Genomic DNA, 54,835 nt, shown 5'->3' with positions numbered 1-54,835 from the left:
TCTTGGGGGAAGCTGCTCTGCTTCAGCAGCTCCCTGTACTGGATGAGGAACCAGCATCTGCCTCAACCTCTGCTGCTATATACATGCCACTGCTCTTGAGATCAGTCTAGAGTACTGAAATTAAGGATTTTTTTTTTCTCTTCACAATTTTCAGCTCCTTGTCATTGAAAGGACATTTTCTTGACAAGTAACTGCAGTTTTTCCATGATTTCCTTTTGTTGGCATGAGCTTCCAGCAGCCTGCCCCTGTCCTCGGCAGTGCCTGGTACACCCTCTACCAGAAGACATCCACCAACAGTGGAGAAATTTTCTCTTCAGAAATAATAATTTTGTTAATTTAACTCCAAAATAGCTACAGCAAAAGTTTATACTATCCTTAGTGGGATTTTTCTGGGTAATCTGAAGCAATTGGTGGAAAACCTAGTCATGTTTAGAAGCATAAAAATCACAACAAATATCTTTGAGAATCTTCAGGTCAGTCAAGTGAATAGTTTTGTAAGACTATTAAATCAATACACCCTGAGGAACAACTTTCCCTCTCACTGATGATGTTTAACAGAAGGAATAAGAATCAGCACAACAGCAATTGACTACTTCTATTTATTTCTTCATTAATATAGTATTTCCTTCCCCATAGATAAATAAAAAGAATCACTAATAAGACAAGTACTGAAGAGCTATCAAAATACAGTGCAATTGCATCCGTTGCTTCTTTCAGAAAACAATCTGCCTTAGTATTATTTAGAAATATCACTGCTACCTATAAGGTAATGAACCTTTTTTACCCCAACCTGAATATCCATAATGGATCCAAGGCCCATAACATTGTGTTTTAGCCCAGTACTCAGATATATACCACATCAAAAGGTATAAGAATCATATTACTGAAGAGAAAGTTTGTTAACGGTAAGGGCAGATTAAGCCACTGCCAGAAGGTGAATTATTTTACTGGTCAAGATTAGAGTTTTGCTTTCTTCTGAAAGAAGCTGACAATAGCATTTATACATTCATCGGATAACCATCTCTCCTTCAGGACTTCACACTCTTTACTGTTGACTGCATGGAGCTTCTCCTTTTCAATACTTCGTAACAGTTGCTTTGACACTGCCAAGGTCTAGAGGAGAAAAACAGGAACATTAGGAAGTTCTGCTTTCTATACTGTTTCATAAAACGGAACAATAAACACTTTGGAATTCAAACCAGATTGTATTAACACTGCTTTTTGTCACCTTTTTGTCAGAAGTAATTATTGCATTTGATCACCAAGACTGCTAATAAGGTAGAAGTGGTTCAGGGAAAGGAAACAGCAGTCCATAATCAGGAGATGGGCTTAAGGAGTGAAACTATTTGCAGTGCCAAATGCAACCTACTTTATCAGCAGCTGGCACCAGTGTCTCCTCTTGTACACAATGCAAAGTAATACATTGTGACTCATATAGTTTTGCAAAACCTAAACTAGTGAGCAGAATGACTGAATTCCACAAAAAGTAAAGGCACCCAGCATCATCTTGAGCACGCACAGAGCACAGAGTGCAATTAATACTGTAGACCCAGTGGTAAGGCTCAAAACTAAATCATTGCCAAAATAAACATCTCAGAGGAGGCATCCAAGGTGTGCACACAGAGACTGCAGGTGGATTAATTAATTAGTTTTTAAGGCTTTTCAGCCACTGTATACAGTGCACTTAGATTCAGCCAAGATAGAAGAGAGGTATCTGCTTCCCAGTAGCGGAGGGACAGATCTGTGCTTAAAGGAAGATACATTGAGCCCTGTTATTTCAATTAAGGACAAAGTGAAACCGAGCAAGAAACAAGATAAGTTTGGCAGGAGGATTGGGAATGCTAGAGGCTTACAAGTTAGAGGAAAATTTAAAATACTGACATTTTTGGGGAGGTTTGCATAAGCTTCTAATCTTGCCCAAACTTCCTTCTGAAAAGTGCTCTGGGGGAAGACTTCAGTCACAAGTCCCTGGGCACAGGCTTCTGCTGCAGTCAGCTTTTTATTGAAAAGCAAAAATTCATTCGCCTATATAAAGAAAAGTAGAAAGAGTGATTCAATGAGACACAGGACTTGAGCAACCTGACAGAAAAAAGTATAAGCTTCCAAGTCACATTGTTTTACTCCTGCTCATTAATATCTGCCCTCTGAAAACAGCACAGAATAGATGAGGCTAGAAGGGATATCCACATCCTGTTTAGTTCAAACCCCCTCTTCAAGGAGGGTCAGCTGGAGGAGGCTGCCCAGGGCTGTGTCCTGTCAGGTTCCAAGTGTCCTTGAGGACACCTCCCCTAGGATAAGTACACTTCCAAGGATGAAGACTTCACAGCATCCCTGCATAACTTGTTTCCATTTATCATTACCATCACTATAAAGGTATTTCTTAATGTTCAGATGGAATTTCCTGTGTTTCAGTTTGTACCCCTTTCCTCTTCTCTCAAGACAAGATTGGGCATTGGTCAGCAGATGGTGAGCAATTGTATTGTGGCATCACTTCTGTTTCCAGAGTTTTACTCCTTCTCTCTTTTTTATTCCCTATGACTATCATAGTGGTTATTTCTATTACTATTATATTTTACTTAAATTATTAAACTGCTCTTATCTCAATCCCCAGGTTTTATCTTCTTCCATTTCTCCTCCCCATCCCACCCAGAGTAGGAAGTGAGCAAGTGGCTGTGTGTTATTTAGTTGCTGGCTGGGGTTAAACTGCAACACACTTTTTGTAGTTACTATAATTTAGTTTCCTTGTTTCTGGAGTAGACAGAGCAAATGAAGAGTATGGACAGAAAACCAATCTATGTTAGAACATATTAGAAAACAGAAGAGGTCTGGAAGTAAATATACAAGTGGATTGCTTCACACTCACAGTTGAAGGAATGGTTGAATACAAGTTTCCCCACATGATTGGCAGAAGCCCTACAATACTTGCTCCCTTGCCTGAGAAAGGCAGTCTACCAAGACATTTTTTATGACATCACTTACTTTCTTTTTTACATCATTCCATCCCATTGTTAGACAAAAGATACAATCTTTCACCATACAGAAAGTGTTTCAAGAAGGTGGAGGAAGCCATGAGAAAAAAAACCAAAACCTTAACCAGTTTCACAATATGGCTTTCGAAGTGGTCACTGCTCTATTATAGTGCCTGTGCTGACACTGTCATCACATTTCTTGACCTTTGGTTCAAACGCTGCAAACAGGAGCTTTCTCTGAGGGCTCTTGCTGTGACTCTACTTGCTCTTACAGCTGGAGGATACCAACACACAAAGGTCAGACAGTCCCACATAGAGTGCAGACATTCTTACCTTAGCGAAGCCCATGATTTTTGGAAACAGGTAAGAGGAACATCCTTCTGGGCTCTGTCCAAGTTGACTAAATGGGCTGTGAAATGTAGCCTGGCAAAACAAAACAAAATGAAAGAACAAACCAAATCAAACCTCACAACAGAGCTGAAGACTAAAGTAGTAGGATTTAATTTTCATTGTAAAGCTTCTACTGTGATGGAGTTTACCAGAAATACATCTGAACTGTTACCACAACAGGCTTTAAACACCATCCACTAACACTGCTTCATCCTCTCAATGTACGCAAGATCTGACTTTGTATGTGTAATTCAGTTCCCTTCTCATAATAACTGATGAAGTTACCTTATTTGAATACAGTGCTCAGAGAAACTAATTTGCATGTGCAAAATCTGAAAGTTAAATACATAGCTCAAACAACTTAAAAAGCATTTTACTTTCTGAAGTAACACTACATTTATTCTACTCCTCAAAAATTCAAGTCAGCAAATCTTCTTTCCTCAAATGTTATGCAAATTTAAAAGAACTTGTGGCAGAAATGCAGCATGGGATCACACAAAACAGTCTCATAATTGCAAGTCAGCACCAAACTACAGAATGTTGTTCTGACAACTCATATCAACATTAAGAAAAGAAATGCTTGTCTTTATTTCTTTAATTTTCATTTAAAAATATGAACTGACACAGAGTGCAAAAGTTGCACTGTAATAGAAGGTAATAATCTCCTGCTGTACTGCAGAGGGCCATACAGTATGACAGACTAACAGACTTCCTAGCAAGAAAGCGGTATTTATATCTTTGTAAGAAAAGATTAGGCAACACCTGCCAGGATACAGGCTAGTATTGGTCATGCTTAAGTAAGGGGAGATTGACTATACTAAACTGGTGCCCCATGAACTGGAGCAAAACCCAGCACAGAAGGCAATGCTAACTTACCACCCAGAACACTGATCTGTTGTCAGACTGTGCTGTGCAGTGTGGCTGATAATGATTGCTCTAGGAATAGATGGCTGAGAATAAAACCAGATTCTGGATATAGCAAATCTGGCCACTTCAATCCCTAAGGCACTCCAATCTACGGGAGAATGTGAAATTGAGTATTAATTTGTACAAGAATGATCTTACTGCATGGAAGTTCACAATCCTGAAAATGGAAGAACAGAGAACAAACACTTTTGAGAAGTTGTCGTGGGTTCAGCAGTAGCAGTCATTTTTCTCCTTCTCAGTAGCTGGCGCAGTGCTGTGTTTTTCACTTTCAGCCTGCGAATAACGCTGATAACACCAATGGTTTTAGTTGTTGCTAAATAATGTTTACTCCAACCAAGGACTTTCTGAGTCTCATGCTCTGTCAGGGAGGACGGGAGGAAGAAGAGACAGGACACCTGATCCAAACTAGCCAAAGCAGCCAAACGAGCCACTCTATACCACAGCATGGCATGCCCAGTATAGAAACTGGAGGCAGTTACCCTGAAGGCCCAGATCACTGCTCAGTCAGGCTGGGTATTGGTCAGTGGGTGGTGAATGCTTGTATTCTCTTCCCTTGTTATTTCCCTTACCATTATTATTATTGGTGGTAGCAACATCGGTTTGTGTTTGTTATACCGTAGTTACTGGACTGTTCTTATCTCAACCCATGGGAGTTACATTCTTCCAGTTCTCCTCCCCATCCCTCTGGGATGGGAGGAAATGGCAGTGGAGTTAGCAAGCGGCTGCATGGTTCTGAGTTACCAGCTGGGCTTAAACCATGACAGAAGGCTTCAATAAACTTGAAGTTAACAGTAAAGTTCTCAAGAAGACTAACCTAAGCAAAAGGCTAAGTCAGACCCTGCTGAAGTCCCCACAGAGCTGTAACTAAGGGCGCAAGCAAAACCTGTCCTAGTGCAGGTAGGCAAAAGCAAAAACTATGTCAGACAACGAAGAATGAAACTAATAAGCATGCAAACAGTACAAACAAACAAAAAAAAACCGGAAAGCAAGGCAAAAATAAGATGCATTTTCCCGTGATAGCATATACCAAGTATGCGATATACGACATAACAAGTGTTTAACTGACAACTCTAAAGTTAGGGATCTGGCTAGTAGAGCTGATGACAAGTATATAAATCAAATAACATTGTGGGATGTCAAAACAGTAATACAGCTGGCAGAATGTGGAAGAGTTCTGCTCTACTTCGTATCAGTAGGATGCTGGAATGATGCATCCAGTTTGTACTACTATGCTTGAAGAACAACTTGAAGGAGCCTAGAGGAATGTGACTGCAGGCCACATGAAGAAAAAACAAATGAATTGCAGCTGTTTAGGTTAAAAAAAAAAAAAAGAGAGACTGAGAGTGGATGTAAACCTGAGACACATCTAACAGTCTAAGTACACTGATGGCTAAGCGCACTTACAGCTGTTGTAAAGGAGAATGAAAATTGTCTGTTCTTTAGATTCAGAAACAATAGGTTCACCCTGCAGCAAAGAAGAAGATTAGATGGGAAGGGAGGAAGAGGGAGAACTCGACAATCTTCCTAAAAGAACCGGAGCAGACTGAATAAATCACGCACATTATACGAGCGTATCTGAAGAGTGATATGGTCCCAGCTGATTCTGTAATGGTGCAAACAGGAGTTGGTCCCTTACAACTCAACTGCCTTTAGTCTCATAGTGACAAACCCAATCCAGCAGGGACTCCAAGGAAAAACCTGATACAGTGCTGAAGCAGGAGTCAAAATACCACCCATTACAGGCACTCCTGCAAGAGGCAGCTTGCCTAGAATTAAGACCTTGGGTTAGGTTTATCTGTTTAATAACTTTATATAAATGAACATCAGAGAACATAAAAAATAAGCCATATAATGGAATTTTGTGCCATGCCTTAATATATCTTTTGGTTATGCACAAAAAAAGAATCTTAAAAAGATTCTGAAAAAGAATCTTAAGTTGAATAAACCAAAGCTTTTCTAAACTTACTTTAGAATTAAGATTTGATAAAATGCCAGTTACTGCACTTCCACAGTAATCCCACACTTGAAAGGGGCCTTACAACCATCATTTCACATCAGCTATTCTTTACTGTACTCACTAACACAGTAAAGAGTTTCCAAGCTGGAGTCAGTAACATGATAACTATAACAGGGAAATTCCATGCTTGTTAACCACTGGCTGATGTACCCCAGTGCTAGTAATTAATACAGGTGTTCCTTGGCATAATTTAAACATCCTTTACATACCTGTGTGCCCTTTTCTGTGAGATTAACCCAAGTCAAATAATACTAGTTACAGAAAGAGGTGTAAATACTGCCTTGGGATCACCTGTGTAATATACTTACCCTGTCAGAAGCGTAGACAACATCACACAATCCAAGGACCGTTACAGTGATTCCAATAGCTGGGCCATTTACCACTGCAATCAGTGGTTTCGGAAAATCAATAAATTGACCCACGAACTCTCTAAAGCAAAGGAAAGAGACATCCTTGTCTTCCATCAAATATAAACAACTTTCAAAACATGTGATTAGATACTGCATAAAATCCCCCCATGAGCTAGATTCTATGTAGCGTGTTTCTGACCATTTTCCAGATTAATTCTGACAAGATCTGAAATAACCGCATTTCTTTACCAACTAAGAATCAAACACATACATGTCAGCACAACTCTCCTAGTGCCTGCCACCAAGTTATGAAAGTGCTGTCCTCTTCAGCTACAGTTACTGAATACAACTCACTAACAAGAACAGTCTTCTGACCTGGCTATCCATCTGATTATACATCCATCTTAACCCCACCCATGGGATATCCATTCCCATCACAGACTGTTTTACAGTGAAGCCCCAGGAGGCACCAAAATTATGATGCTACCACAACACAGAATTGCCTCATGCTGTTTTGCATGGGTTTGAGAAACTGTATTTTGTTTCACTTGTCAAGAAGTGAAAAACATTCTCAAAATACAGCATTTTTGAAAAGTTAACACTGTGGTAAAACTCCACTTCCCTGGCATCACTGTGCAGCAGTTATAATAAAGCACTCTGCTTGTGTAGTAGTAACAGTGTAGCAAATACAGTCTTCTCACAAGAGCAAGATAAAAGATCATAAAGTACACATGAGACTATGCATTGTGCCTAACACCCTACAAAACACTGCAGGCTGGAACACTTGCCAGATGCCACTGAATAACATCTTTGCAGCAGATTCAGGCTGCACTGTTATCACTTTGTAGGGGCAACTGTGATCCACAGACAGCTGGCCTAAGTGAAAACTGCAAAACTGAGTACTTTGCTTCCAGTTCATCCTTAAAAAATAAATCAAAACCATTGTTGCTTTTTGTGTATTTTAGATTTTCCATCAACTGCAAGTGCTTGAGGAAGCAATACAGCTTGCAAGCATCTCTCAGATGTAATCATCACATAAGGAAGTAAAAGACAAAATCTGGTTAAATAGGGAAGAAATGAACATGTTTGTCCCCAAAAAGCATTTCAATCTCTGTGTGAAGTGATGCCCCCGATTTCCTTGGCCACAGAAAATAAAGTACTTTAACAGGTAGATTCAGACTCTAAGATGGAACAAGCTCATTACACTCAGTCTCTATTCAAAGTAGTCTGACACTGAAGGTATTTTGGCATGACCTGCTAGTGTAGACATCATTGCATAGTACCAAGAAAGAAACCCCCCCAAATTTTTCATTGTAGCATACAAACTATACAGTCAAAATTGTGTTTTTGTCATTCTATCTGCATGTATATTGAGGACTAAAAAATAAAATTGAGTCTTTAGCATCACTGTACTTAAATTTTCCAATATTCATCTAATTTTCTCATTTATTTAATACAATTAATACTAATTTTCCCACATGCTCTTTTTGTTTATGCACATGGCAAGCCCTTAGAGTCATCTAAATGGATGTATTGTAGCATAACTGTGTCCCTGCTGCCATGTTTTCTAACAATGCCCGCAAATTATATTTTACCCATTATGGTAACTTTTATATATATATATGAAATCAAGATGTTCTACTTGAGTAATGCTGCTCCATCATCTGCCATCTTCTTCATCTCACCAGGTTGGACGTTAGCAAAATTATTCAGATCATTTCCACTACTATAGTAGTCTCCATTTCCTGCAGAGAACACATGAATAAATACACCAATGGTTTCTGAGTAGGTATGAGAAGCTTCCATTTATTACATTTACAAAAGCATTTTGTTCTAAGTATCTAACATTATTACGTAACTACAGGGATTGTCTCAAAGTATACACACTACCTTAAAAGACATCTACAGTTTAAAAACAAGTTTTGGCAGACAATTCACTGAAAAACGATGGGTAGAGAGCAAAAAAATATTAAATCTGAAAGATTTGAGAGGGGGGAGGGAATTTCTTTTTTTTCTGTAACAATGTCTGAGTGAAAATATCTTCTTTACCTGCATACTGGTTCAGAGATTTTTTTTTCTGTCAATTCACAATCATTCACACAGTAAGATGCCAGAACCTGGTGGGTTTATTTAAACAGGAAGATGGAAATGTAACTTTAAGCATCTCCTTTCATACCCCTTCAAACTAATGAAGGTACCAAAGTTACACAGAATGACCTATTTAATACATGGTAGAAAATTCATGGGGTTTATGACCACTTAAGGAGAAGGTATAGCATTTTAAGGATAAGACTGACAGCACAGAATTGATATTATTATACTGAAAGGTGGATTCTTCAGAAAGAAGCAGATAGCCTGTTAGTGAATGTATACGTCAGATTGAGGCACCATGAAAAAGCAAGGAGTATTTAAAAGCTAGACCGCATGATTTGTGTAAATCATCCTATGTTCCATGAGGACATTCACAGGACAGGACCTTACACAGGTTAGCACATCCACTACTTTATGCAGTGATCTTACTGTGTAAAACAGAACTGAAAGGCTTGTGCTATTTAGTCCTAGCTATGCATGTGTTAAACACTCCAGTTGTGTCAACCACCTTTCTCATTTTGTAAGGGTTGCTGTGCCTAGTTATTGCTACTGAAAGGAAATTCAGCAAACTGACACCTTGTATTCCAAGGAAAGACAACCATGGAGAAGACTATGTATGTGATTACCTCAGAAGTAATAAATAAACAGGCTTAAGCACAAATTCACCTTGCTTACTTACACTACTTAGCTGCCAGCCAAAGCTCAAGCTTTGGCTAATTTCTTAAACGCACACCTATCTGCAAAGAGGATGTGCCAGATAGGCAGCGCATGCCCTCAGCCTTTCTGTCCCTCCCACCTGCCCTTGCCATAGTCAGCATCAGAGATGGAACAAACTGTCCTGTACAGAATCCCAATGACATGTCCCTAGAGCAGCTAGATGTCACAGACAGCTGAGTTTGGGCTTCCATTTTACCCTGTTGTTGCAGTCATCTAGCTGCACACATCTGGTGACTGCAATGTATATGGCTGGGCCAGGTTGTAACTTGCCTGACCAACCCTTTTCAATGGCAGCCATAGAAGAAAAGTCAATATAAACCACCTTTTTTTTTTCAATGATCACAGGTAAACATGCAGTGTAAACTCTGCTTGCCATATCAGTGCAGGACTTGAGGGACTTGATTTTAGTATGTTCCAATGTATCACAGGATGAGATAAGAGTAGACTAAACCCATACCAATTAACTTCAAAAACAGTAATGAAGATGCTGTGGAGCAGATATTTCAGCTACACAAAGTAATAAAGCCCTTCAGGAGTATTCAATGTCTATCTTCTCATCTCAAAGGTTTTGATATAACATCAAGCTTGCTAAAGAATATGAAATACCACCTTGACAGAATATTGGCCAAGTACTTTGGAAAAATCTTCGGTCTATATTAGAGGAAAGAATTTCTTCAAATAATTCTATCTTAGTCTAAATACAGGTAGATGGTTCATGTTAGTACTGTGCTTTGGCACAATAAAAAACAAATCCAAGAGAGGAATGTGAAGTGTCCTACCAGTAATAACTGCTATGGTAGAATCATCTTTTCCAGCTTCTTGAAGCGCTTTGATAATTTCTCTGTACATCTGCATAAGAGAAAAAAAAATAAAAATCAAAGTACAGTCCAATCTTGTGTCCACAAAACAGGCTAATCTTCCTGCAGTTTGCCATTTTAATTTAGTGCAGACTGTAATCCTATATTAAGTTTGAAAGATACCAAAAGACACAGAAAATCCCAACCTGTAAAATTTTAGCTGAATGGTTTCATTATATACTGGATATTTATTCCTTAGGTTATCATCAGAGTCAAGATACTACGCCCTCAAAATTCAGACCACCATGCTTCAGTCAGCTCTGCTAAGCCTGTAGTACTGATTCTTTAAACACTTAAGTCATTTACCCAGTAAAGAAAAAAAATATTAGTCCTCCCAAGTTAATTTCTTTACCTTATGGTTGATGGCATTTTTCCTATCAGGACGGTTAAACATTATCTTTGTGATCTTATTTTTGGTGGTAACTATTATTGTTTCATAGCCATCATGCCTGCCCTCTTCTAGGGAAACTTCTTCCTTCTGCACAGCAGGTTCTGCAGAGACCAGACTTGCGACAAGTTCGGCATACTTCTGTCTGGCATCATCCTGTAATGCAAGAAAAGGAGAGGGGGAGAGGGATGACAAAAAACCCCACACTAGATCATCAAAAGCTGAAATGGAGACATGTTTGTTATGCTATTCATAAAATGGGTACCTGGGGAGTCAGGGGCGGGGGTGGGTGGGAAGTGACACTGTGCTTCAGGACAAAAAACCAAGCAAAACTCAGTTAGAAAGCATTCTAATTAGGGAGAGAAGGGGAACATGCTGTGTTTAAACACTGCAGATCATGCTTAAAGTCATCTGGAAAGCAGCAGTCATGGATCTGCAAAATAAAAGTACACATGCTGGGAGGATGACATTTATTTTATTGGAAAAGTGCCCCCATCCACAGCTAAGATTATCAGAGAGACCTTTGTCATACTCCCAACATTTACACATTTCCATGGGTCCTTTGTTTCTACTTTGCAGTTGGTCATCTCTCCAACAAAATGAAAGCTTTTAGTTTAGAACACGTGCCACTGAAAACAGGACTGCAGAAATGGGTCTACTGCATTTAAAGACACTAGTTTTCATTTAACCCAAGCACGACATGCAAAAGCCTGAAGAATCCTGTCTCTGTACTTCTACAGTAAGAAGTAATTTAAAAGAATTCTAAGTTCTTGGTTGTTACAACCTATTTTCTTGAAAGAATAATATACTTCAATCAACCCTATAATTCATGATCTGTAGCAACTGAAATTGTCTATTCCTTCTCCACTATAATTTCCAAGAGGAGATTCTTTTCTGTAACTGTTTCTTGGCTACTCCTAAAAACTGCAAAGCCATCTCAAGAAAAACCCCAACCAAATAACATAAAACATACCCTAGAAACCATAAAGCAGCACAAGAGTATGTTACTGAAATAAAGGAAGCATGTTTTCTTTTAAAAGAAAAGAAAGCAAAACGCCCTTGTGATTAAGTAATATCTTTTACTGACCTCAGAAACTACTCCTGAACAGCAGGCCTAATGCAGCAGTGACACAGCTGGTTTGTAAAGCTTATGCTTCCTTCACTTAATAGTAGCTGAAGAAACTGTGGTAGCTATATACAATGTCAGATTCTACTACAGTCTGCATGAAGAAAAGAACACTTATGCAACTTTGTATCTTTATTCTTCCTGCTTGCTTTATTTAAAGTAGACTTCTCTAAAAGTTATGAAGATACACTTCAAGATACAGTCAAGATACTGTATGAAGATACACTTATGAAGATACAGTCAAGACACACTGAGAAAGAATTAAGAGAGGCTCTCAATACTCCATTTTTCCCTAGTCTTTTAGTGGCATAGGAGACTGGCATTTTAAAACGGCAAAGTTATCAATATGCTGTATTCACAGATTTGACCTTTGTTGTAAGAACTGAGAAGCTCAATCCATCTTTTTTAAGGAGAACAGCAGAGCAGAACACAATGTGAAAAACAACCTTTTTATTGGAAGTCACCACACACATAAGATCTCTTACACTGGCGGAAGGCTGACAGTAGTAATATAGAACTAGGCTTACACAGTAGAAAAATCTCCTACAAATTAAAGCAGTGAAATGACTGTAGAATACAGTGCAAAATATTTTGGCATCTGAAGCAGAGCTACTGAAATAGCATGCAGTATGTTTAGACACCAGGCATTCACTTATAGACAGGGCACTTAAAGGTAATCTACAAAGCATCTAAGTGAAATAATAGGTAGTATCACCTGAGACAAATTGCCAAGAGAATTCCATGCATCCCACTTGGCTTTCTTGACAAAGTCCAGCATACCTGGTTTTGGAGCGTTGCAGGGACCTTCAGTAGCCTGAAAAGAGAGTGAAACAACTTTAAACCTTTGATTAAAGTTCAGATGCCTTGGTAGAAAAGCTGATGACTGTTAGAAATATTTATCTGGTCAGGATACATAATTTAACTCTGAGACAGAAGGCATACCTCAGGGTTGGACAATATTCAGACAGTTCACATAGCATGAAGTTTTCAGTCTCTGCTATTCCCTGACACTCTCGTGCTGGGCTTTCAGAAGAACCTAACCAATACGAGATGCCAGTTATCAAAACACCCATGCATGTTAAGCTCTCCTATCTCCAAAACAGTGGAATTTTCATATTTAAAAAGAAAGTTAAAGACTTGTAAGCTGTGTGAACAAAGAAAACATTGCAGAGGATCTATTAAGTTGGATCTTACTTCAAAGTTGGTCCTATTATGAGCAAGGATAGTAGACTAGTTAGACTGCAAGAGGCCTGAGCTATCCTCAAGTATTCTATGACCAGTTTTCCTGGAAAGCATACCATTGGAGAGAAATATTTCAAGTAGGAGGCAGAAAAGAAAGCATACATTTATGAGCTCATTATTACTAACTAATAAAACTACCTGGAACAGTCTGCTGGTTTTTATTTGAAGGAGCAATTGATTGCCGTCTTCAGTGTAACAAGCAACAGCCTGTACTGACCCCACAGCCAATCCTAACCTACAATTACTTCCCCAAATACCAGTACAAACCCCACTAAGGACTTGTGGCTCTTTCTACAGAGGTCTTCCTTTCTGCAGAAAACAATAACCTTCACTCAAAGTGTGGAAGTACAGCTCCTGGAGGTTTAAAACCAACCAAAGGAAACCAAAAAAATCCCATCCCCTACAATGACCACACAAAAAGAAGCAACAACCAAACCACCCAGAAATCAACCTTCAGGTGACAACACCCTTATATTACAGGCCCAGCTGACTGACCGTAGACACAACGGATTTAAGAGGAAGCACAAGCTGTTTTTCCAGAGGTGTGTCAATATATGCTATTTGGAAGACATCACACAATGGATGCAATTTGGCTCTATTTCTTTTAATAAAGGTTTATATTCAAAGCATGATTTATAGAACAGGTTTGGTTTCCCTCAGAACTTAGGCAGAATTTGAGGGGCTGGCATTTCAACAACAGAATTTGAGCACCTGAAATGAAGAACTTGCTGAGGCACAATACATTTGAACAACCCTTATTTTAAGCAAATATTTCACAGGTCCATCTTTTCATATTACAAATGCTCCTTACAAAACAAAATAAAACAAGCCTACCTGTTTAAACAAAGCATAGAGCTTCAACTTAGTTTCATTCCCAGGATCCTTTTTCAAAAGCTTCAGTTGTTCTTGAGCCCTTTCAAAGTCTTTCTGGCTGACTTGCATGGTGGCTGCAGTCATGTGCAGATGAACTGTTGGAATGCAAACAGCTTGTGTTCGCCTGTTAGTAAGTGGCATGAAAAAACCCATTGCTTAGTTTTTGTGTAAGACTAGAGGAGAAATGAACATGCTGCTTTTTAACATGTTTAAAGTAAATGTAAAACAAAGTATATGCACCCACACTGATCAAAACACCAACAAGCAGCAAGATACTAAATTCATACAAAAGTTGCTTTAGAAGTTTGCTTTAGCTGCCACATAATTGACTTTGGAGAACATGATGCTATTTCTGCCTAGTACGTAAAGTGCTAGATTTAACATTGCTAGATGACAAAGAAACTATGCAGTAATATATCAAATGATCATATTTAGACCACTAAATGGTACTAGTGGTAAACTAACCTTTTACTGTTTCTGGAATAAACCAGAGCACTACAGGGTATGTCTATGACAACCAAATAACAAACAATATTTTTATTGATGGTTTAAATTTTATCCCCCTGTACTTGGCACTGGTGAGGCCACACCTCCAATACTGTGTTCAGAAGGAGAGGTGCTGGAGTGGATCCAGAAAAGAGCATGAAGCTGGTGAAGGGTCTGGAGCACAAGTCTGAGAAGGAGCAGTTGAAGGAAGTGGGGTTGTCTGGTCTGGAGAAACGGAGGCTTAGGGGGAACCTTATCACTCTCTACAACTACCTGAAAGGAGGTTGTAAGGAGGTGGGTATTGGTCTCCCAGGTAACAACTGACAGGACAGGAGGAAAGGGCCTCATGTTGCACTAGGGGAGGTTTAGATTGGATATTAGGAATAATTTCTTCTTGCCAAGCACTGGAACAGGCTGCCCAGGGAAATGGTGGAGTCACCATCCCTAAAGACCTGTAGATGTGCTTAGGGACATGGTTTAGAGGTAAGACTTGGTAACGTTAGGTTAATGGTTGGACCTTAAGATCTTAAAGGTCTTTTCCAATCCAAAAGATAAACAACTTTATATGTCTACGAATTAAACTGAGTATATACAGCCTGCTTTTTGTGATCTTTCCAAGTCATGATCTTCTATCTCAAACCACTTCAATCTGAAAGCCCCATTCTCCAATCACGGCAACAAAAGTGGACACTAATTTCAAAATGTACTTTGGTAAAAGACTGGCTGTGAAACAGCCTGCAAACACTTTGGCTGGGGGGGAGGGGGAGTGGGAAAAGTGGTAAAATATTCTGGGAGAACAGCTTTCCACCAGAAAAAAAAAAAAAAAAAAGGTAATTCCAGAAAACCCTAAATATTCTAGGATTCTACGAAAAAAAAAAAAAACCCACAACTAAAACCCCCCAACTTATAAAAGCAAGTTCACTTCAACAGTTTGGAATCAAAAGCCAAAAAGTCTGATAACTTTGGCTTGTTTCAATAGGAAAAAAGCACATTGTCTCAACTTTTTTACCTAAATTGCAACACAGGTTAAGCATTTTTACTATTTTTAAAATGTTAGCAGTTTACATAAAAAAATTTCCATAAAAAAAAAACCAAACCCACCCTCCTCCAGCTTTCCCCATTCTAAATAATAGGCACAGCTGTCATGTTAGAACATCATATATGATAGATTTCATAATCAGTCAGATTTGAAAAATTAATGATTATCTCAAATGCAGACTGATAGAATCCTTAATCATTAATCTGTTAACAACTCAGTTACAGAACCATCATTTAAATGTCATACTTAGCATTAAAATTCTACCTTTTTTTACACACGTAATACAAATTTTAGAGAAATTCTACTGCTTGTTTTCAAAAATAACTTCATTGCTCTTCCTAAATAAAACTTATTTTCTGTTGCAAGCCTAAAAGTTGCAGGCAGGCAGTGTGAAGAATGCCAACTGTGCCCAATTAATTTGATTACTCTTACATTTCATACAGATAGAAAGTTTTAGTTGTCTTGTAAAAAAAAATATTTGTAACATCTATTGGTTTTAAGTGCTATTACAGATCTTCTGTGTTAATAAAACCTAAGTTCCTGGTACCACGGGGCTACTGTGTTTGAATGACAGACATGGAAAGAATATTTTGTTATACACAAAAATTCTTTCAAATAGAAGCAATTCCAGATTCTCCTTCAAAAACTTATGCTAGTAAAAACTATCTGAACAATGCAAAATGGAATAGGCTATCAAAAAGGGCTACAGGAACAGAAAGTCTTTTTACTTAAATTGAGCAGCTGTAGGCCTTTATTAACAAGAAATGCATTCAGACAAACACCATTAACCAGCTGCCAGTTTCACTAACATTCAAACTGATGTGTTCAGAAAACTGTGTCAGAGTTTAACAAGTTTATCCCTTAACCATCTGGGAGGCCAACCTTGTGGACTTCATCTGCAGCAGCAAAAAAAATACCTTGGAGAGGAAAAAATGTACTTAAATGGATATAGACTCAAGTTTTTTTTAACACAGAGTTTCTTTGATTTGTCTACCCTGGAGTCACAGAACATAGTAGTTACTTTCAGATCCTGTCTTCAAACATGTTGTTAAAGTCTCATTTACAGGAAGAAGAAAGCGAGAGTGCAAGAATCACAGAATAGTTTGGGTTGGAAGGGCCCTTCAATGGTCATCCAGTCCATCCCCCTGAAAATAAGCAGGGACATCTTCAACCAGAGCAGGTTGCTCAGTCCCATCCAGCCTGGCCTTGAACATCTCCAGGTATGGTGCATTCACCACCTCTCCAGGCAATCTGTGCCTGTGTTTTACAATGCTCATTGTAAAGAATTTTTTTCTTCATGTCCAGCCTGAATCTCCCCTCTTTTAATTTAAAACCATTACCTCTCATCCAACAGGCCCTGCTAAAAAGTCTCTCCTCAACTTCCTTATAGGCCCCTTTTAAGAACTGAAACACAGCAATAAGGTCTTCGTGGAGAGTTCTTTTGGGTTTGGTTGGGTTTCTTTCTCCAATTTTGCTAGCCATCTTTGGGATTATTTGAATGCTGCTGTTCCCAAGATTATCTGTGTATCAGGTAGTTTTATTTGTCAGTCTAGGCAGTGACTATACTGAAGTGGATTCAATGCTTAAAAGTGAGATTTGGGGTTACACCATGTTTGACAATCAAGAATTCACTCCAGCTTGCCTATGGGCAATATTATAAATAGGCTTTAAGAATCTTTTTTTCTACAAGATTTCATAGTGACCATAAATTAACAAGAGTTGAGGATGGAAGCTGGGGAGAGGGGAATAGCATATCAGGCAGTCTGAAGGTATGTACAGGCATATTTTCACAGTTAAGGGGTTTTAGCATTTAGCAAGTCACAGGTACTCTTCCTTATTAACACAAAGTGAACAACTAAGAAGAGGAATAGAAAAAAATTAGGTGAATAAAAAAAGTCTGGTTGGGGCAAGTGGAATGGTCTTTCAGTAAGTCCAGTCTCAGAGCAACTTTGCTTTGCTGTTTGCTCATATCCAGTTTTAATTCTTAGCTACAAAATATTTGGGTAAAGTAAGTTATCTATCTGCTTCTAAGATTCCATCTTTCATTCTTCTTTTCCTCCTTACCTACTGATTTGTGATAGGAGATTGTTCAACTTAGCTGCTTACTGAAGCCTGGTTATAAGAAAACACCTCTTTGGCTTTCACTTGCTGCTTGTAGCTTAATTCCCTATAGGATATCAATGATTCCCTCCTTTCTATCTGCTTCTGTAGCTTGCATAAGGACTTTTATGGACTTAAAAATACCAAATTTTCGTAAAAAGATGGCTGCTCGCTTTCCAACTTTTAAAGCAACTTAACAGTTTCCTCATTAAGAATACACAGAAGCCAAAAGATCTCTGCACAGAAAATATCAGACATGCTCAGCAAAAGAAAGGGATGGATATACCTGAAATCCATCTTCCATTTACTTAATAAATTGTTTTCTTTAAAACATTAGCAGATCCTGGGGAAATAAAGCACAGACAGAAGCAGTTAAAAAATGCATTAGGATTAAAAGCAGCGGGTGGTGCTAGAAACATGTGGGTTTAAAACTCCAGACAGAGCTGGAAAATGCTCATTTCACATTACTGTAACTAGCTTTAGAAGACAAGGAAGAAAAAGAACAGGAAGTGTTGTCAGACAGAAGCCAGCAGTACATTAAACTGCCACTCAATGGATCCTGGAACACATGCTTAATAGATGATGTATCTTTTGTACATTCAGAGTAATACTTCAGATAATGCATATGACATCTCTTCTTTGCCATGATAACTATCACTAGGTGCTGTGATCTTTTATGCTGCTCTTTCCACACATTCCTTATGCGGAACAGTGAGCAGCACAGTAACTGCCTCTTTCCATTTCACACACACCTGGTATGAGATAATTATAAAGTGGCAATTTTTCTGCTCATGTTCCTTCTGTCTTAAGAGAAAATTAAACAAAATCCTGGTTTGCTGCTGCTGAAGTGTTTTGGGTTGGTTTGGTTTCTTTTTTTTTTTTTTTTTTTATTTTATTTTAAGATAGGATATAAAGCAATCAATGCCCACAAACCTCAAGGTGCCAAATGTTTGGTTATAACCTAAAACAAGCTTCTGATTATGTGCCTCTCAAGAGTCTCTGCTAAGGGAGAACAGCATACTTCGCCCAGCCCATCACTATTTCCAAGGCACCAGCCAGAGCTTCAGCTGTTCTACAGGGTTCAGGAGCCTGAAACTTACTCAGAGCACTTCATCTGGTCTGCTCTGGCACCAGCAACTGCTGCTCTGAAAGGCTGCTGCCAAGTAAAGCCGGGGGAAACCAAATGAGACCTCCTTGCTCACTGTCCTCCTTATGCTGGGCCACATTCATCCATAGTGGAGGAACCATGAGCCTTCTCTAACAAGGTGACAGGATAGTCCATGCCTACTGGCACCCAGCCATGGAGTATTCTCACTCCAAGCAGTCTCAGGCTTCAGACCACCCCAGCTTTCAGTAGCACTTCTCATATCTTGATCCTCCCTCAAAATTACACTGATTTTTCTCCCCAGAGAAGAAAGAAAGGGACCTGGAGAAGGAATAGCAATCAGCTACCAAGGGATGTAGGAACAGAGCTGGTGGAAAAGGTTGTCACTGTTGCAATTGCAGTAGCTGTTAGGAAATGAAGCACAGGAGGGGAACTGAAACCAATATTTAAACAGTAACCATGAGAAAGTAAGTGGACCATCTGGAAAAAGAAATTCAAGCTGACACTCTGACTGCACTTATTTCCTTCCCCCTCCCTCAAGACCTGATATCAGAATCTTTAAAAATAACATTAAAAGAAAAGGAAAAAGAAAGATTGATAACCAAATAACAACGACCAAAGCATTAGCAGTACCACTACATCATAGCTTTCTCTGTAACTTAGAAATAACATTACAGTTGTTCATATTCACTTGCAGTATTTTCTGCATGCAATAAATCTGTACTTCACTTTATTTTGATGAGCAAGAAGAAGCTACTGTCTGTGCTGTTAACACAGAAACCATTAGAAGTTTTAATCTGCAGGTTGCCCAAGTCATCATTCTTCATGCCACTGGCGATATGCTACTGAAACCAAACAGCTATTTACCTACACAATAATGTAACATTAAGGATAGATATATGTTCACATAGCCCAAGCACTTACACAGCAATAAGAGCTTCCCCCACTCAGCTGAAGGTGGAAAGGCCTAATGTCAAACTTCTGTCATACCTCTGTCTTCCTATCTGCACAAGCTACCTAGAGCTGAATTCAGAAATAAAAGGAGACACCTGGCAGTGCTAAAGCAAACGGAGCAACTGTGGCATTTTTGGAGCAATCACTCCTCTCTTGGTGTTAGAGAAAAAAAAAAGAGTGGTATGTGAAGGGTGGGTGGATAATTAATACAGAGATTCTGTGAGGGAGACCTTCTAATTGTAAAAGCAAAGTAACCCTCTCTCTCTATGCCATTCTGTTACAGGCTTCTTCCAAAGAACATTCGACTAAACACACTATTTCTTATCATATACTCTTCTCAGGTTGTTCCATTTTTGTTTGGTTTTAGTGTTTTGTTGTGGTCATCTTTTTCTCTCCCTGCAGAACTATGTTGGTTTTCATGGATGTCTATCAAATGACTATGAAGTGTGTTACAGTATCTTGTCAGACTTCTAGGTGGAAAGGAGTATCCTTGTAAGTTGTACTGACTTTGTTACAAACAGGAGTTGGGTAGTATGTAGTGATAATGACTTACTAGAGAAACCTCAGCTTGACAATTTTTACACTAATGAAGTCAGATTACTTCAGCTATTAATTTCTAGTCCTGTCCTTTCAAGTTTCTTCTCTTACACTGGGAAATGTGGAGTAACAGTATCTGACACATGAACATCTTCCTTTGTAACCTCTGTCATACTGAAAAAGCCTGCACCTGCTTTCACTACTCTCTCATGTGAAAACTTCTACTTTCACCTCATTTGTATGCACGTCATTCAAGATCCTCTGCTATTTATTGAAGCTAAACTAATTCAGAACACAGGCAGATGAAATTAATCTTCATTCAGAAGATGGATAAGCAGAGACTACCCCTAACAATTTTTGTCTGTTCAAATTTCTGTAACTGATATGTTTTCTAATATCTAACACTGACAAAAGATGAAAACACAGTTAAAATAATTGAGTTGCTCCTTTGAGTTAAAACCCAAACCCCAAAGTTTTCATGACAGCAACTTTTATAGCTTCCAACCAACAAGCCAACTAACTTGAATGCAAAGCAGTCTGTACTTCACAAGTTCACAGGCTTACTCTGTTAAGACCTGCTTTGCTATCACTTACTATCATTCTCTGTGGCATCAGGTGAATAGCAATCCAAGTCAATAGGTTGAATCAGGCTAGCATTAGATTAAGACCAACTTAGCAGCCAAAGTAATTTTATTTCTTCATGCAGCAAGAATCAGTGCACACCTCTGCTTGGTAAAGTGAGGCTACTCTTCACTTGGCTACTGCAGAGACCTATTCAAACAAGTGCCTCACCTGTTCGATCAAAAAACAGTACAATCATAGAATAGCTAGGGTTGGAAAGGACCTTAAGCTCATCTAGTTCCAACCCCCCTGCCATGGGCAGGGACATCTCACACTAAACCATCTCACCCAAGGCTCTGTCCAACCTGGCCTTGAACACTGCCAGGGACAGAGCATTCACAGCTTCCTTGGGCAACCCATTCCAGTGCCTCACCACCCTAACATAAAAGAATTTCTTCCTTATATCTTGTCTAAACTTCCCGTGTTTAAGTCTTAATCCATTACCCCTTGTCTTATCACTACAGTCCCTAATGAAGAGTCCCTCCCCAGCATCGCTATAGCCCCCTTCAGATACTGGAAGGCTGCTATGAGGTCTCCATGCAGCCTTCTCTTCTCCAGGCTGAACAGCCCCAATGTTCTCAGCCTGTCTTCATACCTAAGAAAGTCTCATCAGCACCAAAGTTATTCTCCAAAAATCAATGCATTTGTTTCACTTGAGGAAATAAAAAGTTTCATTAATCATGGTGATAACATGGAGGTGTTGATGACTCAGTAGACAATCTTCCTAAACACCAAGAAAACAAACAAAAAACCCCAAACAAGAATACCCATAAGGAAACAACTACTCCTCGTTCTACCAGCACAGCCCCTGGTGATACTCCATTATAATGTAGTTAGTGTGGAGTAACTAAAACATAGTGCTGTCAGGTATTAGCAATGCTTCTAGTGTTCTGGTATTTCCAGTATGTCTAGCTAGCGGAAGAGTGCAAATATTTCACAACCAATTTACTTACTGCTGCTTTCATAAACAGAAACAAAATGAATGTTAAATTACTTTCTCCTTTACATTAGAACATTTCAATAGTTCTTCTAAATGCAAGTTTGGGATACAAATCCTTATCAGCTTTTACTATTTTACACTCCTACGCTGTTTTGACATATAAGAACTACAGGGTAATGATGTGTCTGTTGGCAAACTGAAGTGCTGAATCACTGTTGTTTAGTGTAAGTGGCTCAGCTGTGCTTAAGACTTTTCCCAATATTAAAGAATAGCTAAGAATCAAAGATCCAGATTATAATTCAGAGCAGCTAAATCAGTCTGCTCTTTATGCTCTATACAGTCACAGTTAATATGCTCTCATCACAGCTGCTAGGAGGGAAAACGGCATTGTTTCCCAAAAACTCCACAAGTGCTCTCTTTCAAGCAGACTTATTTGGACATGGTGAATAACTATAGTGTGACAACTTCCTGTACATCCTCAGTCCATGTAAAACATCTCTGCAAGCAGGAAGATTCACAGACATCCTCTCAAACGCATTTGATGTTATAACCATGAATGTTAGCAGAAAAATGTAAAGCTGTGATACTCATACATGACACTTGCCAAGAATCACTAAAAATTTACTGTAGTATTTGGAGGCCAGCAAACTCAAATAGGTTCTTTATGCATACTTATCCAAGGTGACTTTAACAAAACAGTCATGAACAAACACCCAAAATAACTTTGATGATAATGGAGAAAGGTAAAGGCTACTTTTATTTTGCTTCTGAGGACAAATCTTGTTGACTGCATGGAGAGCAAAGTAGTCTACACTTCGATGTTAATGGCTTTTGGCCAAATAGGTAGGTTTACGACAAGGACACAACCAGCTGCTGGAGCTTCCATCCACACTAGTGTCCTGGGTTCAGCTGTAGCAGTTAATTTTCTCCTTCTTAGTAGCTGGTACAGTGCTGTGGTTTTGACTTTAGTCTGAGAACACCACCGGTAACACCAATGTTTTTAGTTGTCACTAAGTAATATTTACTCTGATCAAGGACTTCTCAGTCCCTCATGCTCTACCAGTGAGGACGTGAGGAAGAAGCAGAGAGAGGACACCTGACCCAAACTAGACAAAGGGGTGTTCCATACCACAGCACATCATGTCCAGTGCATAAACCGGGGGCAGTTACCCTATTCAGAAGACCCAGATCGCTGCTCTGGTCAGACTGGGTATCGGTCAGCAGGTGGTGAGCAATTGTATTGTGCATCACTCATGTTTACTGTTTTCCTTTTCCACTTTTAGTTCTATATTCTCTCCTTTTATTATTTCTCCTACCACTCTTATTATCGATGGTAGCAGTGGTGGTTTGTGTTATATCATAGTTACTGGACTGTTCTTATCTCAACCCATGGGAGTTATATTATTTTGATTCTCCTCCCCATCCCTCGGGGGGTGTGAAGGAGGGGAGTGAGAGAGCAGCTGCACGGTTCCAAGTTACCAGCTGGGCTTAAACCATGACAACTAGAAAACCATTGATACCCCTGCCAGTTCAGCTGAACCAGTGAAAGGAGACAATTTGTGTGAAGTATACTTTCACTCCAGAATCCATGACACATGGATACAAAGGGTATGGACACAAAGAACACCAAACAAGCTACATGACAATAACAAAGCAATATTTGTCAATGGCTTACCCTGCCCCAATCCAGAATTCAGATAATTTAGAATTCAACAAATGAGGTCTAAACACAAAGTAACACACTTGTTCATTTTGGCACTATTTCTAGCACCCACGACCAGACAAACCTACAGATGTCCTGTAAAAACCTAAGCAAGTTTACTCGACACAAACCTGATGGTAATTTGGGTTTAGAGCTAAAGTACTTGCACACATGCAAGACTGGCAACAGTAGCCACTTACTTGTACAGCTAGAGTCAGCTAAGAATCCATAAAATACAATTAATCTAATATTAAAGAAATATTTTTTATTCCAAGTTAAGAATGGAATCCCCTCTACTCAGCACTGGTGACGCCACACCTGGGTTACTCCATTCAGTCCTGAGCTCCCCAGTACAAGAGAGACATGGACACTCTGGGAAGATTTCAGTGAGGGCCACGAAGATGATTAAAGGACTTGTGCATGAAGAAAGGCTGAGCTGGGACAGTTCAGCCTACAGAAGACAGGCTCAGGGGAATCTCAGTAACATACATAATAGCCAAAGGGAGCTTGTCCCTGTGAACACCAGAAAACACTTTCTTACTGCAAGGGTGTCAGAGCACTGCCACAAGTTGCCCAAAGAGGTTGCGGATACCATCTTTGGGGATATTAAAAAGCCTTATGGACATGCTCCTGGGCAATTGGCTGTGGGTAGCTCTGCTTCTGGGCCAGGTTTGGAACAGATGACTTCCTGAGGTCCCTTCCAACCTCAACCACTCTGTGATCCTGTGAAAACCAAACACAGTTAACCTGCTAGTTATACTAAATCAGTACACAAACATCCCACTAACTTTAACAGTTCATCTCTAGACTAGACTTTGAAGCTATAGATCTTCTAGCCTTCATGTGAAAGCCTTTAGAGTTTGTTTCAGGGGAGGAAGTGAAATGATATGTTCTAGTACACTCACAAAATAGGAAGACTACATTTGCAATTGAACTATGGCTGTTTCAATTCTCAGCTGGCAGGCTCACTGCACATCAATCTACATTCAAGGACAAAAACAATACTGAGATGAATGTTATAGACAGGAAATCCAATGATAAAGATCAATATGCAGGATCATGACAGGAAAAATAAATATGCCCCAAATCCTAAATTAGTAAAGAACTTCCGGAGAGCAAAGCACAGGATTAACAAAGGGAGAGAGAATAGAAAAACCTTTCTTTCTGGGGAGTCAGATACCAATAGATGACATTTTTGTAAGCAGGTTAAAAGGACTCTATCTTATTCAGAGAGTAGAAAGGTTTTGAGTTTGCAGGTGAGTTTTTTAATTTGTTTGGTTTTAAACGTGGCTTTGCACTACCACAGTTAAAAAGCTACCAAGAACTATGTGCTTAGATAGCACTCAGGGCAAAGTTGGGCTTACCTCTGCCTGAAACAACACAGTGATAATTTCCATTTAATCTTCAATTAAAACAGCCTTCATTCACTGATTGGATCACAGAAGTTTCCACTTGGAGTACTCCACATTATCAGAAAAAAGGTGGCTGTCACACACACAGCAAAACAACTGAAAACATTACACAAGCTATTTATTGCTATCTAGTGCTGTTATCCTTTCTGTAGGTATTTAGTTTGACAGGAAAAGTCAATAGCTTATGAAGAAAATAATGAAGTTACTAGTTTATAGTCTCCTTTCCATGGCTGGATAGCCTATATTACTTAACACTGCTTATATTAAAAGGACTAGTTGATAAAATACAATTGTGACAATTTTTCTTTAATATCATTGCTTTCAGTGATAAAGGACTACCACTGGATAATTTAAAAAACAGGATGCTGGCAAACAATCATGTTGCTACATGCTAATCACTGCCAGACCTCTCCAAAGCCTAACAAACTGCACCACTTATTCAGTGACTTAAAGTTCAAGTTTTGATGGAAGAAAGCCTTAGCTAGAACCCGTTCCATGAAAGCTTTTGCTTCCTCTTTTCTCAGGGAACATCTAGTACTGAATTAGTTGGCAATGATTTCTGTTTCTCTGTGAAATAAAGGATGTGTTTAGGAGACCTTTAAAATCTTAGCTCACAGTTACTGAGTACAGTCTGAATTTTATTATAATGAACTTCAAGGGAACTCATAATGTTCCCTTCTAATGCTTGGGCTCATCACAAGAGAAAGGCTCAATCATTTACTACATCAGAATAATGATGAAATATCCAATCTAAACTCAATATCAAGATAAAGTAGCTTTAGGTAGATTATTTCACATTGACCAACATTTAAATTACTTTTAATACTTTATTCTTAAGATACTTTCATAATAAAACAGTCAGGTTATAGGAAAACATCACAAATATGCTGAATACAATGAAGTAGAAAAAAGAAAAGACTGACATAACTGGTTCTATCTTCTGTACATATTCACTCTAGCAAGAATAACTACCAGTGAAACCTCTGGGGCCTATTTAAGCACAACTATAAATGGAGGTTACTTGTAAACGTGGTTCATTACAGTGAATCAAGTCTGCATATCAAACCCAGGTAAAATGGCATGTTTTGCACTATGAATTCTGATTTCCTGTCATTCAAGTATTTTTAATTTCTTTATACATGCAATGTTCCAAAAATTTTGCTAGAAATAAGCCAGCTTCTTGCAGACCGCTATGCAGGAATGAGGTATATCGGTTTTGCTCTCTTCACCAGATCACAGTTGCAGACAGAACATAATTCGCACAAGGACAGAAGTACAAGGGAAGAGAGAAGTAAGTAGCTTCATAGAATGGTACTATTCAAAGACAGTATCTTCTACCCCAGCAAGAGCTCAAAATTCCTAGCACCATATTAAGTTAAAAAACAGCCAGACATTTGAAAATGTATTTTTTCTCCTCAAGAAACTCATAACTATATTTAAAAATAAGGGTAGAAAGAAACTGTAGTTGCTCATGTCAAGTGGGAGTGACATGAGAGCCCACTTTGCTAGACTTGAACAGCCATTCTCTCCAAAATTCAGTAACAAAAAGAATAGTTGACTGTCATCTTACTTGAATTCATATTACCAGATTCTTTTGAACTCTGCAGCAAAGCTGCTGCAGAAGCACCTAGTGATCACTGACTTCAGCAGCAACACTGAGAAGGTCACACCAACTTCAATGATGAGCTGCTTCAAAGCAAATTAACAACAGAAAGCAGTGTTCCAAGCCAATCCATCTTCAAGACTTCCAGACACTTTGGCTTGATATTAGCTGTGAACTCTCAAATCTAGCTCAATTTCACACAGTTAGTGAGCTTGCTGCTCTGGATTTTGTTTTGTTGATTTTAACTGCTGCATGTACATCTGCTGCAAACAGTTTAAGATTGTGTTTACATAAGGACACAAGCCTATTATGACACTTCTCTGGATGACTGTTCAATCATTTCACCACTACCTTTTCTCTTTTAAGCCATATTGGTAAACCAGCATGTGTAAACAAGATGTAGTAACTCAGTATTTGCAGAAAAAACCTCCCATTAAGAGATTTAATTGTTCATTTTCCATTAACTAGTTAGGTTCAGTATTCAAAAGACAGTGGATGAATTTACTCTAACAGCCATGTTTCAGAATACCAACCCTTAAAGAAAAAAAAAACAGAAATTTGAAATTCATGGGTGGTATGAAGATCCCTTCAGAAAGACTCTGAAAGTTACCTTTCCGTTACAATGTTATGGGAAACTCATTTTACCAGTATTCTGCAAAACATTACTGCAAAAGTCAAACTGAGCAAGGTTTCAAGACAGAAGGTGATTTATTTTTTTTAATGAAAATTATTGCTCCCTAAAAAGTAAAGAAAACACGATGAGATCTCTGAATTGTGTATTGATCTGCACCAAGAAATAAAGACCAAGCTTGGGGGCAAAACCAAACAAAACCAGGTTTAAAATGAAAGCAGTTATGTATTGTGCCTGATTTTTCTGGTGATCTAGCAAGGATCTGTGGTCCACAGATGGTCAAAGGTTGTGCAAGGCAACTTGGCTCACAAGCATCAGCTAGAGCTAGAAGCCTGGTTTGAAAAGATAAGCCCAGTTATCTCAAGCAGGAGGAGGAGAGCAGAGTACTTAAGACCTACAGGATCCAGCATAAGGAAAGGAGATCTGATAAAGAAATCTATTACAAAAAAAAATGTCTGGCTGATAGAGAATAGCACAGAGTTGAGCAAGCAAGCTAGTACAGCCTCAGACACAGCACCAAAAGGCATGACTTAAGAGGCTCTGAAACCAAAACACATGTAAAAGAGCAACAGGGAGTAAAAAGCATATTCCACAGGGCCCCACAGTGTAGGATCAGGGTATGGTTTTGCACTGTGGATAAAACACAACCCTGTACATGGACACATTTCCTACATCAACATGCCAGGAGGTATTCCTTCCCAACTGCTAGCAGGTGGGGAAGTTTATGGGCAGATAATTCAGGAGGTTGCAGGACAGCTGCTGCCTATGCCACACTAACACTAGCATAGAAATCATACTCAACTCAGGCAAGACCTAACAGCTGGGCAAAAGTTTCAAGCATAAAGCAACTTCCACTGCCAGCACCAGAACTTTTGGTACAGACCCACAGAAGAATAATTACTGTTAGTAAATAGATTTTTAAGAATATGTTCTGATAGGTTGCTTGAGAGCAACAGTATAAAAATCCAATCCTCCTTGTAAAAGGGAATTGGATTGGGGCTGACAGCAGTCAGTAGAAAAGAGAAGGAAAGCAGCTGCTGCAATACAGAAATAGCACCTGGCAGCAGGAAAGTGGGTGAGAAGTGAAGAGGCAATAGTGTCTTGTGCCTTCCAGCCTAAGAACATCACAACAAAGCCACTAATATTTGCATGTCTGTACCAAACTACAGCCATCTGAACAGGATTGACAGAAAGGAATAAACATTTTCCACTAGAGGGTTACAAGGCAGACTCCCTCTAAGGCCAATTAGCTCCTCATGGCCAAACCTGGAAAAAAGAAACAGGACAGAAGAAGGGATACCACCCAACTTGCTGCTCATCTCCAGGATAATAGTAGCCTTAAAGATGCTTTCCACAAGGCTTACATGCGCTCTGGTTGTGCTGACATCTGCCATTATTCCCAAATGCAGGAAACTTTATTGCATATCTGCCGCAGGGGAAGACTCTGTTTACATCCTCCTCACATATTAAAAATGAACAAACAAAACCCCATGATGCAGTCAATAGACCTTTATCAGCAACAAAGTATTTTACGGAATTACCTGGAATACTGAGCCTCTTCTCACTGACAAAGGCCCCAGAACACAGCCATTCAGTGAAGACAGAAATAATCTCTCAGTTGCAAGAGATCAGCTCTTCCTCCACCTTCAACAGAGGCATTTGTCCATAATAAGCATAGTTTCACAGCAAGACAGCTCTGCCACCCCCCCCCCCACACACACACACAGGCTTTTTCCCGAGGACCTACACCTGACTGGCTTAGTGGGAGAGAAGGCAAAAAGAGAGCTGTAAGGTCTTCAGTGACAGACAGGAGGCAGAGGAGGAGACGGAAGGGTTATAATGTCCTGCTTTAGCCATCAATGTACCAAAGGGCCCTTGATAAAATGGCCAACAAATGCAACTGCACTACCAAGCAAAGGATAAGCAATTCAGGGAGCAGATTCAATTAATTCCCAGACACAAGCAGAAAAGGGTTGTAGAAATTGTGCAAGGACTGTTGCATACTGTCCTGGGACTTAATAATACTTGAGTTCCTGCCATGCAGGTAGTCGGTAAACATGAAGATTTATCATGAGACAATGAGGAGAAGCCAAGAAAAGATTTGGGATACTATTCAAGAGCCAGGATGGAAGCAAACTCAAACCCTTAAGACTGCTGCCTCCCAAGCTGAAGAGTAGACACTGGAGTAAAAATAGATTTACTGCAAGCAGGAAGTATTCCAGGTACAGGCAAAGACCAACAAGGCCACATAAGCAAGGACAAACCAACAGCTTAACAGAAAATTAACTAGTTTTCAATCCACTTCAAAGACCAGCATTTAATAGTGCTCCTCTGAAAAAGGCTCTTTAGAGCTGCTGAGAAATAAAAGAACAGCTCATGGACAAATTGTTCTTGTTAAGATCTGACCTCCTTTGCAGTTGCTGAGATAACTACATCAAGGAACACACTAGGAAGTTAGGGTGTGACTATGCTACTGTCTTTGTTTTGATCAGGAGGGCTCTTGGAACAAGTCTAAGCTGTTGCCAATTCCATTCCCCTGGATTGTGCTGTAGAGCTGTCTTGGCACATGCAAATTAGATTCCTTTCTAGATTAGATGAAATCACAAGATGCCTTCCAACTACTGATCATCATTCAGTGCAACGATCATACTACAACTAGCCCAAAGGAATCCCTGAAAACGATACCAGCAGCAAACATTCCATGCAAGTGGTCTGACTTGCCATATACACAGATATGGCCTCACAGCAGTAGAGTTGTGGGTCTCCAACTTCAAGCAGCTGAATGCAAAGACTATCAAATGGCTACAGCCCTGATAAAACTCTTTGAACGTCCATTTGTTGTCAGCATTCCACCTCCTCAGACAAATTCAAAGTTGGAAAAATTACATATTGCAACAAGGCAGGACGAGATGTTGATATGTGTGAGAAGAGTCTGTGGAACTCACAACTCAGCATCTGAAAGGACTAGGAATGTCCTGCTGAGGAGGAAAAAAAAGCAAAACAAAACCCAACAAACAAAAGCAGCTGAGAAGGCAAGAAGTATTTTTTCATTTTGCACCTATATTTGTATAAGTTTTCCTCCCCATTACCCATTAGTAATATTGATTTATGACCTTACTTCACATATAGAATCTTGCTGTTTCAAATACATCTGACTCCACTAGCCTAATGATGTCCAGCAGGACAGTCTTTTACACGTTCTCCAGTTTAGAATTGCTTCCCCTTCCTCTCATTGTAACAACTTAGCTGTATGAAATTAGTATTATTTATCTGTAGAAAACTTGCCTAAAGCATTCTCTTTTTGAAATGAGGGCAGAAGTCACACTGATCATACAATTCATATTCTCTTTGTTTCTCCCTGTATCTTAAGATGTTCAAGTACATATTTCAAATAATTTCTCACACAGCTTTGGGAGAAAAATATTACTATTTAATGCATAAATTACCACAGTTTTCTGGTCAAGATGCACTCATGCTTAATGGAAATACTTGAGTAAAAGCATTTCTCTTGTGAAAACATACATTAAAACAATCAAATTTGCATGTTGTTAACAAGCAGGGTATCCCAGGTAGTATCTATTGGTATGATGATGCCTGCTTCACTATTTTGCTCAGGAACTTGCTTACCAAGTACACTTAACATACCAAATGCTTACTTCTCTTTTAATATTAAGCTGGTTTTGATAGAAAGAAGAAATTCCACAAATCAACATACTTTGCAATTCTTATTCATACATAAACAACTTTAGAGTGGAATTTCCAGTTTAACCATTTGCATTAAAAATGTCAATCCTGCCATTCTAAACCCACTTGCAAGTCAAGCCATCCTTTTGGCTTTCCACAGCCTACCTAACACTGAAGGCATGCAGCTGCTGCAGCATACACTAGTGCCCATAGCACTTTATTTGGAAACAACTTAAGAGCAATATGTGATAAAGACACCACAGGAGAAATTATGTGATTATCTGGAAAGCTGTAATAGTCTTAATAAGAAACCTTAATTATCCAGATACAAAATTAAACTCGTTTTTTTGGGACTGATGCAGGGGCAAAAAGAGGCAAACAAGAAAACACAGGATCACAGAATGGTTTGGGTCAGAAGAGACCTTAAAGATAATCTAGTTCCAAGCCCCCTGCCATGGGCAGGAACACCTCCTACTAGACCAGGCTGCTCAAAGCCCCATCCAGCCTGGCCTTGAACACTGCCAGTGATGATGCAGTCACTTCCCTGGGCAACCTGTTCAGCACACGTTTGACTCCGTATTTCAGTATGGTTTCAGACACTTTATCCCCAAGCCTAACCAACAGTTTCTTTGGTGGTTAAACATCTGCCTCAGGAAGGCATTAATTCCAGATTTCCCACATTGTATTCACACACTGAAAAGGTGTTTGGTATGGCTGGAAACGCCCCCAGCTTAACAAGAAACTTGCCTCTCTCGGCTCAGGGTAAGAGCAACGTCTCACTCTGCACATTAACCAGGTCCCTATGGGCTGTATGAAGGCTAACCCAGTCCATCAATGCTGCACAAGCAGGAGCCCCAAGTTTCCACGCCAGGCTCCCGCGTGAGAGAGATGGGACTGTCCAGGCCTGAGGCAGCGGCCGGCCCTCCTGCAGGAGCAAGGCACTCGCACCTCAGCCCAGCGCTGGCAGCTCTCCCGACCCTGTGAGGTACCCCACCGAGCAGCCCCAGAAGAGCAGGTGAGGGCTGCGGGGAAGCCACCGAGGGCTTGCTGCCAGCCACTCACCCCGGAAGCACAGCGGCGAGACAGCAGCTCACAGAGCGATCCCTCTCTGGTGCAGGACAGCGGAGAGTCTTGCTGCTGAGACGGTGACGATCGGAGCTCACCTTATTTCGCACAGCGGCCGCCAACTCAGCCTCCGGACGAAGGTCAGGGCCGCAGACGCCATGGTGGGGCGGGAGGCTGGAAGTAAGGGCGGGATGAAGAGGGGACGGCAAACCCCGCCCCGCCGGAGCAGCCACGCCCTCGGCTTGAGGGGATAACAGCCCTTCGCTCCCGTCATGGGGAGGCTTGGCTGCTGGTAGTGGCTTCGCCGAGGGGCAGGGCCGGCCTTGGTGGGAGGCAGGAGGTGACGGTGCGGGTGTCAGATCTGCTCTGTCGTCGCTCAAAGCAAGCCCGTGTGGCAGTGCTCTGTAGCCGAATCCAGGAAATTGCACTTTGGGATCAGAAATGGGACAGGCTGTCGTTGGATAGCCGAAGTCGCTAGAGTGGTCTAAGGAAAATGAACGGGTGTGAAACCAGAGCCTTCATGGGCCAAAGTCACAGGCTCAGCTTAGCTCTACAAATGTGCTTTGTAAGGGTCATCATGTTATTAATCAGGACCACTAATTGCATTATCTATTTTTGCGTGTTAGGGGGCTCTTAAAAAAGTTTGTATTGTTTTCTCACACGAACCACCTGGTAGGCTGTTGAACAGCTTTGTGCCTGTACATCAGTACAGTTGGTGCTATGTGAGGGTGGAGTAAGCGTTAGAGTCTGCCTCCTCTAACCTAAAAGATAACCACTGCATATTGCTAAGCGTTTGCTCTTTCAGCTTCAGCTCCTAAGGGTGTACTTAAATTTTTCCTTGCTGATGTTACTTGGTATGTGAAAGACGGTTCTGTGCTGGGAGGATCTTAATGATTCAGATACTTAGCTCTGTTGGTCTCCTTTTAAAACACATCCACTAAAACGAGCTTTTAGTCCTGGGGGGGGGAGGGGGGGAAGGGAGGTTTCTTGATTTGGTTTTGGGTTTTGTTTTGGGTTTTTTTTCCTCTCCCCAGAAGTAAATGTATGTAGAACTCTGAGTTCTCCCTCAAGAATAATGGTTTCGAAGCTGTTAGTGAGCTGTGGGGTTCTCCTTTCTTAAATATTTGATTACGGTTTTCCAGAACTGTATGTAACCATTAGAGGCTAACAATTAGGACAGCACTTTTCTGCCTTCATACTGCAAAGGTCATGATGTGTTACTCTGGTCAAATTGCACATAGCTGACTTTTTCTAGCATAGCCTTGGATTTCAAGTAGAGGTGCTCTTATTTGAACTTGGTATGCCTTGTGTTTTACTTATGTTTACAGATCCAAAAGCCTAGCATTTCTTCAATTCAATTTTCTTTCCTACATCTTTAGCTGAACTACTTAAAAGAGATATTTATATTTTAGCCCCTCAGTGGCAATTTCCTCCTCTGCTACACAGGGCTGCGAGGTGAAATTAATTCACTTTTGTAGAAAACTTTGAAAGCACCCTACAAAAGGTGTTGTAGTGGATGCTGTTGTTGATCTATGTCCTTACTTAGCCCTAGTCATGCAAAAAATCACAGCTTTTAAGTATGTACCTTGTTAGTCAGCAACAGTATTTTGAACAAATAAAACCCAACTACGGTCTAAATTTTGCTCTGAGATACAGGAATGAGGCTTTCTCTGAATTAGAAAGAGAAGAATTTGGCTTTAAAATTCTGGCATTTGTTTTGTCAGTTAATAACACTTCTCTTACTGAAACCTTATGCACACAACAGTTTTAGTCTTTGAGTTTGAAAAGGCCAGAAGAAATCATTACAGAAATATAATATAATGAATGCCAGTTGAAAATTTAGTAGTATTGTCCTTACTAATGTAATGAATCTAGAGAGGACTCTCTAGGGATCTCATTTAGTAAGTTGCTTCAGATTTGTTTGCCAAACAAGTCCCTAATGAGAATGCCTTCTCTAGCATTTTATTGTTAATGGGAAGATGAAGGTTTTTCCTGGCTGCATTTTAATCCTTATGTAAAAATCTCATATTCTTTCCTTTAATTCAAAGTAACACAGCTTCACATTTTGTGTCACTGTCCAGAAAATGCAAGAGAAAGGAAAAAAAGGTGCACTTCTGAATTTCTTTGCTTTCATTACCCTCTTTAAAAACAAAAGAGCTTTTTATAATTTGCTTAGTTGAAGATAGCTAGCTAATGAAAGAGTCTCATTAGACTCAGATCACCCATTTCAGTTCCAAAGCAAAAGTCTCTTTCAGTATGTTTTCTATTGCCTCTATGCAGGTGAATACAAAACATAGCAGCTGTGCATTATTTGGGGACTTCCTTGTCACTCAATATCATTTGCAGAAAATTTTTGCTGTTACCTATAGAATCATAGAATAGTTAGGGTTGGAAAGGACCTTAAGATCATCTAGTTCCAACCCCTTTGCCATGGGCAGGGAGACCTCACACTAAACCATGTCACCCAAGGCCAGGGATAGAGCATTCACACTTTTCCTGGGCAACCCATTCCAGTGCCCCCCCACCCTCACAGTAAAACATTTCTTCCTTATATCCAATCTAAATTGCCCCTGTTTAAGTTTTAACCCATTGCCCCTTATCCTATCACTAGAGTCCCTAATGAAGAGTCCATCCCCAGCATCCCTATAGCCCCCCTTCAGATACTGGAAGGCTGCTATGAGGTCTCCACGCAGCCTTCCTTTCTCCAGGCTGAACAGCCCCAACTTTCTCAGCTTATCTTCATATGGGAGGTGCTCCAGTCCCCTGACCGTCCTCGTGGCCCTCCTCTGGACTTGTTCCAACAGTTCCATGTCCTTTTTATGTTGAGGACACCTCACTTGGAGTGAGGTCTCATGAGAGCAGAGTAGAGGGGCAGGATCACCTCCTTCGACCTGCTGGTCGCAGTCCTTTTGATGCAGCCCAGGATACAGTTGGCTTTCTGGGTTGCGAGCGCACACTGAAGCCGGCTCATGTTCATTTTCTCATTGACCAGCACCCCCAAGTCCTTCTCCACAGGGCTGCTCTGAATCTCTTCTCTGCCCAACCTGTAGCTGTGCCTGGGACTGCTCCGACCCAGGTGTAGGACCTTGCACTTGGCATGGTTAGACTTCATGAGATTGGCATCAGCCCACCTCACAAGCGTGTCAAGGTCCCTCTGGATGGCATTCCTTCCCTCCAGCGTATCAACCAAACCACACAGCTTGGTGTCATCAGCTAACTTGCTGAGGGCGCACTCAATCCCACTGTCCATGTCACCGACAAAGATGTTGAACAAGACCGGTCCCAACACCGATCCCTGAGGGACACCACTCGTTACTGGTTTCCAGCTGGGCATTGAGCCATTGACCACAACTCTTTGTGTGCGGCCATCCAGACAGTTCTTCATCCACCAAGTGGTCCATCCATCAAATTGATGTCTCTCCAATTTAGAGACAAGGATGTTGTGTGGGACAGTGTTGAACGCTTTACACAAATCCAGGTAGATGACATCAACTGTTCTGCCCCTCTCCATCAGTTCTGTAGCCCCATCATAGAAGGCCACCAAATTGGTCAGGCAGGATTTCCCCTTAGTGAAGCCATGCTGGCTGTCACCAAGCACCTTGTTGTTTTTCATGTGCCTTAGCATGCTTTCCAGGAGAATCTGCTCCAAGGTTTTGCCAGGCACAGAGGTGAGACTGACTGCTCTGTAATTCCATGGGTCATCCATTTTCCCCTGAGGAAATTTTTATTTCCTCTGATCCATTTTGATCTGAGGTTAAATATCTTTCTTAATTTTTCTTTTGGATTTATGTCAGTTTAAATACACCTGCCTTTTTCATAGAGGCGCACTGAAACTTCTGAGGGTGTATGAGCACTTTTACCGGTTTTACCTAAAGATAGCAAACAGTCATCTCTGTGGTTTTCAGTCAAACATGGATTGTGTGCTATAGGAATTGAATACAGACATCAACAGTATTCCGTGCTTACCAGAGAGGGGCATAGAGAAATAGTAACCACAGTGACTTCTTTTTCTCATCTCCTCACTAAGATACATATCACAATCCATGTACTGTGCCTGTAAGAGTGCAGTTTGCTGTATGTGTCTGTCTCTAGACACCTATGCTGCTTTCCTTTTGTCTTCTCTTGTCTTCCTTTCATCTACTTAGCTTCATCTGACTGCTCTGGTGAGCTGAAATTTAATATTTAAAGCATTTTGTGAGTAGCATGTCATATAAATATCTTTCTAGTTTATTGGTTGTGTTACCTTTTCTTTACATATGTAATATTACTTATTTTCTTAGCACGTTTTTAATTATTTCTTCTTGTGCAAAGCATTTGACACTGCCCTGCATGGCATCCTTATCTCTAAACTGGGGAGACCTGGATTTGACAGATGGAACACTTGGTGAATAAAGGGTTGGCTGGATGCTTGCACTCAGAGTTGTGGTTAATGGTTCAATGTCCAAGTGGAGACCAGTGATGAGAGTTGTTTTTCAGGGGTCAGTATTGGGGCCAGTGTCATTTAAAACCTTTGTCAGCGACATGGACAATGGGATTGGTTGTGCCCTCAGCAAGTGTGCCAGTGACACCGAGCTGTGTGGTGAGGTCCACATGTTGGAGGGAAGGGATGTCATCCAGAGAGACCTTGGCAGGATCAAAAGGTGGGCCCATGCAAACCTCATGAAGTTCAACAAGGCTAAGTGCAAGGTACTGCACATGGGGGTCAGAGCAATCCTACGCACAAATACAGACTGAGTGGAGAAGGGATTGAGAGCAGGCCTGAGGAGAAGGACTTGGGGATGTTGGTTGATTAAAAGTTCAACATAACCTGGATGTATGTGATTGCAGCCCAGAAAGCCAACTGTATGCATGGTTGCATCAAAAGGAGTGTAGCCAGCAGGTTGAGGGAAGTGACTCTGCCCCTCTATTCTGCTCTTGTGAGACCTCACCTGTGCTGCATTCAGCTCTGGGTTCCCAAATATAAGAAGGATGTGGACCTGCTTAAGCAAGTCCGGAGGAGGGCCATGAAGACGATGTGAGGGCTGGAGCACCTTCCCTTTGAATATGGGCTGAGAGAGCAGGGGTGGTTCAAAGTGGAAAAGAGAAGGCTCCAGGAATACATTATAGCGGCCTTCCAGTATCTAAAGGGGCCTACAGTAAATCTTAAGAGGGATTTTTTACAAGGCCATGAAGTGACAGTACAAGGGGGAATGGCTTTAAACTGAAAGAGTGTAGATTTAGATTAGTTATTAAGAAGTTCTTTACTATGGGGGTGGTGAAGCACTGGAACAGGTTGCCCAGAGAAGCTGTGGCCGCCCCATCCCTGTCAGTGTTCAAGGCCAGGTTGGATGGGGCTTTGAGCAATCTCGTCTAGTGGGATGTTGGTGTTGGAACGTGGCAGGGGTGCTGGAGCTAGATTATCTTTAAGGTCCCTTCCAACCCAAACCATTCTATGATTATGATTCTTTGAGTTCTTACGTCTGGACAAGGGATTATGGGGAAGCAAAGTCACATACCTCACAGGATTGGATTTACATGTGGCTTAATGTTACACACTTTTTCTACCTCTGCAAATGTGCATAAAGTCTTTTCACCATGTATGTCCTGTCAAAATAACTATAAGCTATGTGTATGCTAGAGAAACAATTGTGCCCTTATGAAAGACAAAATTATGTGGCAAGCTTCCAAACCACTGGATCCTGATGTTTTGCTTGGAAAATAAATGGTTTGGCTGTTGTAATGTATACCTGTGTGCTCTGTGTTTCTGCATAATTGCAGGTTCTTTGACATGCTGATGCAAGCCTGAACAAAAAGTGTTTTGCGTAACTTCACGGTAGAAGGGAGAGATAGTGCTGACATGATTCTGATACATCAAAGTTATCACTATCACCTTCATCTCCAGTTTCTTCAGGGTTGCAAAATATTCTACAGTCTGACCAGCACACTAATTTTTTCTTTTTTTTCTTTAATAATAATTCCTGCATCTTTGCAATGATTTCTGCAGTCTTTATGTAGAGTGTTCAATGGGTTTCCCCCCAGATTTTCTGAAATATGCTTTCTGTATTGCCACTGAACTGAACTCATTATTAAGGAGTTGAAAATTTGTCCTCCTTTACCATGACAAGGCAGCTGTTCTCTCTTTGATAGAAATTGTTTATCCAGGGAGCAGATGTGTTGGGTACTTTATTATTCAGAATTTGATTTCCATGGCAAATGGCTTTGCATTATTACTACAAGGAACTTCAATACATATTTAACAAAGTTTTCTTGATGCTTTTTTCACCTTCCCCCGAAAGTCAATCCCATAAATCCTGCAGGACGTACTTGTGTGATGAAATTATCATGCATTTTGCATTGATGATGACAAGCCGTTTCAGATGTGGGAGAGGGGTTTTCATAGTTCTACTGCTACAGTGTAGGAAACTACGATGTTAGCAAAGGGCATTTGTCACTGACATCTTTGTAAGCCTGGTTTTGGAAATCCCTGTATATGTGGACCATGTTCTTACCTCAGCATGAAAGATATGCTCAGTTCCCAATACCCAAGATGAAATTAGACTTGGACCTGTTTACTTAAGCAGAAATTTTTGCCAACAGAGAAATATAAAGAGAGAAATCTAATCAAGAGCTAACTAATTATACAGTGTTCTGCTCTATTTTTATTGACTGGCTTGCTGGTTCATTCTCAGGTAATCAGTAATTCTGAAGGAATAGCCTTTTTTGCAGTGTTGTCCTTAGTCTGGATCTAAAATACCAACTTCTTTGTCCGCAATACTCATTAATCTCCTCCACGCCTAATGCATGTCTTAATCTGTCTCTCTCTTCTCACACTCTGCAGTAATGTTCCATCCAAAAACAATCTTGCTACTTGAAATCATTGCGATTCTTTTACAATAAATGCAAATTAGTCTACCTCATCCAGCTGCAGATTATCTTCATCTAATAAAAATATATTATCTTCTATCTTGAATTTTTAAGCTTTCCAAAACTCTCAGCATTCAGTAAAGTTGGACAATGCATCATTTTTACTGAAATCATATGTGCTGGACTACAAGTTTAGCCCTACCTCACTTGAAATATTTTCACAAATGAGGGTATGAGGGGCTAAACTTTGTGTCTGGAAAGTACTGTAATTATTTAGGCACTTTGCTGCTATTAATGGACTTGCCTCAAATGTGCCAGTGTTAGCTGTCACATTGTATTTTTATTTCGTAGTTCTCCTTTCTGTGTGCTATAGTGTCTCTCAATCTTTTCTCTCAGTTTTTCCCTGTACAGTTTTTCTGATCCCTTTACAAAACAGCTACAAGTAGGTGTCTTGTGCAAGATCTAGTACAGTTTTCCTTAGGTAGAACATGGGCATATTTTTATTTACTTTGGTCATTCACCATTTGCTTCCAGTATTCAGAAACAGAAGAAGGCTATTTACTCTGTAGTCAGAACACTTTTGGTCTCATCACCAGCACCTAGCTGCTCTTACAAGTCACTGTTGCATGTGTATTAAAGAAGCTATTTGGTAACTTTGTTTTGAGGCTTTTCGCTGCAACTAGTGTGTTGGTGTTCAGAAATTGCTGTACTTTCCTCATCAGGTTGCTTGGTGTATTGACTGAACATTTAAACTGCACAGGAATACTATTCTTAAGATTTTTAACCAGAATAGAAACAGAAATGCAATTTTTTTTTTTCCTTTTTTTTTGAGGAAATAACGTAACAAACCTCAGAGGTTTTGTAGAGCTTTACCTGGTAACAAACAAATCTATATATTTAGCTTTTGAAAGATATAGATGTTATTAAATATGTTGTAGATTTGCAACATTTATTAACAATCTATGGAACATGTACATTCTTATCCTGCTTTTCTGAAGTGCTACAATTATATGTGAAAGGTTGCACATAATATGCTATGTGCCAGGGCTGATAAGATATCCACTTAAAAATAATGTACAAAATCCAGGAAATGAGAAAGTACTTTTGAATGCATCTGAAGTGGTATGTTGGGTTGCATTGGTTTTTCATACTAAGAGCACCTGGGAAAGAAACATTATTGGCAGGAGTTCAATCAGGAGATGTGGTTACAGGAGTTTTATTTTACATATAAATCAACTAACAACAGAATTGTTGTTAATTAAAGGAATTGAAATCTTCCTAAACTGGAGTCCTTTTTAGAGTCCTGAACCATTAAATGATGCAGGTGTTGGATGCGGGCTCATCAGACTCTTTTGTCAAAGGACTGGAACTCCTACTTTTTATATTTCACCCAAAAAAAAAAAAAAAACAAAACCAAAAAAAGTGTTTTGGGCCATCGTTTCACAGTTTAGACATGCAGCCAGGATAACCAAACACTGCTGCTGAAAGGAGCAGTCTTTCTATTTTCCTCAGTCCCTCCCGGTTCACTCCCATGTCTTCTTTTCTGCTGACATGGCTGTTTTCACGCCCAAGCATTGAACCGGTTCAAGCAATTGATCTGAGTTACAATTAACCAGGCAAAACCAAGTAAGTAAATGAATAAAGGCTAATTGTGACCCAGATCAAACCTCTTACTCTTTTCATCACACAGCTGAACACATGCTCATGTTGGTGCCAAAGAGGGAGGTGTAAGGAAGCCTGACAGACAGTAGGATTGCTTCTTTCAGCAGCAGTGCTTTGTTACATCAGCTTATGACATGAAAGAATTAATGCATTGCCTCTCAGGGATTTGTTCTGCTTTCTGTCATAGCCCCTGAGGGATTTGGTATGCTTTTCTATCTTGGGCTGTTTATATTGCTAAAATGGGTTACTCCCGTACAGCAGAAAGTACCTCTATAAGTATGTATAAATGGGGCTGTTAGCTTGCTCTTCTGGAAAGTACACTACAAAGCAATAGTAATGTCCATCTATTAGAATGTTGAAATAAAAGTTGACATGGGGGTAGGAGAAGATACTAAATTTCTACACTTTTTTGTTTGGCTGACAGAGGAAAATAAAACTATTAATGGTCCCAGTAAGCAAAGGAGTGTATCATGGACTTTACCCTCTATCAAATGATAGCCATAGAAAACATTTTTCTTACATGTGGGATTCTCTGAGCCTTGATGTATTGTAAGGGGAAGCAGTCTGAACCTCCACTTGTTTGTGTTCACCCATGCATAGCCTGTTGTGCTGTGCCAACAACAGTATTTGTGTGGACATTCAGTGACTCAAAGAACTGATCCAGTTAAAAAAACCCACCCAAGAAAGCCCATCAGCTGAACCAGTTTCCCCTTTTGATTCACTCTCTTCACAAAAACAGTGAAATTAACACAGCTCAGAGCATAGTCACTATCATAATCACATGATTGATGAAACATTTATATTTGGAATACATCCCTATTTCTACTTAGACTTAGTTCCTTAGCCTATTCTAGGTTTCCACTTTCCACATGGTGAACACAGTCTAACTGGAGTAGGTGTCTGCCTGACTCTATTAACATGAACATAAATTAGTGGAAAAAGTATCAACTATCTAAGGACTCCGATAGCTGCTGAATTAAGGGCAGCATAAACTTACTGCAGTTAAACCATTTAAGTCTTAAGTTTACCCGTGTTGGACTGCACCTCCTACAGCTCCAGATCTCTTATCAGTCCCAGCCTGGACCAGTGATCATCCAGACTGCAGGGTGTATGTGCTGCCTTTTGGCTGCTCAATGTGTAATTTGCTTTGCAGGCTGCCTGTTGTGCAGGACTGATTTATTTATCAAAGGCAGAGCTGGTCTGGGTTTTTTTTCAGGATGGTCTCAATTATATTGCTAAAGTAATTCAACATGTTTTTTGTCTGCATGTTCCTGAAATACCTCAGTGTGTACTTAATACATCCTTTTGCAAAGGGGGGATTTCTGGTCTGATTTTCTTCATCTAGGGCTATTCTGTTCCAGTAAAGGCAAAATTCACCTCAAAATTTCCCTTCTATGTCTCTTTAAGGTAGTAATGTCCTCATCTGAGGAAGGGCATACCCCTATCTCTCTCTGTATTAGCTTCTAGAAGGTCATAGGTAATTACATTGTTTCCTAACAAAGTTTAACTCTTCACATTCTTTCAAGCTTTAACTTTGCAGTCTAGCAAAATATATCTGTGTTGCTGTGACCTGTAGTGTATACCACTACGCCCTTTCCTCCCTTGAAATCCGATGGACAGTGACTCATCTAGATCAGTTACAATGCTTTCCTGCGGTTTCCCACCTTTCCTGACATAAGGCTTGGCTAATACATTCAGACAGTTATAGAAAAAACAAAAGTTTTAAACTATAAAATAATGTCATTTCAATATCAGGTTTCATACTGTGTTCTGATGATTATTCATTGATTATTCATTGCATGTCCACAACCCTTCATAGAATCATAGACTCATAGAATAGTTAGGGTTGGAAAGGACCTTAAGATCATCTCGTTCCAACCCCCCTGCCATGGGGAGGGACACCTCACACTAAACCATCTCACCCAAGGCCTTGTCCAACCTGGTCTTGAACACTGCCAGGGATGGAGCATTCACAAACTCCCTGGGCAACCCATTCCAGTGCCTCACCACTCTAACAGGAAAGAATTTCTTCCTTATATCCAATCTAAACTTCCCCTGTTTAAGTCTTAATCAATTACCCCTTGTCCTACCACTACAGTCCTTAATGAAGTGCTCTTACTTATTTTACTTCTTAGGATTTAAGTGATTGTTAATCACTCCTTGATTTATTCAGGTGCATGCTTAAATCATCCCTTGTGGTCAATACATATGCATGGTTTAGTTTGTGTTAATCACAGAAAAGCTGTGAATTTCTAAATGGGACTATGTGGAGCATTCATCCCTTCTGGAGGGTTGTTAAGCACAAATTTTGTTTCTCCATTTTTTAACAGCTGTCTTGTGTTGGCACGAGTCATAGGCCTGCTCCCCACAGTGATAGGTTTTGTAAGGATACAAGACAAGATGACTTTCCATGTTAAAAGGAGTAAGGTTTACAATTTCTTGTAAAACTAAATAAAGAGGCAACATATGAATGAGACAAGACATAGCAGTGACAACACTGGTCAAAGGAGCAGGCAATGGTCTCAGTGTGTCAGGTAATTCATATTTGTCAGGTACAAAACAGAGTATTAAAATACTTACATTTTTCAATTTTTTTGTAGCCTCTATCTGTTTTTACATTGAGAACTGGATCTATTCTGAGGCATACTGGTGATGACACTAGGAAAGGTTAGTAAAACAATGACTCTGAGGATGTGGTGGTAGATATGCCTGAACTGTCACAGATTTTTAACCAGATGGAAAAATAAAAAAACTCAACAAAATAAATTCTAGCCCCTGTTCTAAAATATTCTCAGTGGAAAACCACCTATAACTACAGTCACTGTGGCATACTGGACGGCTGATAGGTTCAGCATCCAGAAGTGGCATATAACTTGCTTTCGTTTTATTTGAGATCTATACCTCAAAAGGATTGAAGGGTCTCTAACTGTTGCCCAGCTTTTTATTTCCCATGCACTTGTACAAGAGAAAAAGGCCTCATAAGGATGACATTAAAATTTATCAGGTGTTTTGGGAGATGCCTAAAGCTCACCAACATGAATTGCTAGGTTTAGGGGAATACTTTCAGTCTCATTTCTCTCTAGAGCTGACACAGAATTGCAGACAGAGTGACTCTCCCATGAGGGATGGTGTCCATAGGATTCCCTCAAGGATACACACCTATTTTCGTTTTTTTGAGACAATATTAAAGAGCCAGTACTTACTTTATCATAGGAATGAGGGAAATAGCAGGGAAAAAGATGGAGCAGGAAAAGTAGGTATTGCCCATCTTTTATACATTACCCACAGGTGAAAACACCCAGTCAGGCCTTGAGAGGCTTAGGTTAAATGATAGAATGGTTTGAAAGGGGCCTTAAAAATCATCTAGTTCCACTGGCAGGGACACTTTCCGCTAGACCAGGTTGCTCAAAGCCACATTCAAACTTGCCTTGAACATTTCTGGGGATGAGGCAGCCACAGCTTCTCTGGGCAACCTGTTCCTGCGCCTCAACATCCTCATAGTGAAGAATTTCTTCCTTGTATCTCATCTCTATCTACCCTCTTTCAGTTTAAGACCATGCCCCCTTATCCTATTGCTACTTGCTGTTATAAAAAGTCCCTCTCCATCTTTTTTGTAGGTCCTCTATATATCTTACAAGCCAATATCTCTTACAAGCTAGCCTTAAATTTATGTATTACTTTTGTAGCATTCTTCAGTTTCCACAGCACCGAAGTCATGCACAACTTATCCTTTAATGCTGATTTTAATGGCAATAAAATTAGCATAGGGCAGGTAGAAAACAGAGCCAGGCAGCTTTGTATCTTGAGGTAGCTGCAAATGTGTTTTGAGCTGTCTTCTCAGCCTTGACTTCCCCAGGCTTCCTGCTTGCAGCAGGGGGCTAGTTTCTGCAAGATGCTTGTGGCTACTGACCTGGCTCCCGCTGGCTCATTGCTGTTGCACCTGAGACAAATTCAATTACCCACAGCTGGGCTGGCTGAAGGCCACCGTGACAAGTTGTCACTCAGTAATAACTGCTTCAGATTTGGCTTGGGTCACAAGCTCAAGAGAACATAATGTTACTTGGGTTTTTTTTCCAGATAAGGATTTCTATACTCATTAAATAATCAACATTACCACTGGATCTTTGCTAAGCCTTTGTCACTGATAGACACCAGTCTTTCCTTTTGATTGTAATTGTGCTGTAGAGCTCATAATTTCCAATTGATTTATTTTCCTAAGTCATCAGTTCCATAAGGTATAGAACTGTAACATGCTTTCTGGATTTGCTGATCTCAGTGGGACTGTTCAGCTGAACAGATTATAACACACCAAGCATCCTTGATATAGGTTTATCTAAGTGCTGGTTTGCAATCACATTTTCTCATTCTTTTTGCTTATATTAATATTATTCTCTATATTTATCCAAAAGTGTAAGAATCACCTTCTAGTATAGGGGTGTTGATCTTTCTATGACTGTAGTCATGTACCGAAATCTTCATATAGCTAAGAGCCAGAAGACAGGTATCAGAAAGCTAGGGAAAGACTTTTAGCAGTAAATCCTTCACAACTGGGTTGGAGGTTAAGTGCGGCAGGGCATTCGTCTAGGGGCTGGTCTGATTTGGAGAATGGCTCCCGCTAATTCACTTCTTGCTACAGCCCAGGGCTTAGTTGTCCCAGTAGACTCCAGGCCACTACAAGCCTGTTGACAAGGGCTGATGTAGGTCTGTGTCATGAGCTGTGCTTGAACTGCTTGAAAAGTTCAGGTGTCAGGCTGGTCACCCCTCTTCAAATGTGAGTTAGTAATTTTTTGGGGTGTTGATGATGTTCTTGGAAGCTACCCTAATACATGATGTTTTTCCTTTATAATCCTTCTTTACATTGACTCTTTGCTTTAAGGCAAGCTTAATTTTGAAATGCAATTTTAGTCATGTATTATAAAGACCTCTTAATTATGTGACATTGATAGAAATTATTACAAAAGAATAGAATTTGCCATGACATCAATGAATATTATATATTCTTTGGCATGATTTTTCTGAAGAGTCATAGAATTATTAAGTTTGGAAAGGACCTCTGGAGATCATCCAGTCCAAGTACCCCACTCATAGCAGCATAAATTTAGAGTAGGTTGCTCAGGACCGTAAACTTTTGGCAATGATCTGACCCTCCATTGGCTACTATGGTCTGACCTGTCATTGTTACTTTCCTTTTCCTTGCATGGAAGCACCACTAATGAAATCAGGAATCTCATGATTATGAATGGAGTGAGAACCTCGGCTCCAACCTGGTTACAGAATGAACTGGGGCCATCCTGGGGCACTGTACGTCTTATCGAAAGAACCTGAGCATCATCGAGTAAATGGCCTTGAGTTGCAGGTGAAATGAAAGGCAAGATTGCTTCACTTAAAGGGAAACCCAAGCTGTATGAAATGGATTTGGAGTAGCTGAGAGTAGAAGTAGTTATCATTTTTCAGTTTAACATCACCTGTTTTGTTTCAATAAGTAAGACTGTTTCTCAAACAACTAGGTTAAGTTTGCTGAAAACCATGATGCCTCCTTCCTGCACATATGTACTCAATCTGTGCATCCCACCAGTGCTATAAACACTGTGAGCCATAAGCATTGACTCATTCATAAAGGGGTAAACCATGCCTGACAAAGAATTCAGTGTTGCAATAAGTTTGTACAATTTTACATGCTCTGTTGTGGTAGAAATGCTTGGTTGAGGAAAAGACAATGGCTTTCTTCCTCCAATATACAGTGGATACCTTTTCATTGTCCAAATCTAAAATGCTTTTAGTCATCTGTGAAGAATGTTTTCCAGTTATTTACCTTAATATTGAACTATTATTTATTTGAAAGGTGCAGAACCATAGTATGCCTCAGGCAATTTGAATTGATTCATCTTTGGGAGCCCAAAATATTTTTGTGGTGGATTTCAGATTTCTTTTGGCAATACACAAAGTAAAAAAATAGAGTATTAGTGTATTGAAAGGGTACATGGTGTATGCAGTTGTATTCATGACAGCAGCTTTTTATGCATAGCTCCAATTCATATGAGAGTCTAGAGACCCTTGTATAAGTGATGAAATCTGTTAGTAAAGTTTTTCAGTGCTCCAAATTATCCTGTTTATTTATATCACTGAAATCAAAATTGCAAAGTTCCTGCAATTAAAAGGAAACTTCTTAATTGACTGTATGTCCTGGGATGATATATTTGAACAACATATCAAGTCTGGAAGTGGACATTTCTTTTGCAAAATAGAATGCAGTCCTAAAGAAACATAAAATGGAATTGGGTCAAGCTTGCTTCTAATTCCTAGTAAATACGTGTCCAGATCAGAGCAGTCACTAGCACCAGTTGTCATGCTAGTAGACATCAGCATGCAGTAGAGAATGAAAAGGATGAACAGCCTGAAGAGTGATCTAATTTCTACTGATCATACATTGGAAGAAAGAAAATGAGAAGGAAATCTGGGGGCAGAAGACATATCAGTAAATTATACTGAAGTATCTGATTCATGATAGAGAAGGATAGATGCTGAAAAACAGAAAAGAGCATGAAAAGAAGGAGGATATAGTTGTATTAATTGTATACTTATCATTAATTGGTAAAAAAAAATAAAAGAAGGAAATTTTCTCATCCTTTTCTGTTCCATAAAGAAATGTGTCATTAATCTGAGTTAGGAAAAAAGTTGAAGCATTTCAGAGTATGATTGCCTTGTAAAATATTTGCTGTGACTATTGTTTTGAATAGCATGTTCACAGAATGCTATTACCGTTTTACATTTCTATAGCTAAATAGAAAAGTTACTGTGAAATTGAGCAGGAAATAACGTAAAATTCCATAGGCTTCAAACAAAATTCTTGGCTAATTTCTCCTCTGGGACTGAAAAATAATGTTTACACTAAATTTTTAGAAGACATTAGAATGCAGTATATGCTAATCCATTTTCCCTTCTCTGGAGACAGCTCAGTGAGTTTAATGTAGGCTTCAGCTTGTGATAGTCTTGCCTGCTTGGGAAAAATATTAAACCAAACAACCCTCCCATACCGAAGACAGCATTGCGCATACACACACGTGACTATGCATGAGTCCTTCTGCCAACAGTTGGTTCCACTCATCCTGCATTTGGAAGAAGAAGTGGAAGCTAGGAAAAGTAGCTAACTTTTTGTTAGTAACCTAAAAGTGCTTTTTAGAAGAATAGAAATTGCATTGGATAAACTTAGGAGACAAGAATCTAGTGTAGCCTTGCATTTTCAGCTATGCTAAGTATTCTGTTTATAAATGTTGTCATAAGCAGTTGCCTGAAATACTTGTTCCAGTAGTGGCTGAGTCTGGAGCATATGCTTGCTACGTGTGCTTCAAGGACAAATTTTCCGGGATTTTTCTGCTTTGTTACAAGGCGCTTTACAGCTCCTCCTGGTGGCAAAGCATTGCAAAACGAGGACAAGAAAGTTACGACCATACCCTTTGTACCGCTGTCCAGATAATCAAATACGGTATAAACAAACGCACTGATCAATTGATTCATAGTCTTCCAAATACCTAAAGTAACCGAGTGTGGAGAAATCAGAGTGGTGCTGTGTTTCCTGTAGAACAGATTTCAGATGCCAGCTGCAAAGAATGGAAAACGTAGGACTGAGTGCAACCCCAGTAAGTAAATGAAGCAAGATCAGAAACATTAGCCTTTGGTAATCTGGAATGTAGCAGCATTGATGTGTATTTTTAATTACATTACTCTCCCCTCTATTAGCAAACACAGGTTGAGCCTCTATAGGCAAACACATGCTTGAGCCATGCTTCTTTAGCAATTAAAGATTCTTAACACAATCAACAAAATACATATGTGTTGCTTTAAAAATAAACACAGGATCTTTCTCCTTGGAGAAAGGCCACTTTATGTACTGTAATCTAATTATAGGGAATTAACTGTAGACTTGAAACAACCTACTAATTCTCTTCCCACCAATCCACTTCAGAATGATCTTTAGCACCATTTACTTCACTGGTCTTTTGAACAGTGTAAGTTGATAGCTAATACAGCTCTGTGTTCTAGGTCATTTGCTGCAAGCCAGCCAGCTGTTTGTCTGGAACTGATACCATGAGCCAATATTGAAGAAATCTCCCAAATACAGCTTTATTTTTGCATAGAGTACAAGCTGGTACAGGTAGCTTTTGCACAGCAGGAGCTGTTTTGAGTGAAATAGCAGCTTTCTGGAGCAGAACAACAGCAAATGTTTTTCAGTAATATCAGATGCTGCAGTTTCAGGGAAATGGATTTAAACCAAAAGAGGGTAGATTTAGGTTAGATATAAGGAAGAAGTTCTTCACTATGAGAGTGGTGAGGCACTGGAACAGGTTGTCTACAGAAGTTGTGGCTACCCCATCCCTGGCAGTCTTCAAGGCCAGGCTGGATGGCGCTTTGAGCAACTTGGTCTAATGGAATATGTCCCTGCCCATGTCCAGGGGATTGGAACTAAAATCTGTAATATCCCTTCCAACCCAAGGCACTCTATGATTCTATGATATAGGTGCCATGTGTGTGAGGCAGAGCTGGGAAAACTTACAACTTGCTCAAGCCCAGAAGAGGTCTGATGATATATTTGCAAATACCCATCTGCAAAAAGCTACGTTGTTTTCATTTTTCCCCTTGCACTGCTGATGCAAGTTGTAAATAGGAGTCCTGCAAAGGCCAGTCACTGGTTTGCCGGTATTGATTCTAAAGGAGGGTACACTCTTATTAAACTTTGGTTTGGTTTTTCCCTCACTTCCTCATTTTCTGGTATGTTGTGTAGGATTTTACTGCTATACTCCCTAGGCTGGAGTATAGGCGTGTTTGTGTCTTCAGAAATGACTGATTTATTTGTACCTACTGAAAGCGAAATAACAGGAGTACGTCTCTCTTCCACCTGAAGAATGAGGCCTGCCAGAGTGATCTTTGGCTGGCTTAAAGCAGAGGAACTGCTATGAGTATTATGGAAGTATTATGGGTAACTCTGTCAGGATTATGCTTGTAATAACTTTTTTAGCTGTCCTTTTGGTCAAGCACTTTAATAAAATGCTGTTTATTGATTAAGCTATGCAAAAAGATATTGATCTATCATATTGTTTTCTGCAGCTGTGTTTTTAAACACTTCTGTAAGTCTCTGCTGTACCTGTCAGCACATTTTATTGCTATGCCCAGCAAGTATGGATTACCACATCAGTTCTAGGGTTTTGTACCATTTGCTTTGCCAGTGACCAGGCCCTTTCCAGAAACTCGGCAAATTACTATTAGCAGTGCTTGTTCTTTGTCTTAGGCTTACACCAGCAATAATACCAACCTGGCCTGTTGGTATTATTTTTTGGTATTGACTTGTGTTCTTTGCTGCTCCTCTTGAAGTTGCTTCATTCCATTTTTTTAACCATGGCCTATAGAAATTGAGCCTAGTATGGGGGAAGGAGGGCAGTTCTCGGAGCAAAAGTAGAACATAAGAGCAACACTTAATGGTCCAAATAAACTTGTCTTGTTTTGAGGATAACTTTATTTCCCAAGAGCTCTGCAACCTTTTCTTTCCAATGAGATCCAAACCCATGAAAAGTTACAGTAGATATATTACTATGACATTTCTTTCAAGGCTGATATGGAAGCTGCCTTCTCTTTGCTTTGAAGAAATACATGGTGAGACCAGTTTCACAGGCTGACAGCCGCCTGATCACTGCTTGCAGGATCCATCCAGTTGTTCTTGAGTATTTTGAACAAGACTGCAACATCCTCTTGATCTCTTTGAATCCTAGACCTCTATCATCTGTAAGAGATCAGATTGATTATTTTATTGTACTGTGTTTATCCTCCTGTACAACAAAATCCTTTTAGAACTCCTGAAGTCTGAGAAGCATTATTTACCACCTGGATTAAGGAACTACTTTTGAAAGGGCTTTGAAATACAATCTGAACAAAAATCTTCTATTTTGATATGTGTGTAGGCAAGCGGATGGCTAGCTGACAAAGGTATTGTATGTGCACTGGAGACAGACAGATCATGCACAGTTGTCTGCCCTTCTGTGCCTTGAATCTCTGACCCCTTAGTAATTACACTTGTAGCATTCAGTTCCTTTTATTAGATCCACTACTTGTGTGGACATGATGGGCATTATACCAAGGAGAAGCATCCAAAAAACTATTAGATTTCCATTACTACGATGTCATGGGTAAGCAAAGAATGCTTCAGTAAACATATGATTTGTGAAAATGAGTAAGTCTGAAAGATTGTATTAAATATTTCTTCGTGGATGTCATAATAAATACTGCTGATTGGTTGAAGTACCCACTTCAAGTAGGCAATATGTGACATGGTTTAGTGGTGGTCTTGGCAGTCCTGAGGTAATGGTTGGACTTGTTGATCTTAAAACTCTTTTCTAACCTAGTTCATTCTATGATATCAGAGAAGTAATTACTACTTCATGATTCTTTTGTGCGTTGAAGAATTTGTTTCTTGTCTGACAAAAGAAACTTGCTGCGTCTGTATTATTGTTTTGCATGAAATTTGTCACTTCCTGGAAATTTATTCCTTGCTGAAAGTCCTTGCTCTTTTGACACAATGATGTTTGAACTTTTTTTTACTGGGAACAGGGGTGCAGCACTTTCTAGAATCTGTTTTATTTAAATCTAGTTCAGGCATTCAGACAACATGCAGGTTTATAATATGATTGAAGCTCTGGGGAGCTCTTGGGAGAGTAACCCATGAATTAATGCTTTGGAGGAACACTAGGTGGACACCTGGATCTTCTGAAGCTGTGTGAATTTTGTTACATGTTCTTATTTAGAATGGCATGCACTAGATGCTACTTCATTGCTACATCTATACCTTTGGCACTTATCCTTCAAACATGCATTCAGTATTATTGTAAAGAGCATCAACTACTTGCCAGTATTAAGGAAATAATTGCAGAACCAGTAGGTGCAGAAACAACACTGAGGATGCTGCACGTGATGTTAAATTTGGTGTCCATCTTGGAAAAGTTGCTTATGCAGAAGAACCTCCCTGTACACCATAAGACTCTGACAACCCCTATAAATACATTTGGCACCACTGGTGATTCACTGGATCTTTATTTCTCTAAGGGACTTGGTTTTGGCTGGGAAAGACAGCAGAGTCTTTTCTTTCACACGATGTCCTGGTATGGCCAGTACTGACGGGGTGAGGTAGAAAACTGTCACTTCATTAGTCTTTTTTCACTTGTGAGTCATCAGCTGAAATACTTGGAGTACTGCAAAGTATCAGAGTTGTGAGTGATTCTATTCTCGGTGTAAAACAGACAAGAAAAATCAGCCTTGTGAAATTTTGCACAAGAATCCTTTGCTGTTTGCATGATCACTTAAAAATGAGCTCAAATTATCCAGCTGTTTCTTTTACACATGCAGTAAAAGAAAGTTATGTGTTGAAGTCATTATTATGAGCACCTCAGAAAAAGTAGCAGACTTAGGAACAAAACATTAAATGATAAAAGAAAAAATAATCTGAGAGGCACACCTTAAACATTTTGCCTGCACAGGCTGCAAGAGCTTTACAGCTGCACATCAGCCATGCTTGTTTCTTAGTTCTTTGATCTTTGATAGAATAACACCATGAATGCTAAATGGAGAGAATTCAGGGGTTTATTACAGACAGTTTAATACAGCTTACAGGTCTCAATAGTTAAAATTTTAGCAGATTTCTGTGGCTTAAACCTGGGCTTCAGAGCATGAGGGATTGTCTCAAGAAAAATGCACAGAAAGTACAAAATATGATGCAATTCAGGCTTCCAGCAAGGCCTTTTTTTGTTTGCTTGTTTATTTTGCAGTTGCTTAAAAATATTGGGAAATTTGTTTACATAGATGAAAAGAGAGAGTAGTTTATTCAAATCTTGTTCAGAATAGGTAGTCACTGGTGCAACAAAAAGGTGTTCCACACAAAGTACCACCACAGTGGAATGGTTCTGACATACAGATACAAATAAGAATATAGAGTCATTATTCAGTATGCTTGAAATCCTGTGTTATTTTGAATAGGCTATATAGCTGTACCCTCTATTCTTAAAACACTTTGGCTGATGGGATGAGAGTGACTGGGGGTACTGAACTGTCCAGAAAACATGGTCAGGTGTCAGGTAGTTGGACCAACTCTCCCTTGATCTGAGTAGTGTCCTCTCCAGAGGCAAGAAGTATACATTTTGTTGTCTCTGTCTCCCCAGCAAGCAGTGGTGTTTTATGTAGCACTTGCTAAGCTTTGGATGTAATTCAGCTTACCAGCTGATTGTGGAAGGAACAGTATGTGTACCTGTGAAAAGAAAAAATTGAGCCTTTAGAGGTAAATATTTTTTTGATTTTCCTCTGTAACAAAGCTCATTTTTGCTCTCTCTGACAATAGCAGCCCATAACTTGGTCATCTTTTTTGTGCCTCTGTCTCTCTTCAGAAAGCTGATTATATCTGTAGATGACATATTGGGCAGTATTTACATATATTTGGAGTATTTGGAACAATCTGCTACTTACTGCACGTGAAACCACTATCTTTGGCAAGATGTGTATGGACCAGTTTCTGGAGTTTGGCTGAGCTGGGTATCTTTTTAGATTCTAAAATGTCACATATAGATACAAACCCAGAAAAAAAATATATATATGAATGAACACATATTGATTAGTATTATGGTAAAGCTTAGGAACCTTATTCTTTGTTTTGCTGGGTGCTGTCCAAAAATAATCACCACGAAACAATGAACAAAAGACTTTTCTGCCACAAAAACCTTACAATTTAAGAGAACAGGGTGGAGAAAGACAGACGTAAAGAAATAAACAGCTGCCTCTGAATTCATAGGAGACGGGTACATTTGTCATTGTTGGGCATTTAAAAGAAAGCGGATAAGAGCAGAGCTTCAAAATCCCCTAGTGCCCTATTCTACAAAGAGTAAGTGTATTTATGTGAGATGTCAGGGTTGATAACTGTATCTTGTAAAAGCTGATATAAATTCCCCTAAATAAGGAAATTCATCCATACAGACTGTACAGCCTTTGCCATTTCCTACATTATTTAGGAAGGAAAGGTATATAAACACATTTCTGCTGCACAATGAACCTTCCTCTGCAATCGTTTTGAGTCCTGGGACTTTAGCCTTACAGCAGTGATCTATGTGTGTTGTAGGACTGAGTACCTCAGCTCTCTGAATGCTATAATCTGAGGCGATATGGTTTGTTGATAGGGTCAATGGCAGCCTTATCCCAGTGACCATGCAACAGCGATACTCAAGATCCTGAGGCAAGTGAGGTGGGCAAAAAATAGGAGATAGACCCTGGGCTTCAGAAGGCCAGACTTTGGCTTATTCAGAAAGCTTGTACAGGGGATCGTATAGAAGGTGACACTGAAGGGTAAACAGTATTCATATAATTTACAAATGCCTCTCCAGATCACCTCAGCTTTAAAGGGTTTCACATTTCATTTTCCATCTGAACTGCATGTAGCAGCATCCACATTCACAAATCTCAGCACGAATTGGTCTCATAAATTAATATAATTATCTAAACATCAAAAGCAATTTCACACCTGCAACTCTTACCTAATTCACAAAAGGCAGCATAACTGTCCTGGCCAGTCTTCCAAACAAACTGTGGCTCTTGGATCCAGCTAAAAGTATTACTTATCCCAGAGTTTTTCTTGTTCTTTTACTTAGCAGGTTTGGTGGCTACACAATAATGTTATTTTAACACCTCAAAAATGTGTTTAAAAAACACACATATCACAACATCTAAAGGAAAAAATACTATCTCAAAGTATATGAGTACCCCATGCGAAAAAATGGTTGGCAGACAGAACAAAAGTTGTCTTGTTTTTTTTCTGCATCCTGAAAGACTACATGGAGAGATGTATCACATCACTGTCATAATGTATCATTTTAATTGTGGTGCTCAACAATGGTGTGGTACTGTTATGACTGCACTATAAAAAGTCTTTTCTCATACCTTCCTATTTTTATCTTTCAGTGACATTTGAAGAAAATTCAAATTTTTATTTTAAACACAATCTTTTTAATGAAGCAAAAAGGAAAAGAAGGTCTTGATGATTCTGTTTTTGTCTTAAACTTTGCGGGGAGAGAGGCAGGGAAGCTGAAGAACTGGCCTTAATTAGATGAGAAGATTGCTTATATAAGAATGAAACAGACATCCTGATTTATTTGCCTTTATTATCAACCAGCAAGCGCTGAGTTTTAAATAAGGAAAAGACATGTGCTTCTTCCTGGTCTTGTCCCAGAAACAGATGGGTGTAAGTTGCCCATCAACAGAATGATCTTAAGGTTATCAGAAGTGATTAAACAGGGCACTCGAACACATTACCTTAACGATATTGCATCTAGACCTGTTTCTCTTCTAAATGAGATGAGGGGTTATTGTTGTTTTCCTGTCTTGAAAAATGGTGCACCCCCTCTTCATTTCCTTCCTTCCCTCCCTGCCTCCCTTTGTAGGTGCTCTAGAGCCTTTCTTCTGCTCTAGTTGTTGCAGTAAGAACT

At 39.7% G+C, this 54,835-nt stretch overlaps 1 protein-coding gene across 4 annotated transcripts; it reads right to left on the bottom strand.

Annotated features, from left to right (window-relative positions):
- Positions 1-585: 585 nt before the first annotated feature.
- Positions 586-32,046, bottom strand: ECI2 (enoyl-CoA delta isomerase 2). Of its 4 annotated transcripts, none has more exons than XM_061346581.1 (11): positions 31,925-32,009; positions 17,859-17,915; positions 13,909-14,071; positions 12,548-12,646; positions 10,671-10,862; positions 10,241-10,310; positions 8,296-8,398; positions 6,612-6,732; positions 3,303-3,392; positions 1,882-2,025; positions 586-1,113 (listed from the first exon to the last, which is right to left on the bottom strand). In XM_061346581.1, exons 2-11 carry the CDS (start codon positions 17,867-17,869, stop codon positions 958-960), a joined length of 1,149 nt encoding a protein of 382 aa, XP_061202565.1. In that variant the 5' UTR covers positions 17,870-17,915; positions 31,925-32,009; the 3' UTR covers positions 586-957. The 4 variants fall into 4 exon arrangements, with proteins under 4 accessions (XP_061202565.1, XP_061202566.1, XP_061202564.1 ...); XM_061346582.1 differs by lacking the exon at positions 31,925-32,009 and adding an exon at positions 31,824-31,877; XM_061346580.1 differs by lacking the exon at positions 17,859-17,915 and having other exon boundaries at positions 31,925-32,046.
- Positions 32,047-54,835: the final 22,789 nt, after the last annotated feature.

Source organism: Neopsephotus bourkii, unplaced genomic scaffold (assembly GCF_033783945.1).
Source record: "Neopsephotus bourkii isolate Nb327-2 ecotype Australia unplaced genomic scaffold, CSIRO-AGI_Nbou_v1 NB_272, whole genome shotgun sequence".
Lineage (NCBI taxonomy): Eukaryota > Metazoa > Chordata > Aves > Psittaciformes > Psittacidae > Neopsephotus > Neopsephotus bourkii.
Note: the sequence above shows the minus strand (reverse complement) of the source record. Positions and strands in the feature narration are given on the sequence as shown.

Bases quoted from the DNA above. Each gene is read 5' to 3' on its own strand.
- ECI2 (XM_061346580.1), bottom strand. From the start codon at position 31,986: ATGGCGTCTGCGGCCCTGACCTTCGTCCGGAGGCTGAGTTGGCGGCCG. The intron at 12,647-13,908 runs GTAGGCTTGTTT...CTCTCTTTTCAG, and splicing joins TCTATGCTTTGTTTAAACAG to GCTACTGAAGGTCCCTGCAA. The intron at 10,863-12,547 runs GTGATACTACCT...CTTGCATTACAG, and splicing joins CTCTTGGCAATTTGTCTCAG to GATGATGCCAGACAGAAGTA.